The sequence below is a fragment of the Grus americana genome, chromosome 2, assembly GCF_028858705.1.
Source record: "Grus americana isolate bGruAme1 chromosome 2, bGruAme1.mat, whole genome shotgun sequence".
NCBI lineage: Eukaryota > Metazoa > Chordata > Aves > Gruiformes > Gruidae > Grus > Grus americana.
In genome coordinates, this window is record NC_072853.1 from 11,419,036 (window position 1) to 11,491,124 (window position 72,089).

A 72,089-nucleotide genomic window follows, 5' to 3' on the forward strand; every position below is an offset into this window, starting at 1 on the left:
CTCTTCAGATCATGTCCCATTCACAGCTTTGGGCCGGTGCGAATCCTGCCACCTTCACCAAACGGCCCCTCCAAGGGCCTCTCGCAGCCTTGGGATGCCAGCCAGCTTCAGAGGCTTTACATTTTCGTGGCATGAGACAAATTTCACTACAAGTTCCTCAATATTAATCCACATAATGCTGCTCAGCAGATGGGAGCCCAGGAAAACAGCCTGTCAACACCTTCAGCTGTGCAGAGCCCCTCAAAGCAATGCAAAGGATTTGGGAGCCGAGCAGATACTCTTGCTTTGCTGGCTTTAGCAATGATACGTCTTGTGATAGTTCGCTGCTTCTCTGCAACCCGGAGCAGCACGGTAAGTCAGCAGATAGTTAAGTATTTACTGTGCGTAGTAAGTCAGCACCTGCAGATGCAGGCGCTCATGGAAAAAGCAAAGATCACAGATAAAGAAAGATCTTTATTCTGAAAGTAAGGACTACGATGCTTTACTCAATATAAAGCACCGAGCAACATCTTGAAGCCATAAATCGAGGACCATTCAACACATACTAGTAGGATTATTTCAGACCTTGAACAATACATAAATATTCAGTTATTAATAGAAATAAATAGAAATATGGCCTTGCGTATCCCCAGTTAGACACCCTGCAAAGACGGCACAAAGTTTGGGCACGAATGACACACACCGAGGTGCTGTCAGCAAGCGTCCCAAGAGAGGGGCAGACCTAAGGAGCGAAAGCACACACTGCAAAACAGGGGGAAGGTTTAGCATAACCTAAGGACTCAGCTACACAATTAATTTGCTTCACTCGAGCTGGCCCTCACCGTTGCCCGGCGAGCAAAAGCCAACGTACTCCAAACCGCAGTCCTGGGGTCAACAGCAGCAGGGCGAGAGCAGGTCCATCAGCCCTGAGCACGCTCTCCTCCAAACCCCCCCAGGCAGGACAGGGAACAAAAGATCGAAGCAAAATTTCAGCACCAGCAGCTTCAGCACTTTTTCTGAGCAGAGGAAGAAGCGAATCCAAACATTCAGCTGTAAATATTTTAAAAGTGGCAAATGGACATTGGGCAGCCAAGATAAGAAACTTTAAAGGCACTTACTTGCATTTGCTGCCCCCAAGCCCTGCAAATCCAGCCTGCTGAAGTGGTAAGGTAGGTTGCCCACAAACTGAAAGCTGAAACTAGTTTCAGCTCCAATTCTAGAGAATTGGGAGTAATTTTAGAAGCAGGAAACCATCAAGCAAGAGACAGCATCTGTAGATTAAATCCTCTTCCTTTGCCAGGCTTCGATACATTCGACTCACAAAACCATAAAGAAAGTAACACTCCCTAAAAAAAGCGTCACTGTCAAATTTATTTTATAGCTTTGAGGTTGGGTTTTTTTCCCCCTTAAACCAATAAATACTTGCAATTCCTTTATTTGCTGCCAGCTGGGGAGAGATTTGAAAACTTCTGCAAACCTGCAATTTCAGTGCTTGTCTGTGATGGGCACTAAAAAATTCCTCTCGGGTGAGAGTGAGGGGTTGGTCATGACAAGAACATCCCTGCAATGTGCCAGGGCTGCTTTTCACTCCCATCCAACCATCGTTAATACTGACTTAGCCTGTCCATGATTTTTACAATCAGTTATGTGCTTTTGAAATACACGCCCAAATACATTACCCTTACAAGCAGCCAAACTGAAGCTTTTTATGTTGTTTTTTTTTTTTTAATTAATAACATGCATCTGACCTACCTCCTAGAGGACACTGTGACCCAGCACTCTGCACCCTGACTGAAAGCCTTTGCTATTTCACCAGCAAGCATTTTAAATGCTGATGGAGTTCATCTTTTAACTAGCACCCAGGGATGCACCTGGCAGCCCCCCAGCCCCCTGTCCGAGGGGAACGCCCTCAAATCACACTCCCTTTGACGTGCCCATGCAGGATGAGACCAGCTCTGAACAAAACCTGAGATGATTTTTCTTCCCCGTAAAAGACAGCTGTAAATTTGCAACCGAAACATCGTTCTTTGCCAAACTCTAATTCCTGGGCCACCCCCCAGTACCGCCAGGTTCTCGGGTGCCTACAAGACCTTGTGCAAGCTCCTGGGACAGCTGGGATTCCCTTTGCAAGGGGCAACGCAGAATGAAAGGTTTGGGGTGCATCTACCACAGCTTTTCTCCTCGCTTGGTGCCAGCACAGACCCATGCAACGCAGAAGGCAAGGACCGCTGGGGCTGCTCGAGGTTGCCCAGGTTTTGTTTGGTCTCCAAGTAGGCAACTCCAGAAGCACCGAGGGGACTGCACCGCCAGAGCAAAGCAACTGATACCTCATTTTCTGGGGTGACCTTGAGCACTGCTTGTACTCCAGAACTGTAGCCAACGCCTCTTCTCACACTCAAGATCCATGAAGAAATCTGTGTACAAGCAGTGATTACACTTCTTCTGGCTCTCTAAACAAGAGGAAACCCAGGGAACTCCCCCACATCAAATTATAGAGATGCTCTTCCTAAAAGGTTGAGCAACGAGGGCTGGGAGGAGACCAATAAACACATTTTTCACATACGCTCCAAGTCTTCTAGAGGTATTCAGGGCTCTAATTAGGTTTTCCTTTGCCTGCAAGGAGGAAAGCCCAAGCTCCTAGTTATATACAAAAGATAAAGCTCATTCCGATGCATGCACTGCTGACAAAGGACCTTTTCACATCTTACAGGAACAAGTGGAGATCTGGTTTGCAACATCTTTATCAAACAGCTGGCCACAAAAACAAAAAAACCCAAAAAAGAACAAAATGCAAACCACCACCCCCCCCAAAAAAATTAAAAAAAAAAAAAAAAAAGGACTTCAGATATCCACGGTGTTTGCTTTAATTGTAGAGAAAAAGCTTACACTGACAGTGATCCTTCTTTCTTATGTGCCTTAGAAGTCATTAGGAGCTAGTTAATAAAACACGGGGAATTTCAGTGTTGGGAAAGCTGTGTTCCATACTCCTAAGAGAGAAACACCGGCTAAACAACCTTCCTGATCAACCCACACACAGGGGTTTACCCACCCGTGAAAGTTAATTCAGGTTAAGGAAGGAAAACTCTTATCTCTGAATGAAGGGCTGAGACTCAAGCCAAAGATACAGCCAAATCCTGGATTTTTAGTCATTTCCTAATTTGGTGCACAGCATCAGGAGACCCTGAGCAAAGCCCTCGCGGGGGCTGCTCTGCGGTGGTACCCACCGGTCTGCCCACCCAGGGCCAGATCCTGCGCAGTGCGGCCAGGACTCCGGTTCCACCAGCGCACCCAGCAGGGCCGGGAGGACAGTGGGATGGGATCCCAGGATGCCGAAGCTATGGGAAACCCCAGCCAGGGGCATCGCTGCGGGTGCAAACCAGCATTCTGCAGCAGAGCTAAACAAGAGTGGAGTTTAGCTAGGGGAGCCCAGGTGAATCTGAGCAGTGTTTATTTGAGCTTAGTAAATTGTTTCTCTGTGCTGAAGGACAACAAGCTAGGGGAGAAGAGAAAACCTACATGCCACTATACATAACGTTAATCACCTTTCACATGTGGACCCAACAAAAAGTAAAATTATTTGGTGACTTCAGCAGAGGCGCAGATGGGAGTCAGTTGCAGGACACAGATTTTCTAATTGCCTTTCTGGTCTCTCTTGGCCATCAGAGAAAGCCTTCAGACATACAGAAGTGGCACTGAATCATGCAGAAGAAATACAATCATTTTTCAGTGTATTTTCTACATCATTTAAGCCGGACTACAACATACCAAGCAGGAGCAGAGTTCAGCAGGGGGAAGTCAAACGCTGAACATCCCAGTCCCAGGGGACACCTCTTGCAGCACAGCACCAAGCCCATGCAAGCAGCGCCGGGGGTCTCTATCCTCCCTGAGGAGTGGGATCTTCCAGATGCTCCTGGCTGAGCCTCCAGGCAGTTCTTCTCCTGGAGGAGGTCCCATCTCGGCATGCAACCATGTTTCACAGGGGCTGACCACCAACCATCCTCACCAGCCTGGCATGATGCTGCTTTTCACCCACCAAATCCCCCCAGTTAATTCTAGCAGAGGCACAGCAAGTTAAAGCAAAGAACCTTTTTATCCTCAATCTTCTTCTACAATCTCCATTTCACCTATAGGTCACAGTCAAATTCAAGAGCAAGGCGACCGATTTTGTTTCCCCCTGCACACGCTCTATCCTCCCATTTCCTTCCTTTAATCTGACGCAAAATCGCGCTTACGAAGCAAGAAGATAACACTTTTAATGCCTCACAAATGCTGATGGGAATGCAGAATAAACGTATACCAAAGCATTTTCAGCTTTTTCCCTTTAGCACCTCCTCTCTGTATAGAAAAAATAACTAAGTTAAGCCAGACTCAAAGAGCTAACTTTTTCTCTACTTTAGAAGGAGTGATCTGTTCACCCACACACATGAGCAGATTCAATCCAAACTCGTGCAACTGCCCAAAAGGATGATTTCTGCAGCAAACTGATACCCACAGAGACCAACACAATGATCCAATTCTGGTATTAAACAAAAGGAAAAAAAAAAAAGAAGGCAAAATAAAAAAGTTTGTCACCTTCACAAAAACATCTAACTCATTGTAAATTATTATAAAAATGCAAATCTGGTCATTATCACTACAGCTATTGAGTTATCCATGTCTGTACTGAACAGGAATAGTTTTAATTTTAAAATTTAAAGCCATCTCCTTTTTTAAAGGATAAATCATCCTCAAAATGACATTCTTCAGCAGAAATACTGGTAAATTAAGAAGAGGAAAAATGGATTAAACACTCATGTCACCTCCTTTGTGGGGTGGGTTGACCCTGGCTGGGGGCCAGGTGCCCACCAGAGCCGCTCTGTCACTGTCCATCCTTCACTAGACAGGGGAGAAAAGGCATAACGAAATGCTTGCAGGTCGAGATAAGGACAGGGAGAGATCACTCACTAATTGTTGTCACGAGCAAAACAGACTGAACTGAGAGAGGGAATTCATCTAATTTATTACTAGGCAAAACAGAGCAGAGGAATGAGAAATAAAATCAAATCTTAAAACACCTCCCCCCACCCCTCCCATCTTCCCGGGCTCAACTTCACTCCCGGCTTCAACCTCCTCCCCCCTCAGCGGCACAGGGGGACGGGGAATGGGGGTTGTGGTCAGTTCATCACATGTTGTTTCTGCCGCTTCTTCATCCTTAGGGGGAGGACTCCTCTCATCGTTCCCCTGCTCCAGCATGGAGTCCCTCTCACGGGAGACAGTCCTTCACGAACTTCTCCAGCGTGGTCTCTCCCATGGGGTGCAGACCTTCAGGAGCAAAATGCTCCAGTGTGGGATCCCCCATGGGGTCACAAGTCCTGCCAGCAAACCTGCCCTGGCGTGGGCTCCTCTCTCTCCACGGGTCCACAGGTCCTGCCAGGAACTTGCTCCAGCACGGGCTTCCCACAGGCCACAGCGTCCTTCAGGTGCCTCCACCTGCTCCGGCGTGGGGTCCTCCATGGGCTGCAGGTGGAATCTCTACACCCCCTCATCCTTCCTCCATGGGCTACAGGGGACAGCCTGCCTCACCATGGTCTTCACCATGGGCTGCAGGGGAATCTCTGCTCTGGCGCCTGGAGCACCTCCTGCCCCTCTTTCTTCACTGACCTTGGTGTCTGCAGAGTTTCTTACATCTTCTCACTCCTCTCTCTGGCTGCAAAAGCTCTAACTGTTTTTTTCCTTCTTAAATATGTTATCACAGAGGTGCTGATTGGCTTGGCCTTGGCCAGTGGCGGGTCCCTCTTGGAGCTGGCTGGCATTGGCTCTGTCAGACACAGGGGAAGCTTCTAGCAGCTTCTCACAGAAGCCACCCCTGTAGCCCCTCCCCGCTACCAAAACCTTGCCACACGAACCCAACACACTTTGAAACCATACGACGAAGCCCAATAAGCAGATCCACATACAGGTGGTGCCAGCTGTGGGTTACAAACACAACAGGCAGCTGCCTGAGGGTCTGGGGTGATCCAGGAGAAGGAATAAGGAGCAGTGGATATGAGCACCTCCATGCCCCTCCTCAGATGCAAAGCTCAGGTTGGACATCGAAACCTTCAGGAGAAGCTGACCCCACTTCTCCACACAAATATGTCCAATAGGGTCTGTGTCCTAACTAGGAAAAGCCACCTTCAGAGCATGGTGCCAAGGACTTTGGAAGGTCTTGCCTTTAGCAGAGACTAGTAATGAAACAAAACAAAATTATTTAATTCCTAAACATCAGAAAGCAAATTGGACAGTGAATGAGAAAACCATCTACATACCTGCTGGACATGAGTGCTGCTGCCCAGCGAAAGCTCTGGGAGAAGAAGATAATATCCTTCTGCCGGGTAAAGCAACGGCTCCATCTTGGGAAAACGCAAGGGGAGGTATTCCAGTAAGTGACCGGTTTGCTATAATCCTCAGGCCGGAGAGGCTTCCTTAACAACTGACATGGGGCAACCCAGGAGAAAACAGGGTAAAGAGATGGCAGGAATTTCCAGATGCTTTTGTCTGCAGCTGATGTTCTCCAGCGGGTTTTGGAGGTCCGTACATCCCATGATCCTAAAAATCCTTGGGAGCTACCGAAAGAACTACGCTGTCAGGTTCCTCCAAACGTTACTCCAGACCGGTGGGAAGCACGGGGCTGTGACCTTCAAAGAGAGGAAAGGGACATGCTATTACACGACAGCTCTTACCACATTGGACAAGGCTTATTCCCATGCAAACTCATATCTTCTGATTTATTTTTGCATAGTAGGAAGTATTTGGGGGTTTTCTTCCCTTTTTTTTTCCAATTTGAGTGGTATATTTAAATGAATGTCCCACTGACCACAGGCACACCACGGGGCCACCATCTCCAGATGCCTCACAAGTGCCAGGTGATGTGAGAGGAGGAGGACAACAAGCCAGCAACTGACAAAAAGTTCTCACCCAACCAACAGATCCTTCCAAAACACTTTTTTTTTCCCCCAGAGGAAAGGAGACAGTTTTCTTCCCTTCTTTTTTTCCACCCCTTCTAAACCTAGTGAGGTGTCTTCTCCACCAGGGAAGAGAAGGATGGAAAGGGTTGTAAAGCGGCAGATGAGCAGGACCCACCTGCGTTCCTGGTTTCAGAGGAACACATCCATCCATGGCTTGCACCATCACACCACCAGGAGCCTGCACCCAGGTCTGGCCCAATCCATCAGCCCAATCCATCCATCCTACCCCCCACATCTCAGAAACACGCAGGTCTGGAGTACAACAACCCTCTTTGACCTCCTACCAGGCAGAAGTGGCAGGCCTCCTTCCCACCTCCATGTTCAAAGAAAATAAACACGTCCTAGCAAAGTGGCTCAAAATACCCAGGGAATTAGTCATAAAGATTCTAGCATTTGATGTATATAAGGCCATCAGAATCTGGGGGGTTTTTTGTTGGGTTAGTGTTTTGGTTTTCTAATCTGATCTTACTAATTGTGCTGGGAATACATTGCTGGGACTTTTGTTTATTATTTTAAGATATGAAAACTGTCGCATAAACACAGGCAATTGCCAGGCCCAGAAATAATGCCTACCAAGCACCCAAAGGAAACTCAAATAACTCTTTGCCCGACTTGCTTTCTAGTTCATCAGTAATAAAAACAGCAGAGAGCAGCTGACTGCTAAAAGGGAGGGGTTTTTTTGCTTTGTTTTAGCTCAGGCAGCACAGGAAGGTGGTATTATTGTGTAATGTAACCAAGCAAAGGAGTAATGAAAGTGCAAGCAAACAGATGAAATAGTAGAGGGTTAAACAAAAGGTGTGATAATCATTTGTTTTGCTAATTGTGTCAACAAAGTCCTCTCTCTCCTCAAACAGTGGAAACGTCGTCGGATATTAAAAGAAAAGTGAATAATTAAATGTCTGAAACTCTATTTTTCCCCAGATGCTCTCTTTAAAGGGTTGATTAAGAGAATCATGTGTTTATTTTAAATAAAATTCCACTGACTTTGATCACCTCAACCTGCTTTGAATCAAAACTTCTTCCTCTCTAGGGAAAACAACAAAAATTACCTTCTCTGCAGTAAAGATGCAGCCTTACCGCAACCCAAGCTAAGCTGGGTCGTGATGCCACCAACGGGACTGGACGACACCGTAACCCATGGAAATCCGGTGTCTTTGCAATGTGTTTAGGTTGTTGACTACAAAACCCAGCACACGAGTCAACACAAAGCAACCGGCAGTCTGCAGACAGGCTTGCAGATGGAGTTGCAGTTGAAGTCTACTAATTCACAGAAAAAGAAATCTCAATTGCCTTGCCCTTGCTTCTATTTTTTTTTTTTTTGTCCAGTGATGGGGAGAGTTAGGAAATGAAATATTCCCTAGTATCCCCTCCCCGTTCAATGAATCGAAGGTCTGACCCAAACCCCTGAGCTGATAAAAACATTTTGGAAAAGGACTTGAATCCCCCAAAATAACTCCCACCCCACCAATTACAGCGAACTTCAGCCACTTTGATGACTATATGACACTCAAAATGCCTGTAAAACCTATTTGTCTACTGCAAGAACACCTGCCTAAAATCCTTGAGCTAACGGTTTTCTCCATAAACCAACTACTTGTAAAATAGGAGCACGCAGAGATAAATCTCTGTTGCCAGAGAAATGAGACTTGCCCCATAGACCCAGTCCCTCGCTGTGCTGTGCCCGGAGCAGCAGCAGGGCTTTTTGTCGCAGCTCAACCACAGATGTGCCAATATGTACTTTGCCCACTTCTCCTGGGAGACGAGCCCAACGGTCCTCACTGTCCAATGAGCAAAACTGCCACTGTCTTGTTTTCTTCCTTTTATTCCCCCTGGCCGCCCACCACATACACCACCACCCACATCACTCCCATCAGCTGCCTTCAAGCCCAGCTGGGTAGAAGCAGAACCTGAGGGCTGTGGAAGAGCTCAGCGACCAGCGTTCCACATGTGCTGTGTTTTTACATAAACATTATGGGCTTTTCTAGTCTGGTTATAAGGGTTGGGACAACTGATAAACCAATGACAGATGATTAATGTTCATTTTAAACATCCTTCTTCATGGTATGGAGGATCGTCAGCACCTTCCATCCCCGGATATAAGGAGAAGATATTGTCTCAGTGCTCCCAGTTTGGGATGAAGTTCAAACTCCTGTGCCCAGGAGATGCCAGGAGAGATGTTCTTTGGACTCTGCCCTTAAAATGTGCCACGTCGTTAAGGCTAAGCACTCTGCCTGCTATGAATATCCTACCTCCATCTCCAGCTCACAGCACTTCAGGCTCTCAGCAGACTTTTGCTTCCCCCCTCAAATCAGAGGGTCTTCCTTGCAGACTGCCTAGGACTCAGTATTGCCTAACGCCAACAGTTTAGCTCTTGCCCTAAATAAATTACTGAAGGTCATGCAGTAGGTTGGCAGCAAAGCCTTGCAGAACATCCAGATTTTGCAAGTCATGGGCCAGCTCTTGAAAAACATATACATCCTCCCCATCCCTTGAAAAACACATCCGTCCTCGTCATCCCTTGAAAAACATATCAATCCTCCCCATCCCTTGATGAGGAATAACTCCGTTACTCGTACACAACAAGGGTTCAATCACCTCCGACACACCGAACGCGCGTCCAGCTCTGAGCAAATAAGGCACCAGCCTCAACGCGGAGAGCAGCGCTCTGAGCCCACGGCTCCTCTCCAAGGGCAGCAAGAACAAGTCAACACGAGCTGAAGGAAACCAGCAGTAAGCAAAGCGTGCCCTGCTATGGAGAGCCCCCAGATGATTAATAGCCACATGAAAAAAGCTAGAGAGACTTGTTGCTAATTAGTTAGGAAATACTAGGGGAAAGAGAGAGGAATAAGGAGTTCCACCTGTTAAATTTTGACCATTAAAGAGTCCCAAGTGCAGTGGCTCCTTTTAAAAAACAAAAGGTGTTTTCTGTGCCTGTGTTTTTTGTTTTAAGGAAAGGGCTGTTTTTCCACTTCAGCATGTTCATTACAACCCAGCCATGTGAGTTAAGTGCAGTAAGGGACCTGTTAAACCTCATGGTCTGCTGTAGTAAATTCCAGCAGTGACTTTATTATGGGCAAGAACGCAACCGGCAGCGTTCACCTCCGCTGCTCCATCCTCCAGGCCCCCTGGGCAGCATGCGCTCCGCTCACTGACACCGATGTCCCCTCCTAAACTCAGGGTGAACATCTCAAAACGCTTTCATCACTTCCCCATGCAGAACACCATTTCCAGGTGCAGAGACTGCTTATCAAAGTCAATGCTACCCAGCAGAGGAAGAAAAAAAAAAACAAACACAACCCAACTTTCTATTTTTCTATATATTCTCCAGCTTGTTTTAGGCGAACAGTTGCAGGTGTATTTGCTGAAAGGCAGCAGTTCACTATACTGGGTAGGTAACCCAGCCACCATGGGCAAATGGTTTTCCCCCTGGTTTACTGAACCAAAGCAGGCTCAGCACCAGCGCTGGTGGAAGGAAGAAGGCAGGATCAAGCCCAGACTGTCCCCTGCAATAACATCCTGCTGGTGAATCAGCTCAAGCCATCTCTGAAACCTCTCCCTGGATGTTACATCCCTGATCTTAGTTAAGTAATTTTAAAAGAGCTATAGAATGAACCTAGCATAGTAATGACAATTGCAAAATCAGGGGTTTCCAGGTCAACAGGACTTGTGTTTTGCATCAGTGAGGAAGCATGAACTTGTTTACTTTATGGAGTCACAGGACACCAGTAACAGTTTCTTCTACCATGTGCCTATGGTATTTACGTCCTTAGAGAAATCAACAAAACCCTAAAACCAAAATACTTCAAATATTATTCCTCTCCCCTCCCCCCACCTCCAAAAAAAAAAAAAAAAAAGGCAAAAGCTGCTGCTCCTATTTCTCCTCTCTCAGCAACATCAAGTTTCTGGAGTAACCTGACTGCTTTTGAGGGCTGCACAAGGTTGGCCAAGAGCCACATCCTAGGCAGTCTCCAGAGCTCCTAGGGCTTTTGCTCCTACAACAGAAAAAGCAGCTATGGCTGGGACATGATTAATGAGGGAAGGGCACTTCACAGATGCTCCACCAACCTGGGACCAGGTGAAGACACCCAATTAACAGTGCAAATCAGGAGGAGACCATCACAGTCTGGTCATTAACCCCCAAGAGTCAGTAAACTTGCCTCTGCCCATCAGTTTGAGATAGATACACTCTGTAATACAACCCACTGTTTGTATTGCAGAGTATTTTATGAAAATGAGGTGAGGTGAAGGCAAGAACCATTTATCATGTTCCACTGTACCATTTTTCATCTTAAAAGTCAATTCTTTTCTGTGAACTCCAACCAAAAGATGTTTGAAGGAGAAAGACAACCACAAATGGATCACCAGGTAGATCAGGAACTCCAACCTACGCTCTGCTCAAAGACAACACGTTTGATAACACAAAGTGCACAGAAAAACGCTTCCAAGAACTACTGATTCTTGTAATACTTCCACAAGAAAGTACACTTTTTAAAATGGAAGCCTAGATATTCTATTGAAGGTATCATCACAAAAATTCTTCTCCCTTGCATCCATCGAGAACTCTTCACCCACACTCAGTATGGATCTGCCAAACCAACCTGAACCAATACCCAAGAGACAGAGGAGCTGTATTTTTAGAGCCCAAGTTCTCACACAAAATGCAGGTCTTCACAAAATGATTCAAAATGAGGATCACGAGCACGGACGTTATTTAAAACACCGGACGTTATTTAAAACACCGCTGAGATGCCTTACAATGAACCTTGTTCTTTTAACCCTGGAGGGTTTTGACCACAAAAAGCAAAACATTAAGCAAATGACCCACAATCTGACATTCTAAGCACCTAATGTCACCTTGGACCACTTTTCAAAGATTGATTTAATAAACTTCCACTCAGTTTGTACCAGCTGACATAGTTACACTGAGAGAGAAAATTTTAGAATGCTCCCTAATGGGGAGTGGGGGCAGACGCTCCTCTAACGAAACAAAGACTGTTGCACAGAAAAGACCAAAGGAACAAATTGTAATGTAAATATTAACTAGCCTTTTTCTAGTATTCAAGATAGGAATGTTCCCCATCCTAATAACTGACAGCACCAAGAAAAAATGGGTTATATCATGCCATCGAAATCACCCCTACTATGGAAAACATCCTCCTCTCTGCAAAAGATGCCTTACAATGAATCAAAGCATGTCATTCTGAAGAGACACTGAGTTGTCTCACCTGAAAAAACTGAAAAATCACACAAAAACCCCAAGTCTATCAAGAATGACCATTTCAGCCCTGAACCACTTCCAGCTCAGACAGACAACCTTACGCTCTTGCCTGAGATGCAATCAGGCTCCTTAGGTTGGAGCCCACTGACCACTTAGTGATGCTCCAAGAGCATGGGTCGCTCAGTAATGAGCTGACTCATTAAAAGCCTGTCCTTTTTCTTTCTCCTTTAATTTCAGAACACCTGTGCAAGACCCCAGCACAAACTGCTCCTCCTTTGCAATTACAACTTTATCTGGGTGCGGGTGAGACCAGGGGAGCTGTAACCTCGCTCTCTCCCTCCAGCTCCCCATTCCCACCACCAGCACACTGCTGGCATGGGATGCGCATGAGGGGCAAGTCAGACTTGCAGATCCAGCGCAGAGGGATGTAAAGCCAGGGACAGCAGCCTCCAGGTCTCTCAGGACTGTGGATTCTGGCTTCAAAGCTGTTTTACAGAAATGCTGACCCCCCAGGCTTGCTTGCAGAGATAAGCCCTGCACCTTCAAGTACAGGAGGAAATGGAGTTTCATTTTACTTGTCTGCTTTTTTTAAATAGCCGCTCATTTAAATCAATAATCGCTACCCATCAACTTTAACTACTAAAAGAATCAAAATGAAAGGCAGGTCCCCCCACCTGGCTGGCAGAAGGGCCTTTCCTGATGGTTTTGTTAAGTGAAGCACATCAATCATCCCAGGGAGGACCAACATCACAATCCCAACATGGTACCCGGCCACGCTGCAAGAGCAATCAGAGGTCCTTCAGCTCTCTCTTCAGTACGTGAAGTATTTCGCTTTTATTGGAGGCTCTCCTGCCCCTCTGCACCGGCCAGGAAGGAGGTACAGATGGGTCACCACCCTGCCAGAAGCAGAGCCACACCAGTCCAAGCTACATCTAATTTTCTCTGCTCTACACGGGCCTTGAGAGACAGAGGAGGGCACATAGCCGGTTGCGGGTTGTGCGGTGCTATGGGATGGGGGCAATGGAAAAGGCCATGTGAGGATGCCTCACACAACTAATCCCACCACATTTTGTCCTAGCAGAAGTGAGAGTCAGCGCGTGCTTTTTGCAACACCCCTCTGAAAACCCACAGGCAGAGCCGGGAGAAGGAGTGCAATACTTCCTGGGACTTTAGTCCTTATTCTCCAGGACTCCAACTTGTACAGCCTCATGCTTCATCTCTACCTTTTCTTCCACTCTTCCAACACATTTTGGTCTTACATGCACACAGGGGAAACCGTATCTTAGGACAACCACACTTGAGGGCTTGATCTGTATCTCAGCCCAGCTCCAGCTAGTTATCGACACGGCTGGACCTCTCGCAGGCTTTCACCAGTCACAAGTGTGATGAAGTGTCCATAGGCTCATCCCACCAGGAGCGTAAGAGACCTGACAGAATCATCACAGAGAAGATGCTTCACCGTTCAACAAGCAAAACACACAGCAATGGCAAAAGCACTTCCCCGACAGCAACCCCAAGGCTATGCTTGGGCTTTTGTTGGCCCACCCTTCCTTTTGGGACATTTTTCCAGGCTTAATCGGGCAAAAGCACTATTCTCCTCACTGCAAGCCAAACCTCCACTAACCATCTGCAAGCAAACTCCTTCTGGCAAGACCCTGGGCGGAAGGAGGTACCAGAGGCCACAAGCTCTCTGTTGCTAACTTTGCTGCTGGGGGGACATCAGCTCTGTCTTACAGGAGGGTGGGCGGGTGGTAAGTCTCTTTACATAGTCTCTCTACATTGCTATAAACCAGAGTTAAAATCATGGAGTTTGTGAGGGGTTTTTTTGTAATCCCTCAACAACTGAACCAAGGAGATGCCCACAGCAGACACGACCTGGTAACCAACATACAGGGATACCACAGCAATGCTCCTCCTCTCCATTAAAAGTAATCAGAGGAGTTCATGTTTGTAAAGATTGTATAAAGTGTTACTGGCACTTCTTCTATTTCATAGAATCACAGAATCATAGAATGGTTTGGGTTGGAAGGGACCTCAAAGATCACCTAGTTCCAACCCCCCTGCCATGGGCAGGGACACCCTCCACTAGACCAGGTTGCCCAAAGCCTCATCCAACCTGGTCTTAAACACTTCCAGGGAGGGGGCCTCCACAGCTTCTCTGGGAAACCTGGTCCAGTACCCCACCACTCTAACAGTAAAGAATTTCTTTCTACCATCTAATCTAAATCGACCCTCCTTCAGCTTAAACCCATTACACCTTGTCCTGTCACTACACTCCTCATAAACAGTCCCTCACCATCTTTCCTGTAGGCCCCTTCAGGTACTGGAAGGCTGCTAGAAGGTCTCCCCAGAGCCTTCTCTTCTCCAGGCTGAACAATCCCAACTCTCTCAGCCTGTCCTCATAGGAGAAGTGCTCCAGACCTCTGATCAGCTTCGTGGCCTCCTCTGGACTCGCTCCAACAGCTCCATGTCTCTCCTGTACTGGGGCCCCCAGAGCTGGATGCAGTACTCCAGGTGGGGTCTTACAAGAGCAGAGTAGAGGGGCAGGATCACCTCCCTCAACCTGCTGGTCACACCTCTTTTGATGCAGCCCAGGACACGGTTGGCTTTCTGGGCTGCAAGCGCACACTGCCGGCTCATGTTGAGCTTCTCATCAATCAATACCCCCAAGTCCTTCTCCTCAGGGCTGCTTTCAATCCATTCTTTGCCCAGCCTATAGTCATGCTTGGGATTGCGCCGACCCACGTGCAGGACCTTGCACTTGGCCTTGTTGAACTTCATGCGGTTTGCACGGGCCCACCTCTCCAGCCTGTCCAGGTCCCTCTGGATGGCATCCCTTCCCTCCAGTGTGTCGACCACACCACACAGCTTGGTGGTGCTGGCAAACTTGCTGAGGGTGCACTCGATCCCACTGTCCATTTCTGACATCAAATGTAATTACAAAAAAATGTTCACTTACAACAGTTCAAGCTACTTAACCATTTAAATATTTACCTCCACAACCGCAGCAGCAATCTCCTCAGGACAAGGCTGCCTGGGTCTGCACATCCAATGGCCAGAGCAAAATGTCACATTGCTTCTTATGAACACAGAAGAAAAGTGGCTGGAGACCTATGAGAGTCCATCACGACTTCTGAAAAGCCGTTGGTGACTCCACAATTGCTACAAGCATGCAGGAGGCAACCACTAGCCATGACAAAGACACGAATGGGAGATCAGAGAAGATAAAGAGTTCAGATACACAGAAAAGCCATTTTTGCATGAACACTGCTAGGGGAGAGCCCTCCTGACCAGTTGATGTCTCATCTTCCAGAAGAAACAAAAAGACACTTGTTATATCTGTTGGGGATGCAACCACTGTGGAGTTTTGCTTATGCCCAATGGAGCATGCAATGGCTACAAGGGCACACAAACCGTGCGGTGATTATGGTCCTGTCCGTTGGAGAGAAGCCCTGGATAAGCCTGGGTGGGAGCCCAATTAGTACACTTTTTTTAAAACCTCTTTAATTCTTTTAATTCCTTACAAGAGAACAGACAATTGGTATTTAGCCATCCGCTGGCGTTCACCCAGGTCTCCATCCCACTGTTCACACCCAAGCGGGCACCATTTCACCTCCCATGCCACCGGCGGGCTCCAACAAGAGCCTCTGTCTTTCCTTCGGTCCCATATGCAGGCACGTAGCAGCAAGGAAACCATTAGCTCTCCCACCAGCCCATGTCTAGCCCCAAAGACCTGCAAGAGCTCTCACAGGTACAAGATGCAGCTTCTGCTCCATCTCCAGAGCTGCTCAGCTGCATCCCAATGAGCAGCCTGGTGCCAGGCTCCCGGCCTGGGCACCACTGTGGGATTCCTGGGAAATTGGGAAGCTTTGCTGCAAACTCACTTCTTGCCTTGGCCAAAATGAGCCGTGGCTTCCCATGCCTGGCTTGGTCACCATGAACCATGCCAGCTTCATAGAGTACCACTTAGTCTGAAGCTTGCAGTCACTTTTTGCTACCTTTAATTTATGACTTTTAGTCTATAACATTAGTTACCGGCTTACAATAAAAGGAAAAAAAAATCACTAAGCCAGCTACAAAAATAATCCTCCTGCTCGTTACATTTTCGGTTCTTTATCTTAGACCTGTTCTTTAAGCCTTCAAGATCTCGACTGTCACCATGAAAGCTAAAAACATGCTTTATAATCAAACAAATTCTGAAATTCTCACAAGACTACACCACTTGAGGAGCAAAGGAGTTGTGCTAAAATTATAAAAGCAGCTAACAGCAAGATTAATTAGATCCTATTAAAAGAAGAAAAAAAAAACAGAAGACACCAACCCCTTACTTTTCAAAGGTACGATCAACCAACTCGAGGGATTCCCTTCACAGTTGACGTTTCCTTTCATCAAACCACCGCGGCCTCCTGAAATCGCTCTACTACACTGGATTTGCAATTCTCCCTGTTAAACCATTTATACTACCACTGCTTAAACTCCAAGAAGGTAGAGAAGTGCCAGCCACCGGAGCCGGGCTGGTGGGGTTGGTCCTCTGGAAGCACCACTGGGACAAAGACTCAGCAGAAGACCTCAGCGTTGGTGAAGTTTGATCGCTGTGGCATCGAACCAATGCAGCTCTGGCCCCACAAACACCGAATGGATTTGCTGGTCCAATGAGGCCAAAAGCTGACATCTGAGCCCACTGCTCTTCTCTGTGCTATTCTGGACCAGCTCAACTCATTAACCCCAAGGGAAACCCCCCACTGCTCTTTGCTGGGAGTGGTTTTTTGCAGGTAAAGCAAACCAGCCCAAAGCCAGTCGAGAAGCGGCATGGGGGTAAGGGCCAAGAAGGAAAAAGCCATTTTTTAATGAGTGTAAATCACCCCTTGCATGGCTGACACATTTCAAGCTTAATATCTGGCTCCTTTTAAAGCTGAATTCTCGGTGGCTGCCTCCTCCTCCAAGAACCGGACGGGAGCCCAGTGGTAATGACTTTCCCTGTGCACTGTCACACTTGGCTTGAGGTCCGAGCATCCCCGCAGAGCCCAGGAGAAGCCCCACGTGCTCGGGGCTGGCACACGGCTCCGCAAAGGCAACTGAGGTGAAGATTTCAAAACATCTCTGGGAATAGCAGCACAGAGACATTTTGGCAGATTCGGCTCTGTCTTCCTGTTACTTTTTTTAAAGCTCCCACTTATTAAGGGCACATGTTCAATATTCCGTAAATAATAACAGAAAGTGTTTGCCATTAAACCGAAGCCCATGGAATAATTTGACTCATTTCAGCTGGCAAATCCAAATAAATGATGACTGCCCGCTGTTACAGGCAGCTTTAATGTACAGCTCAGTGAAGTCAACGGGCACGAGCTCAGGACCTTCTTGAGGTGAAAGAAAATGTTATTATTAGGAAAGATTTCATAACAGCGTAGGATTAGGCTTCATCCAAACATAGATGTTGCATTGGTTTAACTAAATCCAGCGCGGAAAAGTTTTATTTATTGCACCATAGAGTTACATTATGAAATTACAGCCCAGGACTCATTTTTCTGCTGATATCCAAGAGCGAGCCCCTTTCCCGCTGATGCAAAGATTCCCATCAAGGACTGGACTCCATCTCTACCCGCCCTGTCCCACGGTCACTGTCTTGTAGCTGCAGAGCTCTCCCTACCGTGCACCACGATTTTAATCCTTATCACCAAAATCAACTACCAAGTCCCCGTTCCCATCACTCTGCTTTCACCTACATCACCTCCATTCTTTGTCAAGATTACTGCAGCCACATCAAGAGGAAAAAAAAACAGAAACACAAAAACCAAGATCTCTGAAAACACGTCTGGCTCCTGTACAACCCTCTCTATGTTTGCCAAATAAACATACAGCCCGGTAGTGGCAGGGAACTGCAGGGAACCGGCTGTTTGCTCCTCGCTCCCGGAGCTGCCGCCCACCAACCCTGCACCACGCACCGACAGGGCAGCGCTCAGGCTCCAGCCCATCCGCGCCGATGGATGACCTCCCCGGGTTGCCATCTCCATCATTTTGATGCTTGAATGTGCACGCAGAACCAACTAACCTTCCTGCAACCCTAAAAGGAGCTGGGTTTTTTTTAATTTTATTCCAAGACTGGTGATGTACTGCACCTCTTCTCACCCATTTATTGCCACTATTTTTTTATTTTAATCACCTCCAGGCTCTTAAATGTTTAAACCCCAGGTTTTCTGAAGAGCTTGCATGCTGCTTCTGAAATGAATGCCGCATGTTGGTGTTCAGACTAGAGTGACGAGAAAAATAACTAAAATCAGGATTATTTTGTTACTACATTAGCATTTAAAGGCATCAAAGGAATTCCTAGCAACATACCACTTGCTGTACGTGAATGCAGTTGAATACTATATTTACATACAGGGCCTGCTCCATGAGCCTCAGCAGAACCTACAGTCCAAGAGGTCCCTTTTCTTTTGCGGGGACGACGCTGCTGTGCGCGGCACAGGGTTCCCCCTGCCCACGTGTCATGGTCAGGCATTACTGCCCTCTTTGCCGCAGCCCCGTCACTGGAAGTGCTGCCTCTGCTGCCCTGCCAAGGCAGCAATGCGGGTGAGCGCTCTTTGATTTGTTCCAGGGGAAAAAAACCAAAAGGTAGGGTTGGATGAGGCTCTTTAAACATGCATTTGAGCCCACTGGATGGGGAGGGAAAACACCTGGGGTATGTACAACTGCTCCTGCAGCACTGACCTGCATCCACCGCTTCCACGGCTCTCCTGCCCCAGGCTCAGCTAAAACCTGCACAGGGGATTCTACGGGGGACACACCAGCGTCTCTACCAAACCCACAGGTAAAGTCAGGGACGTCTCTTACCACCATGCAAATACACTAACAGCAAAAGCAGATCCACCTGTCACCGCTGGTCTGAAGCACCCGAGTTGTGCCCGACACAAAGCTGCTGCCTGTGCTCTCAGCTTGGCTCCCCTCCTTCCCGGGAGCTGCTTAAGACCACAACCAGCCTTTCTTAAGCTGATCTACCCCTGCCAGGAGCAAACAGTCCCACTTCAGCCTCTCCATTCATCTCAATGGAGTCAGGATTTCTTTCTCATGGTCATAATCTGCTCCAGGGACAGGGGAGGGGAACAGAAGATCTGTTTTCATGTAGATACCCATCCTTTATCAGCAAGAATGGAGAGAGACTATTGCAGGTGATACCATCCTTCCTTAAGTGAAGCAATGGTAGCCCCAAACCATAAGTCAGTGATCCAGCCTGCAAGGATTCAGGGGCTATCTGGCTAAAAGATCTGAAATAACTTCCTTCTGATGACTGCTCATCAAGACACCCTTTTTGTCAACCTCCTTCCTAGGCTGAACTCATTTCTCATGGGGATGATGCTGGAGCAGAAGTCAGTGGACTCTCCAGAACCGCCTTCCCCATTTATTTAAGATAGCAAACGCAAAGCTGATACACACGGTACACAATCAGACTGCGGGATGTATTTGGTGAAGGAAGCTGCCATGGTTAAAGAAAAAGAAAAGAAGGAAGGAGAGGACACTTAAACACATAAAGAATATTATAGTAAGTGGCAAAGTAACAACTGAACTTCATGATTCAGGGCTAACAAAAAAACAAAAAAAAATTTTAAAAAATTATTATAGGAGATTAATCAGTTTTTTCTCAAGAAGATGACACCTCCTGCCCTCCTCTGACCCATCCGATGCTGCTTATTTGGGAGTCGGGCTATCGGATTAGACACGCTTGTGGCTGACGCAACCCAGCAAACCGAACGCTGCAGCGTACCCGGCCGCCGGTGTGTGCTCCTGCAGCCAGCTCCGCGCACACGGTCCCAATGCTGCCCCACGATCCCGTGATCCAACGCGATCCCGGAGCCGCGGGGAGCTGGCAGCAGCTGCGGCGTGATGCAGAAAGGCTATAAAAAGCCGAGGACGCGGCCGGGAAAGCGGCGGCCGAGTTGCTCCGGCAGCATGCCGGCATCACCTTTCACCTACATCTGCCAAGCCGCTTTCCCAATAAAAGATTATCTTGGAAAAACAAGCACCGTCACGGCTGCTTGCTCCAACAGGTCCCGGGATCAGAGTTATGTCCTCGTAGGACACAGCAAGCTACGGGCACGGAGGGGGGAACCGCCCAAAGCCGTTCCTCAGGTCAGGGGATCGGAACACGCCGTCTTGGGATAAGGGAGCTTGTTCCCATGGGGCAAGCAAAAGCCCCAGCAGCTTCAAGCAGAAGATGTGATGCCCCCTTCCCAAAAAGGGGCCACCAGAGAACGGCACAGCAAGAACATCACCGGCATGTTGAAAAGCCCCAATGACTTTTTCATCTCCATCCCCTGGCTCTATGGCCCGGCAGCAAAACCCAACAGACTGAGGACCTCAGAGCTGGCGAGAGAGGTCTGGGAAGTCCAACTTAGGAGACCCGTAATGGCAAAACATATCGGAAATGCATCAACCCCAGAGAAAGGTGCCAGAAACTACCATCAAAAGGATGTTTAGATCCTAATCTGATGTTGGTTCCACCAAAATCCTCCCAGTGCTTCCCATGCTGGAACAGGCTGTTCATGCCTGGTCACAACTCGGCTTCGCTCTCCTCCGCGTCCTCCCCAGCACCCAGCTAGCTCCAGCTGATGAGCTGACTTTCCAGCAGGATGGACTGCTGAGCTACCAGCAGTGCTGAAGCCAGTCAGTGAGACATCAGAAAACCCAAAAAGTTATGTTAGCTGCTTATTTGCTATGGTTTTGGTCTTCCTATCTGGGTTCATATTGATGGCAATTTTTAATTATTTATTTTGGTATCTATGTTTTTTAAGTCCTCCTATACCTCTTGCAAGTCATCCACATGCTGTCACTATATACGCATCACCATACCAAAAAAAAAAAAAAAAAGATACCGCAGTCTTGATTATACAAAAAACCCATGAAAACCAGGATTTTCTTCCTGATGGGTAAACTGATATGTCAAAGGAAAAGAGCCTCACACAATACAGCAACAGGGCTGCGAACGTAAGACTGGCAGAAGAGTCAGGACTCCTTAGGAACATACTTTCAGGAAGAGAGTGGAAAGATCCTGGTAGATATTACCATTTTTTCCTACCTCAAAAGCAGCACAGATTACAAAGCTGATAAAAATGACCTGGAAACCTATACTGGAGTGCCTTGGCCTTGATTTTGATCTTGAAATAACCTGGCCCAAGCTCAAGAATAATTTTGAATGTTTATTTTTAGAATGCATTACCTTCAAACCTCCAAACCTTCCCTTTAAATAGTTCGACCCGTTAGACACCTTTTCCATTTTTTTCCATGAGGTTGAAAACACGGTCTGTGAAGTCACATTTATCAAGAGTGACTTGTCCATCATCACTATCTCGCAAGTACTTTCCCAAGGAAAGCGGTGTTCGTTTCACAGCAGATGCAGGCTTTCCCACCACCTACCACCAGGAAATGCATCATGTCGATATCCAGACATGCCAAAGCCAGCCTGCTCTTTCCACGGCTACACCAAAGCTCTGGCCTTGAGTTGACAAAGCCCAGTTTAGCTGGGAACTGTTATTCTCACCAACACGAGCCAAATGCATGTAAGAACTCACTCTCTCGGGGCTGTATTTTCTCACAGCTGCCAACCTTGGTCCACCTGGCTACTCAAGCTGGATGCAAACAGCTTGTCCACAGCAACTTTGAGCATATTTTAACTTTATTTGAGGAGGTCTGTGCGCTCTCAGCCAGGTTTGGGAACATGCACAGCTGCCGCACGGTTCCCCATGCAGTTCATGTACCAGCACCAGTCAGGACTCAAAAATGGGGGAAATTGCTGATTTTCCTTAAACGGAAACAGTCATGGTGGCAGAGATCTGCATGAATGCACCCAAGACGATATGAGGACATCCTATTTTCCTGTCTTCTCATGAGCGTTCACGACGGTGTAAAGCCATTGAAGACCACACATGGGACTGGGTGTGTCAGGGGGGTCCATTGTCCAACCCTAATGCAGCGTAACAGAGTGGTATAAATAGCCCCACTTGTGGGGCACCGGGGGATGAGACCTTGTGATCCTCAACTGCCTTAACATCCCCACTTCCTGCACCTCCGGGTGCTCCCCCAGAAAGGGACCTCTGTGAAACTGTCTTCTAAATGCAAGCCCTCAAGCATCCCCATGGACCCCCACAACCCAGAAGCCTGCAGTGGTTTATTGTATATAATTTTAAGTGGTTCAATTACACTAATGAAGTCCTATTCATCAGGATGCCCTGAGGCACATTAGGCCACAATACCTAAGGATCACAACTCTGCATATCTAAAGGGACCAGAAATAACTCTGAAAATTGTGAACCCTCCAGAGACCATGTGATGAGCCTTCCAGTGAAAAGGATGGTTTTTAAACATAGTGGTACAGTAATCACCAGACAGGATCAAAACCAACCACCACTCTTGCTTTGCATCCAGCCTCCAACCTCAGACATTTTGGGGAGTAGATCCACACAGCCAGCAGGTGTGAGAGGACGCTCCCACCGGTACGCACCACCGGCACGCACAAACAACTTGCTGCATTCTCCAGATTAATTAAATCAACAGTTTAAACTAATTCCTCAGCTGCAACTGGTAGCAGGTGAGGAGCTGACATGGTTCCCCTTCTGCCACCCATGGCAAGCACAGCAGCCTCCAGGAAGCAGAGCAGACAGCTGAGAGACATGATGACATCTATCACGGCGGTTGCATTGCTGGCAGACCACCTGCCACAACCCCTAGAGGTCCACTTAACCACAGGGTCACTGCTTAAACCAACCATGTACTTCCATGTAGATATAAAGATTTTTATTTTTTTTTCTCAGATAGCTTTCTTCTTGTGTTTTTGCCCCATCAGACCTATTCTTAATCTCACCAGGGTATAACTTCATGTCTGGCAGTACAGGAGGGTGCTGACTCCCCAGCCCAGGTGAGTTGAAGCAGGACAGCTCGGGCATTTGCTACCCACCACTGTCCACTTCACCCCTCCTCTTACAGGAGATCACAGAGCACCAACAGCAACCCGCTTCAGGTGACTTTAATGTGCCAGGTTACAAGGCATGACAACACCTGAGCTGCTTCACGTGGTGGCCTCCATTCCCACCTGTCCCCAGACAAACTCCAGGAGAAGTGGTGTGGGTCTGCAAGTGCTTCAGCCATACCAGCTGAACCTCCCGCCAGTCAAAACCTTGCATAATATGTCACTGTGGTTACGTAGCATCCTGACCTCAACTCTCCAATTTGGTAACTGGCTCTACAGAGATGAGTTCCCATGATCATCTTGTACCAATAGCCCTTCATAAAAGCAGAGCCACCCAGCGTGCTGGGAAGCAGTGAGCGCGAGCAGGTCCTGCACTCTAGTACATGGGGGTACGTCTGGTTTCAGGGACTCACTGAGGCAAAGCACCAGGTCTTGAGAATGGTCCTTCCCACTGCCAAGACTGAGAAATAATAAAAGCTGGATGAGGAACATAAGAAGGACATGGACCTGTTAGAGGGAGTCCAAAGGAAGGCCACGAAGATGATCAAAGGGCTGGAGCACCTCTCCTATGAGGACAGGCTGAGAGAGTTGGGGTTGTTCAGCTTGGAGAAGAGAAGGCTCCGGGGAGACCTCAGAGCAGCCTTCCAGTACCTGAAGGGGCCTACAGGAAAGCTGGAGAGGGACTGTTTATCAGGGAGTGTAGTGATAGGACAAGGGGTAATGGCTTTAAACTATAAGAAGGTAGGTTTAGATTAGATAGAAGGAAGAAATTCTTCGCTGTGAGGGTGGTGAGGCACTGGAACAGGTTGCCCAGAGAACCTGTGGATGCCCCCTCCCTGGAAGTGTTCAAGGCCAGGCTGGATGAGGCTTTGGGCAACCTGGTCTAGTGGAGGGTGTCCCTGCCCATGGCAGGGGGGTTGGAACTAGATGATCTTGAAGGTCCCTTCCAACTCAAACCATTCTATGATTCTATGAAATGAGGGGGAAAATAAAACAAATACCCACAACATCAACCATGGTTTGTTTGTTGTTTCAAACAGCTGCAGCAGAAATTCTGCTTTTATTTTTGCTGGCTTTTCTCTTCCCGCCCCCCTTCCCTTCCGCACAAATGAAACAAAGCATGGAAAGCAAGGGCCCTGCCAGCGTCTGTTCTGCACTGACTGTTCATTCCTAAGGGCCAGCCAGGGAGATGGACCTCCAAGCGCAACACTGCAAGTACAACTGGATAGATAAACCTCTCCCAGAAATAAAGCCCTTACAGTAGAGTACATGTCTGCTTCAAACTGAACTGCTGCAAAAAGCATCTTTATCCATCTACAGCAGGGGCTTGTCCTGCCTTCACTGCATGAGTAGCTGGAGTTGCAATAAACCCACAGCACACAGGAGGACCTCTTGAAAGCCAGGTGAACCATGGCACTGTCTAAAAGCTTTGGTGTTTCACTTCAGCTCCTGTGACCCCCACTTAAAAATATGCAAATGCTTTAAACAAAGAACTAAAGCACCTGAAGTCTGCAGAAAATTGGAAGCAGAAGTTTCATCTTAGCAGCAGAAAGTCTGTTATGAACAAAACTATCACAGAATTACAACTGTATCTTCTTAGTCATCACTGCCACAATTATAACCAAAAATAAATACGCCATCGTATTACATGTACTTTTTATACCCCATATTACCAAACAATCCTGATAAAGAAGACCGAATCATGAAAAATAAATCGTTTTCATTGTTGCTCCTTCTAAACACTGCAGTTTTCCGCAGCGGTGCCAAGCTTGGGGCTTGGTGCCAGAGTTGGGTGAAGGTCAGTTTTAGTTAAGGCTGGTCCCACCAGAAATTTCACTTCTCTCTGCAGGTGAGCACAGGTGAGCTGGAGACGTCAGCGCAGCAGGGCTTCAAGAGCAATGCAACTCTGGAGAATGCCAGAGTGAGAAGTATTTCTGGTAGATCTAAAGATGTAAGGCTACAACAGCAACAGCAGAATAGCCTGCCTCCGAGATGCTATGTCCCACCTGGGAGCTGACATTCCAGAAGGTTGTGTTTGAACGGAGCCCAACAGAGCACCAAGCTGCCAGGAGCAGGAGGGGAACAACAAGCCCCTCTGAGATGAGAGGACAGAGCAAGCTGCCTGTGTTGGACCTGCACGGTTTGGGGGGGGGATGAGACCACTGTCTGCATCACAGAAAGAGTGATTTAAGCTAAAGGAGAGCACTGGCACAGGAACAAATGAGTTATCACCTGGCTATGAACCACTTCAGGCTGGAGCAAGAAGGTCCCTAGCCATGCCCAGCTCTGGATGCCTTCCGGCAGTCGCAGGGCAGGCAGCCCAATCAGTCTTAAGATGCAGCTTGATAAATTTAGAAATGAGATTATATCCCTTGGCTGCTCGTGAGGGTAAGGAAGATCATGATCCCAGCAGTGTTATGCACTCTTGTGTTCCGCCTCTCATTAGCAGCATTTGTTAACTGGCTGCTGCTTATCCTCTACCACCTAGATGCCACAACTCTTAAAACCATCCCCTCTGACGGAAACTCATTCTGGACATGTAATGGGACGCTCTGGAAACCCAGAAGTTTAAAAGTCAACTGTAGAGAAAAGAAGTATTATTTACCCCATTTTACAGGCGTAGCAACAAGGACAGGAGGAATCTGCTTCCACACCACCAGGAACCACTTCTCAGCATTGAGCTGTGTGTCACTGACATGAATTACACATCAAGCCCAAACTACCAGCAAGGACAAAACCACACCATAACAGAATGCCATATATCGTAGGGATTACCCCACTCTTCCAAGGACAAGAGCTCCCGAAGTTTTCAACTGAGTTTGCTCTGCCCTATTTTTGGTACCCTTCGCCAGCACTTAAATAAGGCTCCACCACCCTTGTCTACCACTGAACGCTCTTCATGTGCATGCTACAATAAATCCCATATAGTCTTCCCTATCTGACTAGGTTTTAAGAGATGGGTTGTCCCTACCATCTCCCAGTGTGTCTCCATCCCACTGCCCAGCAGCCTCCCTGCTACGGCAGACACTCTGATTTCTTATCCCCCAAATACTTCCATCGCTTTTTTGGGATGTCTTTGGAGATTACTACTCAGTGTTCTTCTAAGCCATTTGTTTTCAAAGGCACTCAGATACTTTGCCTGTACCTTTGATAGGTTTCCAGCATTCAGATCCATATGTTTAGATAAAAATTACTTTCAAGTCCAAGATTCACAGTTTAGCCTTTCAGCTGCAGATTTTCAATGACCAAATCTCAGTTAAGCCAGTAAATGCAGCTGCTGCTGCCTTGCCAACATGTGACACCATTTCCTTCTGGACATCCCCAGTGGCTCCTATACAACTACCAGGATACGCAAATGGATTCATTTCTTGTATTCCACTGCCTTCTAACGTAAGGCTTGACTCGGGAGCTGCAAGGGTTTTCAGGAGACCGGTGGGTTTGTACCAGCCAGGACACCTCCACCTCCCTGTGAAGCTGGGAGGTCTCTACTTGCACGTCTGCTGAGCGGTCCCATGGACTCCACGGCGTGCAGTGAACTTCGGACCCCAGGTCTGCCTTCAAACTCTCAGCCAAGTGAACGGGAAAGCCCGGCTGGATACAGACACCAGCTGCAGCACAGGCTGTACCCAGGCTGAAATACATCTCATTGGCACTGAGGACACAGGGGAAAACCTGAGCACAGGTTCTCCAGCCTCCATAAAGCTTGGGGGCAACCAGCTGGGAACAAATCCGAAGCCACCCCAGCACCGCAAACCACAGGGTACATCCCCTAAAATGCTCCAGCTGCAGATGCTCAGCAATTACCAGGAGTTTTCCTTTCCATCCAGATTAAGACAGCACCCAAGTTTACTCTGGAATACAAGTCTGAGCTTAGGCGGGTCTTGCTGTGCACAGCTGGGTTGTCCCAGGTGCTGACAGCTGGGTCCAATCTCTTGGAGAAGCTCCACCTCCAGCAAAACCTCATCTACCATGAAGCCTCCCCACCCTTCAAGACAAGAAACTACAGCCACCGATAGCCCCGAGGTGCCAAGGATTACTTAACGTTTGGACAACCATTTGGAAGCAAGGAGCCCTGTGAAAGCACAGGGAATTATGCAAATACAAAGCAAAGAGGAAGCATCGCCGGCACCTCGTACGTTTGCCCTCATTCTATCAAAGCCTCGCAGCGGTAACACATTCCCCCGCAGTAAAGCTGCTGCGATCAGGTCACCTGCTTTAATGCACTCTTCTACGTGCCAGGAGCACATGAATTTAATCAGTATCTCCACTTTATTTAGATTTAGTATAAGGGGAGGGGATGTTTGCAAAGGGAATCCACTTCTCATTTCAGACTCTTGACCAGGCTCAGCTGGATGGACATCTATTTAAAACATGACCACCCTGCCTCCCTGCTCATATGCCAGGGGTTACCATCATCGTAGCATCACAGGTGACAGCACTTCAGCAGGCAAGGCTGACCTAAGCAGGCTGACCGAGGGAAGGCTGGGGGAGCAATCCTATGTTAAGGTGCTGGGCTTGACAGGGAAAAAGGTCTGTCTGCATTCCAGGTCAGCAAAGCAGAGTAAGAGCACTTACTCCAACATCTGCATCGCTATACGTAATGTGGCTAAAAAAATAAGGAATTAAATATCAAATCAATAAAGATTTTGCATACAAGCAAATGCTTTAGTATTTAAAAAATACAAAGTTCACTTTCCTATCCAAAGACTTCCTTTCCCCCTTAAATCTCACACATACGGGGGAAGAAAAAAATAATCCATATCCAGAGACTTGCAAATTCCCCATCCTCACACCCAAAGGCATATTAGCTCCCCTCCACAGACAACGAACCAAGGCATCTCACATTTGCCTTGGCTCGATCCATACTTAAGATTTGCCAGCAGCTGGTAAAATGATGAAAAGAAAATTAAAAGAAAATCCAAAAAACACCCACAGCCCTAACCAGTGTACTTATGCTGACAAAATGCAATTGATTTAGAAATAGCTCTACGGAGGCAGTGGGGAAGGAAAAACCAGAAAAAAAGCTCTTTTTTTGCTGAAGAAGCTTATTTTTTTTCTAGGAGCCGGCTTCAGCTGCCCCAGCAGAAGAGCTGTATGCAGCAGCAGGGGAGTGGATAACATCACCTGCCATAGGTGACATCTGCATCGCCCAAACGTGCTTTGCCCCCACAAAACACCACCTCCTCTTTTCCTACAGGGAGGCAGCAAACGTGATTAGACAACTGAAAAATAACCTTACACAAGGGGGAAAAAAACCCAAACAAAATATAAACTCCATAGTGTGGATCATTGCTCCATCTATGCAGGAAACCCAAGGGGCAGTGAAACTCAGAGCCAGCACCAGGAACTCTGAGCTGCCGCACTCCTGGACCGGGATGCTACCTGTTTTCTCTGTAATAATGAAAAATTAATTAAGGACATTGTAAGGCAAAAAGAACAGTCTCATACCCCAACAAAACACTTTGCTCACTGAAATTTAAATCACCCGCCTTGCTTTTCTCTGTGTGGGCAAGTATAGGTGTGCATCCGTGCATTAAGTTTTCAATTTTGTATGCATCAAGCAAAGGAAATACTCAAAAATATTTTAAAACAAATACAGAGACTAAAACAGCAGCTCATATTGGTAATATAACATAATTAATGTCACTAATTAATCTAATCCATTAGAATAACAAGACAGCCAATATTTGTTTCCCAAGGCAGAAGCTGCCCTTTGCCGGGGGGAGGGCAGCTCTGCCACCCACAATTTAACCCCCCGGTGACCACCACGGTCTCTCGGCCACATCTTTGGGGATGTCCATTGCCTCTGCAAACAGCGCCGGTGCCGGGGACTCCGTTCAATACTCCGCCCCTGGTCCTACTGCAGTGCAAGCAAAGGGGTAGGGACAGGTGTATTTTATTAAATGAGTATTGATTTTATATATGTCTTTTAGGGAGGGAGATCTAATCAAAACTAATTTAACAGAGCAGGAATCACCGCGCAATCTGAAACTGAAAGCACAATGAGAGCTGACTGATAGAACAAAATGCCAAAAATCAGATGCCCTGTAAAAATAGAGAGATGGAGCTCCTCGAGGTCTTGGGCTCTGGTAGCTGTAGGAACATGTCCAGGGAGACGGCAGCTCGTTCACTTCAGTGCATTTATATCACCAAGCTGTGGGTGCTGGGTGGCCGTCACCATATTAAACCCCCTTCATAAAACACTTCTGAGATTCTCGAAGAGCAGGTGTCAGTTGCAAAATGGGGGTATTTTAATGCCCCCCCATCACTGCCCAGCGGTAGCAGAGCTGCGGAGGCACAAACAGCTGCCGGCACATGGTTCGCCCCGGCATACCCTCTCTGCCGGGAAAGCACCGGCACCCACCCTGCTGCCACTGGCATTCGGGGAGTTTTGAGGAGGGGGAGCGGTGCCCGGCCAGCGGCTGGTTTGCAGAGCTGGGGCTCGGCTGGGAGGCGGTGGGGATACCACGCTCGGGTAAGCCATGAAAACGACGAGTGGGGAGACAGGGCTGCATTCTTCATGGATGAAACAGCAGAGAAAGGGCTCTTGCTGCTTCTCTGCACATTAGTCAGCACACGGGAACAAAACAACAAAAAAACCCAAAGCAAATCCACTCTGTAGTATTAGGGATTATGACTCAGAGATACTTTTTTCCTCCCCGCTATGATTCATCCGGTGCAGCCTCACGGCTCAGATTCAGAGCAGCCCCACCATTCTGGGCTCTCTCTGCCTGAAGTCCCACTAAATAATTGCCCTTTGTGGTCAGCGGTGAAGAATCCAGGGTTTTTTCCCTCTTTCCCTGCCAAAGCGGGGGCCGGGGGGAAATGAGCGCTGCACGCCCGGACCACGCGCCTGCACGGATGCTCAGCGCCGGCAAAGCCGTCACAGCCCCGTGGGAGCCGCGTGACTGGCCGCGAGCACAGGCACGGCACAAAAACGGAGATAAATGGGATGTTATCTACGGCGCAAGGGACGGCTGACTGCAAAGCGCTTCCCAGGAGGCGCAGGGGAAAACACTGGGAGGGGGTTGCAACTTCAGAGCGGTGGCAGTCGTTTGCCGGCACAAGAAGCATCCCGTGCAGCAGCAGTGCCTGTCTGGAAAGGACCCGGTTTAGCTCCCGGGATGGGCTAGAGTTTGCTGGGAAGGAATCCAGGAGCAGGATGGTGGACCTACATGGGGTTTCTAGCTAGGGAGACCATCCTCTGCCTCCTCTGCACCTTCTGCATCACTGGTGACGAAGGACACCCTGCCGCAGGGAATGATACCTCCAGAAGCATTCCACACAGCCTGCCACTCCACTGGTGATTTTTAGAGGAAAAGGAGCTGTAGTTGCAGGACAGGCTGCTGTAGAACAAGGGGAAAAACATTTTTTTTTGTAGACAACATAGCCTGGGCAGCCCCATCCTGCAGCCAGGACCCCCAGCAGAAAGTGATCCAGGCTGGGCTGAACCAAACAAAAAGTCTCGTGGTCCCTCTGCATTAGGATAATAATAGCAGCAGATAAATTCCACATTTCAAACAAGGGTAAGTTATTAAACAGAGCCTCTGTAGAGCGATTAGGTGGAATAAAAAAAAAAAACCAAAAAAACTATTAAGTTCTTGCTTGAACTGATTGGCAGCAAAAGCCAGGGAGCAGGGCCTCCTTTCCCCCGATACCACCAAGGTGCCCTGCACAACCAAGTGCTCAAAGCTTGCCCAAAGGGTAACGGCAGCAAAACATGGAGTACAGAAATACCTGAGAACTTCCTCCAGGTCCACTCCCAAAATCCGTATGTTCCCAAGTTGCCCTGCATCTGTGAGGTCCCTGCTCATGCTACCTGGCTCTTCCCAGAAAGAGCACATAAGGGCACTCAAGCAAACTTGAGATGTCAGGTGAGAAGCACCTCACCTTCTCCAGCACGAGAGGCTGGGCAAGCAGGGCATCAATAAAACAGGGTGAAGAAGTAGCAAAGAAATTGTTTTCCTTTATAGAGCTGCACGGGGAGAAGTTACAAAAGCATTAACCCTTTCAAGGCTCCTACAGGAGGGATTTTTGAGTCTGAAAGCCAGAAACAAACATTAGTAAAGGCAGGAAGAAGAAGGAAGGAGGGAATCTCTTACCTAGATTAATTTTTTTGACTTAAGGCTATTTCTGTTTTGCATGCTCTAGAGGAAGCCACTGATTCAAAGCACAGTTTTCACCCTTTTAACATCCCCCTTTGGAGCTGAAGTCCATACCTCCTGACCTAGCGTGGAGGCACCTCACGTTCCTCCTGCCCCCCCCCACCTCCCAGGGCCAGAGTCCGCACGAGGCAGATATACAGTTTCAGCCAAAATAACGAATATCAACAATTAAGATTCCATCTAAATACCCTCTTCTTTAAAAAAATAGCTTTTAGATTAATGATTTAAGACAACTAACTTCAAAGACTGTATTTAGTATATAGAGGTCAACCCAAGCACCACCAATGGATGCTGATGTCCTGTACTGCAGCAGGTAACCTAACAGGCACACTTTCATGTTTAAAATTGCATCCTGGAAACTGCTCTTCTGCTGCGTGGAAAAAAAATGTGCTTTAATGACTTAAGGATCCAGTAAAACTAACTGGTGCAAGGGGACTCTCATCTTCTGCAGAGGGAAGCCTACCCTGTCATAACCAAATTATCAGTTAACATTGTCTTATTTTGGAATAAAACCCTGCTGCAATATTTCATCATATCACAGCACGCCTAACGCCAAGGTTGCTCATGCTTCCAGTTATTCTTGACAATAAAATAAGGAACATTAATCTGAGTAACATTTGCTAAAAAGAGGTCTCAAACGTACTTGGGACTTTCTAAACCTTATTTCCTTACAGAGATTACCACGTCCCTTATATAAGCGCTGGTGACACTGCAAGTTCGTTACCTGTCTAGAAGAAAAGACACGTCACCCTTTTAAAGCCATGGGTCACCTACACCAAGGGGGAAGGCAGCAGGAGGTACTGACAGAAGGACAAACTCTGACTCTGAAAGGACAAGCAGCAGCTGGGAGAAGACAGGCAGCAAACAGTGCAAGGAGGAGAGAAGGTATTTATGAGCATGAATCACGCATTTCCCTAGACAGACATCTTTCCATTAATGATGAATATCATAATTCCCCTAAATAATGCAAGGAAAACTTGTTCAATCATTTAAAGGCATCATCAATAATAAATATAGCAGCTCCAGATGCCAACCAACCTCACCGTTCCTCCCTGCTCGGGGACTGTTTTAGGAAAAAGGCTAAGATCACTGTCACTTTTTAGTTTTGGAAAGATGGTTCAGCATCATAGTCAGAAGAACAAAGGACGTACCTGAGACCAAGGAATGGAAATCCAAGCGTGCACACACCCTGCGCAGTGTAAAAGCTCTTTACACCACGGCTGCCATTCCTGCACGATAAAGCAGCAATGAAAGCACAGTTCTTGTTTACTCAGGCTAAGGGTGTGCAAGCAGGGGTACACACCGAGACAGCTAGGGCCAGCTAAGAGGACAGCCCTTCCCACCAGCCAAGGGAAGGCCCCTCACCAGGGACTCACAAGGACAAGGCAGGGGCTGCACCGGAGGCAGCGCATCCATCACCTGCAGCACAGCAGGCACAAGGAGGACGCCATGTAGGAGGGGTACCTACGCCAGCACGAAGACCAGCATCTGGATGGGGAGGAAAAGGAGGAAATGATGCATTCTGTCTTTCAATACTGGATTTCTCAGGAATAAAGAGCAAAAGATTTAAGAGCCTTGAGCTTCCTTGCTGCAATGCAAACCCACCATGCATACAGAAGCATCCTCTACAGCACTGGAAAATCAGGATTCCCAGCTCATCTCAACCTGGGCACCAACTCCTCTGAGCCACCCACCATCTCATCAGCACACGAGTTGCACCGTCCCTGAGGCATGGACTATCTCGACAAGGTGCTCTGTCATGATGAAATCATAGAATCATTTAGATTGGAAAGGGCCTTTAAGATCATCAAGTCCAACCATTAACCTAACACTGCCAAGCCACCACTAAACCATGTCCCTAAGCACCACATCTACATGTCTTTAAATACCTCCAGGGATGGTGACTCAACCACTTCCCTGGGCAGCCTGTTCCAATGACTGACAATCCTTTTCATGAAGAAATTTTTCCTAATAACCAACCTAAATCTCCCCTGGCACAACTTGAGGCCATTTCCTCTTGTCCTACCATTTGTAACTTGGGAGAAGAGACCAACCCCCACCTGGCTACAACCTCCTTTCAGGTAGCTGTGAAGAGTGATAAGGTCTCCCCTCAGCCTCCTTTTCTCCAGGCTAAACAACCCCAGTTCCCTCAGCACTCCTCTTAAGACTTGTGCTCTAGACCCTCACAAGCTTCGTTGCCCTTCTCTGGACATACTCCAGCACCTCAGTGTCTTTCTTGTAGTGAGGGGCCCAAAACTGAACACAGGACTCGAGGTGCGGCCTCACCAGTGCCGAGTATAGGGGGACGATCACTTCCCTAGTCCTGCTGGCCACACTATTCCTGATAGAAGCCAGGATGCTGTTGGCCACCTGGGCACACTGCTGGCTGATATTCAGCCGCTGTCGACCAACACCCCCAGGTCCTTTTCCACCAGGCAGCTTTCCAGCCACTCTTCCCCAAGTCTGTAGCATTCCATGGGGTTGTTGTGATCCAAGTGGAGGACCCGGCACTTGGCCTTGTTGAACCTCATACAGTTGGCCTCAACCCATCCATCCAGCCTGTCCAGATCCCTCTGTAGAGCCTTCCTGCCCTCAAGCGGATCAACACTCCCACCCAACTTGCGTCATCTGCAAAGTTACTGAGGGTGCACTCTATCCTCTCGTCCAGATCATTGATAAAGATATTAAGGAGAACTGGACCCAGTACTGAGCCCTGGGGAACACCTCTTGTGATCGGTTGCCACCTAGATTTAACTCCATTCACCACAACTCTTTGGGTCTAGCCACCCAGCCAGTTCTTTACCCAGTGAAGAGTATGCCTGTCCAAGCCATGAGCAGCCAGTTTCTCCGGGAGAATGCTGTGAGAAACAGCTTTACTGAAGTCCAGGTAGAATGTGGTGTCAAAGGCTTTACTAAAGTCCAGGTAGAAAACATCCACAGCCTTTCCCTCATCCACTAAGCGGGTCACCTTGTCATAGAGAGACATCAGGTTAGTCAAGCAGGACCTGCCTTTTGTGAACCCATGCTGACTGGGCCTGATCACCTGGTTGTCCTGTACACGGTGCGTGACGGCACTCAAGATGATCTGCTCCACGACCTTCCCTAGCACCAAGGTCAGACTCACAGACCCAGAGGATCCTCCTTCCTTGTAGATGGGCATCACATTGGCTAATGTCCAGTCAACAGGGACCTCCCCAGTTAGCCAGGACTGCTGATAAATGATGGAAAGTGGCTTGGTGAGCACTTCTGCCAGCTCCCTCAATGCCCTGGGGTGGATCCCTTCTGGCCCCATAGACTTGTGTGTGTCTAAGTGGTGTAGCAGATCTCTAACCATTTCCGCTTGGACTATGGGGGCTTCACTCTGCTCCCCATCCCTGTCTTCCAGCTCAGGGGGCTGGGGACCCAGAGGACAACTGGTCTTACTGCTCAAGACTGAGGCAAAGGCGGCATTAAGTACCTCAGCCCTTTCCTCAGCCTTTGTCACTACGTTTCCCCTCGCATCCAACAAGTGATGGAGATTCTCCTCAGCTCTCCTTTTGTTGCTAATGTATTTATAAAAACAGTTTTATTGTCTTTTACAGTGGTAGCCAGATTAAGTTCTAGCTGGGCTTCGGCCCTTCTAATTTTCTCCCTGCATAACCTCACAACATCCTTGTAGTCCCCTTGAGTTGCCTGCTCATTCTTCCAAAGGTCATAAACTCTCTTTTTTTTCATGAGTTCCAGCCAAAGCTCCCTGTTCAGCCCCGCCCGTCTTCTTCCCCGCTGGCCTGTCTTTGGGCACGTGGGCATGGCCAGCTCCTGCGCCTTTAAGATTTCCTTCTTGAAGGATGTCCAGCCTTCCTGGAGTCCTTCGCCCTTCAGGACTGCTTCCCAAGGGACTCTGCCAACCAGGCTCCTAAACAGGCCAAAGTCTGCCCTCTGGAAGTCCAAGGTAGCAGTTCTGCTGACTCCCCCTCTTCTCCAAGAATTGAAAACTCTGTCATTTCATGATTGCTAAGCCCAAGATGGCCTCAACCATCACACCACCCACAAGTCCTTCTCTGTTCATGAACAACAGGTCCAGTGGGGCACCTTCCCTAGTTGGCTCCCTCACCAGCTGTGTCAGGAAGTTATCTTCCACACACTCCAGGAATCTCCTGGACTGTTTCCTCTCTGCTGTATTATTTCCAGGAGACATCTGGTAAGTTGAAGTCCCCCATGAGAACAAGGGCTAGCGATCATGAGACTTCTCCCAGCTGCTTATAGAATATTTTGTGTGCTTCTCCATCCTGGCTGGGTGGTCTATAACAGGCTCCCACCATGATATCTACCTTGTTGGCCTTCCCCCTGATTCTTAACCATAAACACTCAACCCTAGCGTCACCATCATGAAGCTCTAGACAGTCAAAACACTGCCTAACATACAGAGCTACCCCACCATCTCTTCTTCCTTGCCTATCCCTTCTGAAGAGTTCACAGCCATCCATTGCAGCACTCCAGTTGTGGGAGTCATCCCACCACATTTCCATGATGGCAACTATATCATAGTTTTCCTGCTGCACAATGGCTTGCAGCTCCTCCTGTCTGTTGCCCATGCTGCATGCATTCGTGTAGATGTACTTCAGTTGGGCTCTTGATCCCACCACCTATCAGAATCCCACGGGCCACTGCTGCCATGGCAATCCCAGCCACTGAAAACAAAGGTGATGGATAAACTGTGTGGGAGCAGTGGGAAGAGCTATGGGCCGTCTGGGCTTGTCCTACTTACAGTATGGGAGAAGGGAAAGGAAAAAGGAGGTCAACACCCAAAAATCATGGGGACATCATGTTTCCAAAATGCTGCCACATTTTCCAGAAAAGCCTTTTCCTTGCAAATACAGGAGGGGTGCACAAAGCAGGGGAATAAATGTGCACGAAACTGGCATAGTTTTGGCTTCCAAAGTCATTTTCTGGGATCCCTAAAATAAAAGGAGGGTGACCACCAGCAGGGAGGATGGAAACCCAACTGCACAGAGCAATCGCCAGCACGCAGTGTCTCACAGCGAGGAAACCCAGACTGCTGCCTCTGCCAAATTTCTGTTAGGGGTTGGGGTGGGACAAAAGGTTTGTGCCACCAAACCATGATTTGTATTGTTTCAATTTTTCTCTTTTCCCTTGGAGTCACTCTTCTGATTCAGAATCTGTACTATTTTAAGCAATTCTGCTAAAAAAAAAAAAAACAGGATTTAATGCTTGTTTGGGCTGCCCATAAAAATCTTTTCCACTGGAACAAAGATTTAAAACTGTGAGTCAAAATGAGTTTACAATGGGGGGTTGATTATCAAGAGGACCAGAATATCCTCTTATTAGAAAAATGTTCACTGGGCTTTCCTGAACTTTACACAGCGGTATTAACGGCTCATATAGTTGCATACAGGCAACAGCGGTTGTCTTCAACGTGGGGAAAAAAAATACATGCATTTTATAATACAGAAAGAGCCGGTATGTGTGTGTGAATGTGTGGTATGTGTATCCATACGTGCACATACATGCACGAACACATACATCCTTGTGATTATCGTCAGCAAAAGAGATATAGGAAAGAAAAACACAAAAACGCAAAAAACAAAGCTTGGAAAGGATCAAAGAACATACTCCACCCACTTGCCCCAAGTAAAACAAGCCTAATTAAGGCTTTTTTATTATTATTATTATTATTATTATTATTATTATTATTATTATTTGTCTATTACGGTAGCAAGCATCATGGGGGAAAATCAGGGCCCTATTTGTATGAGTCCTATGCAAATACTTAAGGCAGTCTGGAAGAGATCTACAGTCTACTAGACTTCAGTTAAATTGATGTAAACACTTAAGAGTACCCTATATTCATTTTAGCTTAAACCTATTTGTTTTAAAGACTTGTTTCAATTGGTACAATATTTCTATGCAGATAAATTATTTTTAAAAAGAGGAAGGTAGGTAGGCTAGCAGCAGCCCAGGTGGGCAACCCAGGTCTGGGGATGCCCATCCTGGCACCATCCTTAGGAATAATTTCCCAAGCTCTGCTTGTTTTTTTGGGCTGGGTCAGTTCCAACAGCCCTTCATCCTGCCCGTGCACATCCCCGGGGTGAGTTCTGCCCCAACGCCTTGCACCGGTGATGGCCGAGGGCATCCGTGTGCATGGTGCCACCTCCCAACCCGCCCCGCGCACAGCCGCCTGCCCGCTGCCGGGGAGAAACCCTGCCCTTGCTGACGAAGCACAGAGAGGAAAGCACGCGTAAAATGCCCTGCTCACTGTTATGCAGCAGGGTAGATTAGATTTTAAGGCAACGAGTCATCAGCTATGAGCCTACAAACTTGGCTTTGTACATGTCAGAGCAGCATCATATAATAAAGATGTCTCTCTAAATCCTGCTGACCCGGATCTGAACCAGCACCCATGAAGGAGAAAATTTGGAAGGTTTCCTAGCCCATTTTTTAGGTCCTAGAGCCAACAGCTAGTCAAAGTTTGGTCTCCTGGCAAGCAGAGAGAACATATCCAACAACTGCATCCAAACTATAAAAAAAAAAATTACCCTAGGGAACAGAGCACAGTGTAAAACTCTTATTTACAAGTTTTCTGGCTGCTCTTTATCAGGAGAATTTACTGGAAAAACTCAAAAGCAATCACCATTTCACAAGCATGTTTTGCTCAGCGCAGTTCCTGCACCCAACTTTAGACGGAGAACGTCAATAGGGTGACATGAGCCGACTGCCTCCCCAGGCAGCTGCAGCGTGCGCTCCTCTCGCCATGTCAAAAACCCACCTCTCAATTTATACACTGTGCAATAATTATTTTGCTAATCACAGGCTGCTCTGTGCTTCTCAACCCGAATTATTATTATTAGAGCTGGCTCAGCTGCAAACGCGTTGGCTTTTCAAACACAAGGCGCTGGGCTGAAGAAGCAGGGTGGGGGTGGGAGGTTAATCCTTTACTGGTTGCAGCGTAAGGCAGTGAATGGCATTCTGGCATGTAATTTCTTTCAACGGGAAAAATAACATCTTTCAGGAGGTTTTCCATCTTGAGTTAGCACAGAATCACCACAAAAAGCAAAAAAAACCCACTGGGTAAGGCAACATAACACATACTATGGCTTTCTTTCAATACACCAGCTATATTTATCTCTCAACTGCAGCGTAGAAACATATTTCACTTAGAAAAACTTTTTTAGCTGCTTAAAAGAGACACTCAAGTAGCAAAGGCCACACACTTAGATACATGGGGGGGGGAAGAAAAAAAGATGTATTTGTTTAGATGCTGTAAGCTAGCTGAAATCTGCCACCTACAACTCATCACCAAGCCCTCCAGCAGGCAGGCATGACTTGGGCTCAAGCCAACCTGAGCTTGAAATGTTTTGGTAGGAAACTGCTCATATGATCTGGCTCCTTCTTAGCCATCTATTTCACTTTCACCCACTTTGTTTTTTTCTGAAACATCTGCCTTTGACCAAGGCCAGAGACAGGAGGCTGGCTGAGAAAAACACGAGCGTCTGCCCCAGTATAGCAAGTTTACCATACTTGAGCCCAAAAATGTATGACCAGCAGCACCACAAGCCTCACCGTCCAACCTAGGATAACCTGCGTGGCGACAGCTCTGCATTAAATAGACACGGCTTTTAAAAAACAATTTTTCCCAGCCGTTTGCTAGGCTACCTCAGCCATAACCTCCTCATCATCCTTTCCAAGGCAAGGTCCTCTGCATCCCCAAGCCAACCAGTGTCACTCAGTGTCCCATCCTGAAGGCTGCAGCTACTACAGAAGTTCAGGTGCTACCACCGTGTGCCGTGGACTGACAGCACCAAACTTGTGCGTAGATAAACAGCTCCTTCCCAGGCCAAACTAAACTAGGGCAAAAAAATCCTATTTGGGTGTGTGAAGGAAATAGGATCGGGATCGAGTGTCTTAAAAACAGCAAAGCACCCTAACAATTGGCACTAAATGATCCGTGAGTGCAAGGGTCATCAGCAAGATCAGGTTATGGACATGGCCTGAAATAGCCCCTCATCCAAGGGGGGCTGAGGGACGGGGGTGGATGGCACAGGACACTTGCACCACTTGTGAAAGCAATCTGCATTGCAGAGGGGAAAAAAACAGAAGAAAAAAAAAAATGAAGAGTCATCCTGAATGAAACACGAGACTGAGTGTTCACATTTCACATAAAAGCCTCACGTATTATCATCAGCGACACGAAGGGGACGGTCTGGAGTTTGATCTCTGTTTATTCACCTTGATGACATCCCTTAATATGTTCTGCTCGGGTTACATCTTTCCAAGAAAAAAACCGAATTTTTCCATTTATCCGAAGGAAAGCCCCCTCTGCAGATCCACTTGCCTAAACCGTGCTCGGCAGAGCTCACCCGACCTGACCTCCATGGAGCGCAGGCTGGGCACGTTCAGGAATTACCACCCATCGAAGAAACCAACGCCACAAACCGGAGCTGGGAAGCATCGGCTTTCCTGCACGGGAAATGCAGTGCTGACTACTGGGATTTTTTGGGAGGGGGAAGAAAAAAAGAAAACAGCTGAGCAAGCAAAGCCACCTAACCAACTCGTTTGCTGCAAGGCTGATGCGGCCAAGAATAAAATGTCTGCTGTCAAGTGATATTGAGCATGTTCTTCAGATCACCAACATCAAAGCGTTTCCCAATTTCAGATCCCTCTGTTTCTATAATCGGAAGCAATTGAAACACTCAGCTTTATCGTTCACGGGTCAACCCCTAACAGACGCTGCACTTCGCAGCGCTCACTGCTTGCACAGAAGTGGAAAGCGCTGTGCAGGACGTGCCCCCAACTCCATTTAAAATTCCCCCAGCTCCCAGCACTGTCCACCTGCCCTCCCCTGGCAGCATTTTCTTACGGGGACAGGGATTGCTGAAGCCAAGCCATCACCGATGCATGCACAAACCTGCCTGCTCAATTGCTCACGTACCCGAAAGCCCTCTGCCATCAGGGCACAGCAGCCCTCACAGGACCACCACAACCTGGGGCCACATCCCTCCGAAGAGCAGAAGCAGGGTTGAAACCAGGTGGAAAAGCCCTGGGCTTGCAGCAAGCCAGAGGGCTACTAAAATTAGCCGTAGAAAGGTAAGAGAGGTAACAGCAGGAATGCAGAGCCGAGGCCTGGAGTGCAGATTGCAACCGCCAAGGAAGGAGCACCACCGAGCCCGGGGTGCGGGGGAGAAGCACTGTGAACATTAACCCCAATTTTATTCTTAACCATCAGATCTGAGAAACATCTACTTGACCATGCCAGCTGCAATCCAGAACACACAAGGGAAGCCAAAACTGTCAGGTTTGAGACTCCCTTAGAAGGGAAACAAGAGCAGGTCCGACTCCCTTATTCCTTTTTTTCAAGAAATAAGGGGCACAGCTGCGGCCGCCCCTTGGGGCACGAGCTCCCGGGGTGTGCAGAGATGCTAACAGGGTGCTTGGCCAATGCGCCCCGGCCTGAGAAAGGAGGAGCCACGCAGAAGAGAAATTATAAACCAACTTGGAGCAGAAACACGTGGACGAGAAGGTAAAGCCAGAACAGGAAAGAAAGGGGAAAGAAGGTTAGAAAAAAAAGGGAAATATGCCTATGAAAAACGCCACAGGCATAAAACTCCCAGCATGAAGTGGAACAGAAAAAGAGAAGCTGAGGGAAACTAGGAGGAGGAAGCAAAGTTAGAGCTAAACAGACAATGATGCTTTCACAGATATGTATGCATATATATAAAATACATACAAAAGTTACTTGAATATAAACAGACATGCACAAGCAGAAAAACTGTGCCATGCTTTATCTACATTACCCTGAATAAAATCAAACACTTCACCACTGGCCACTGGCTCTGACAGGTCAGCACAGACAGTTTTCGCCTGCACGGGGACCCTTTCTGCACAATTCTTGTACTGAGCTGGCTCCCACATTTACTGCTATTCAGTTAAAACAACACAGAAGCCATGTAAGAAAATTCACACTACAGCAGCACATTTATGGCCATCACGTCTCCATCGTGTGCACAGATAGCCACAGATCCCCAGGAGGAGTATCACTGCTACTAGTTATTGGCGTTACATACAGCACCACCAAGAGCTTGAGATACCGAATGTGTCTGTGCTGGGTGTTATATAAAAATAGAATAGAAAAGCCAGTCTCTGTCTCAGAGATCAAATGACCTAGGGTAAAACCAAGATATAGATAGAAAGCACAAGCAAATAAGGCAGGCTGACCAGAGCAGAGCAAAGGACATGCCAAAGGAGATACCATCATCTCACCATACATGGCAATCCTGGATGGGCACATCTAACAATCTTGCTTTAGACAGGAAGCTGGGAAGGGGTCAACCACAACAGAGCACAAGCAAAGACCCACCCATTCCCTGTTCTCCAAAATCCCACTTCAACCACCAATGGAGACAGTATAAAGATCCCCCATTACTGAAACAACCAGTAGTAAGCAGTAACCCACATCAGAACCACCACATCCATCAAACCACACAGAGAACAATCCCTAACTAAGGTGGCCACAATGTCCACTGTGATCTTGACTTCACGATTCCTCTTCTGACTGCTGGTTTGTTTAAATATCACATTTTGGGACACACAAAACAGACGGGGACCAAGACTCGTACATAAACTAACGCGGAATCTATAAGGCCATCCACAAGGTGATAAAGGAGGCAATGTAATTAAAAATAATAATAATTTAACATTTAACACATCTGCTAGATAAAATAGCTTGCCTTGACCTGTTAATATGACAGGGTGTTACAAACCAGTCTTGTGTCTGCAGAAAATTCCTGGTAATTAACCCTAGTTTGAAAGGGGTGAAGAGAGGAAAGGGAGGGCAGAGTTAAGGATGTCTGGGCACGTACCTCAATTTTGCTATTTCCTAGCTTTTTTAATATTCTGAAAATGCTCAAATCACTGCAGGTAACTGGAATTACAATCAAATGTATTTTCTTCAATGCTCAGTTTAAACACCGCAGTCATCACCAGATTATTTTTCAGGTACTGTAGTAAGTGATGAACTAACATCTGATACGTGTTTTTTCTCCTCTTCCTCCAACCCAGCAGTGAAGGGTCTTGTTTTGCTTGTGTGTTCCTTAACTGTCTTTTAACATTACATAAAATGTTGCTATGTATTTAGAAAAAGGACCTTCAGTTGAACATACCTTGCACTTGGAGCAGAATATGATGAGGTTTGTGATGGTCCTTATCTCCTGGGGTTGCCCAGTCCATGTGAAACTGGACCCTCAGAGAGCAGAGCTTCGTTTCCTTGCAGAAAGCTCCTATGGTCTTTGGCACAAAGCTTTAAACAGTCTTTCTGCTACCTGAGGCAATACAGGGAGCACCCTAAAAAGAGAACAAAAGACCTCAAAACTTTATCTGTATTTCCAACAGAAGCCAGCGTAGAAAGACATCACAAGCTGCCCACGCAGCAGTGAAGACAGGCTGCAGCTTTCTGGATTGGTTGGAGCTTCCTTCACTTGCAGGCTCCCTATAAAAGTATGTCATTGCTGTTGTCAAGCCAAGATGCAATCAATGTCAAGGCCAAGACTAGGACTCTTCCCGGGAAGATGGGGCTGCACTTCCTAATCAGCCAGAGATGACAGAAACACCAGAAGAGCTAGAGAAGAGCTTATCACCGGAAGAAATTCAAGAGCGCTACTAACCCACTAACTCAAGTGTCCAGCTGCAGACAAGTACCATCAGCCAACAGAACCAGCATAGCAGCATCAGACTCTTCAACCCCTTCCTCGTGCTCTTCTGCATTGCTGGAGCTCAGAGAGCTGTTCCTCACCAATGAGCCAACAATGTTCAAGAACTCAGCTCTCTGCCAGCAGCTGGGTACAAAAAGGTTAAACAGAGCTATGGATCATCTTCATGTCATGGTCACCTAAGCCTAGGTTGCTCAGCCAGGTCATGTACTGCAAGTCAGTGTGGGGCTCCAAGTGTGAAGACTGGTGGGAGGACGCAATCTCATCGCTTCTCCTATGGTACCAGCCACCTCAAAGGGCTCAGACATGACTTCAAGCTCCTTCTTCTGGAGCCACCGTCACCTGCCACCGTGGATGGAGGTCAGGAGCCTCTCTGGGCAGACCCGCTCTGCTGGCCAAGCCTCCAGTGAAACTGCAGCTGCATGAGCTCAGCCTTAACGCTTGCCAGCTTCTAATGGGCATCGAAATCCCTTAGTAACTTCAAACGAAATATTAATGTTATAAGCAGTATTTCATGGGTCTACAGGCTTTGTCACACCGCAGGGAGGCCTTAAACAGATTTAGCCCAGACTTCAAGACTTTCAAGAGAGCATGGCTCCCAGGATCCCACACACCTGCCCCATCCCTGATGGTATCTCATACCTTCATGAGCTTTAGCTGTCATTCTGCTGCCACAGTGGAGATAACAGCATTTTTACCTGCTCAGCATCCAGATCTTCTAAGCAGAAGAAGATACAGGTGTTTGTCACTATGAATATTATTAGAAGTAGGTGAAATGCATTAGCAAGACCAACTGTAAGCTCTCTCAGTCACGGTAGATCAGCACAAATGACTGGAGGTTGTTTAATCCCTCCCATAAATTCCTCTCCCATACTGCCTTGCTCCCTGAGGCAGTGTTAGCAGTTAATTAACAGAGGGATGTACAGAATTGAAATCCTAGTTATTGTACTTTGTCTCAGAAAAATACCCAAGAAAAATACTCCTTAACAGTTACTAAAAACATCCCACAAAATAAGGTCTATTGCTAGAAGTCTCTTTGGTCATCAAGATTTATAAGGAAGACAGGGACACCAGGTACCAGCAGTGGTATACAGCCCATACCACCATCAATACAATGTTATGCCTTATGCTAACGGACTTCTTGAGCTCTGCGCAGGTTACAACCTGTCTCAAAGATAGTTATACCCAAATTACCACCTAGAAACCTGTAAATTGTACTTGACACACCTTTAAAATTATAAAATTAGTGCAAACTTCCCTTCCCCTTTTCCTCCTCCATATGAAGAACGGCCATCGATGGTGCCATGGAAGATGAAAAGCCAGTACTTGTGTTCACCCATCACACTAAGATTGGAGCACACTAAGATAGGAGCTAAGGAAGGTCTTCTCCAGCACTTGCACTTGCAACATACAGCTACTTGGTGAGAACTTTTCAAAAGTTTTTCTCCTGTCTAGTTGTGTTGGTTGCAGCCACCAGATCTCCCCCTCAAAGACAATAGCCTAAAGAAGTCACCATTGCCGTTTCTGACCATGTCAAGCAGAAGTACAGAACTTCAACCATTTCTGTGAAACTTCGAGGGTCCATCTGACATCAGGGTTCTACTGTCTTATGCTACGAACAACTGTACAAAAGGCAGCATCTGCCCTGACAGGTTTGCAAATTAAAGAGGCAAACAGAAGAGTGGAAGGGGAAGGAGAAGAAATGGCTTGCCAAGGGCAGAGCCCCCAAATCCTACCCATGGTCAAGCACTGGGAACCCCATCATCTGTCCAAGCCACTTATAACAAGCAGGACTGGTGGGTCTTAATACAAACTGCCCAAGATAAGGAGAACATTTCAAGACGAACTTCTCACTGCTTCAGAGTCTTGGACTGCAAAGAGCAGCATCTTCCTTCCCCTCTGAGCCTGCTCATCTTAATCACATTTATTTACTCATCTTGTGCGTTCATGAAAGCTGGGCCTCCTTTCATCTCGTTCCACAACCAGAGACTTGAAGCTCAGCTTTTCAATTTTTCCTCAGTTACCACAGAAATAGAGAACTGCTGGTGGGAAGAACACTCTGGGGTCTCCAGTCCAACCTCCCAGCTCATAAACAAGGACGATTATTTTCCTCTGTAACATCAAACATGCCTACTTCTTTGTTAATATTTTTATTAAGAAATATGCAAAGCTTCGCCCACCCCATCCCCAAAAGCAAACTGATAAGAACCAGAGCCAGATGTGAGATACCTGTAAAGCAAATGATCCAGCAATTCACATAGCAAACATGCTCATCTAAAACCCCCGACCAGCATCTCAATTGCCTGTACCACAGAACAAAGCTCTTGGCCTTTGCTCCCCCCATGATCATTTCTGGGAAAGTATATTTCAGACTTTCCTACCCTTATGAAGGAGGAAAAAAAAATAAACAACCATTATTTAAATAGGGCTGGAAACATTACTAAATATTTCCAAAAGGATGTATGGTAGCTTTTTGCTCTGCGTGCTAAATTACAGGTCACTGCACTGATAGGTGTGACTACCTATTTACAACATCAGCTGGAGCATAAAGAGGTTTTGGTACATCACGTCTAGAGACTGCTACAGCATGACTATATTAATGTATAATAAACTTTATGCCTGCAACATAGCTAATATAATAATAATGATAGTAATAATGATGAGGATTATGATAATAATAACAATGTTACCAAACTTCAGTACTAGCAAAGAGAGACCCATGCTAGACCTTTTTCCACGCAGAGGAGATGTAACATAAAGGGTTCGAGCAGAGTCCGGGCTTTGGCCATCGCTCCATGTCCCACACACTCAGGCATGAGCCCACAGCTGCTGTTTCCGCCATGTAAACCAGCACACGCAACATCACGTGTACGTCAGCGATGCACCACCGCCGGGGACAGCGATACCTGATCCAACACCAAGCTGCAACGACATGGCCCCTGGCCAAAAGCTGGCCGGGAAAAGCCACCTGTGGTAAACCTACACAGGCAGTAACACTCCAGCCTCTTGCACCACTTGTTCCTTGCACAGCCCCTTCCACTTGTTCATTCAGGGCTCACTCCCTACCCGGGCAGGGAACTGCGCAAGGCAATGCAATGCATTTTATGTGGGCTGGGATTTTGCTCAGCTGACATTTTCAAGAAGAGATGGTTGCAATATGATCAAATCTAGGCCTCAAAGACAAAGTGTTAATCACGAGTCGCAGGTTGTTGCTTTTTTTAAAAAGAATACTCCTAAGTTAGATTTTTCTTCTCCTTTTAAGTTCCTGGCAACAGCTCCCCAAGCCCAGCAGAGATTTATACAGGACCTCACAGGACACTGTCCCTGCAGCATCAGTGGAAAGATCAGAAGTTTCAGTTCTCCTGAATGGAAGGAAAAAAGCAAGGCAAGCCATTTCTTAAATCCAGCTGTTGGGACTTCAGGAAAGGCACAAAACATCCTCAGAACAAAGGCAAGCAGTACCTAAATGGGCAGCAGAGGGGCTGGCCCGTACCTGCTTCTGGATGACTTTGAACTTGTATGGTTCTCAAACCCGTGGAGCATATCAGCACTTTGAAATGCTGACCGGAGGAAATCCATCCAACCAAGCATGGTTACCAGGGGCAGAGGCATCGACACTACGCATGAAATGCTCATTGGACATTTTTCCAGCCCAACAACACTTGGATCCCCACGGGTACCAATGAAACAACCTAGAACACAGAGACATTTCCATTTCTTCTTCTCAGACTGAGGTCTCATCCATACTACATCCCTGCCAGTCCAAACACAGCGGTCCTGCTACCTCACAAAAATCCCCTGATGCAGAAGAGCTTACAGCAGTACTAACATGATGGCTTCTATCAGTGCAAGAAATCAGGATGGTTCATCCACACCAAAGGCATCACTGGCATGACATACCCCTTAAGGAGCTCAGCTCCACCAGTAAAGCTAAAGAGCAGATCGAGCATCCAACCAGCAGGTATCCAGGGAAGCTGAGCAGCACAGAAAGGGTGTTCAAAAAAAGCCAGGGAGAAGTGGACTGGACCGTACTGGACGGATGGAGGGAAGACTGTGGTGGGTGGTTAGGAGGACTGGACCAGAGTTTTCCGCCTTAAAATCCCTGCACTGGCCAGCTTCAGAGCCTGGGGGTTCCCAGCACAACCCACATTGTGCTGAAGGCCTCCACAAGCTGCTTCATAAACTACATGACAGGATGTGGTCTTGACTCGCCCACCCACCTCTGCTCTCCATCTGCCCCTAAGGAAGCAGCCTACAGCTCTGGGCACTGCTCTTGCTGTAGGGACCTCCTCTCCCCCAAACAGGGGAAAGCCTTTTGGGACTTCCTTTAGGCTCTTCTGCCATTCGTTCCTACCTTCAGGAGAGAAGCCGTGATCCACGCCTGGGGAAGCCCTCAGATTGTAGGTGAGGACCCCAGTGATGCCATCCTCTCCCCCTGGGAAGCTGTCGATGTCCTGCAGCTCTTGACCATGCACTGGGTATTCCTGACCAAGGCATGCAAAAGAGGTGACAAAACTCTATCTTCCAAAACATCTCATGGCAATGACACTCTCCCATGCAAACGCACAGTCCTTCCAGAGCTCTGGGCTGCTGTTTCCTGCCAGGGTGCTCTGCACACCCCACCTCAGCTCAGCCCACTCTCCAGCAGCGCAGGTCAGCTCCCAACACCCACACAACCCAACCTCATAGTGGGGGGACATGGTCAAACCTCCTCTTTCCCATCAAGGGACTTTCTAACAAGCTGATTTGCAGGAACCTACCCAATAATCTCTACATAAAACTTCTTCTATTGCTTTTTCCAACTCAGGATTTAAGGCATGAACGACCAAGAGAGACAATCCACCCATTCTCTTCGCAGTTTGTTCCAGTGGCTAATCACCCTTGCCATAATTTCTAATTTGAATTGTCTAGCAGGCACTGGTTCTAGCTCTGCATGTCACTGCTGCATTCGAGAGCCCTTTGCCGCCTGATGTACTATGCCAGCAGCAATTCACACATGGATCACTTTTCCTTCGAGGTGATGGGGGATGCAACTGCAGTATCTGCTGACAAATGTAAGATACCAATAGCAGTGAAGATATGACAACACAGGCATCAGAGCAGGTGGGACAAGCCTGTCTGGAAACGCAGGGTGACACTCAGCCAGCCCCTGATTTGCAGGACACAACTCCACATCGATATTCACATCCACACCTTGAATTCACATAAAGAATGATACCACCCAGGGATGCGTTAAAAGACATTTCCATCATATAGATCTGGACGCCTGTAAACCATCGAGACTGCTCCGTGCGCCCGGCCGGTCCCAGTGTTTGTGTCACCCTGCAGACAGGCTGCTGTCTTCAGCTGAGCAGAGCTGATGCATCAGGTAACCATCTCGCTGCTTCTCATCCGTCACCCTCGGAGCAACGGGGAAAAAAGCACCACCGGCAAGCCCCGTCCTAAACAACCTCTGGCACTTGCCAGAGAGAGAACTGAGCACAGACTCAGGAATGCTGCATTATCGCAACACTGATAACTCCACAAAACGCTGTCCTCCACTGCACTGTACCAACAAGGCAAGCAAACGGCAGGCGCTGCATCTCCACGTATAAATAAACCATGTGTAGCTGCAAACATACAGCGGCATTCACTTGCCATGGCACTAAGCACCTTGCTACTACATAAGACAGGGTGGCTCAGGAACAGATGCAGCTATGACAAGGGAAAACGCATCCCATACACAGTGCTAAAGGGTCCAAGAGATGAATTATTTCTTTATTTCCCTCTCACTCTTCATAAATTTAGCCAGGAACTATGCAGGCGTTCAGTACTAAAAGTAGCAGCCAGTGAGGAGACAGAAAATAACACATCGTGCTTCAAAATAAGATCTGTATCACCTTACTGCAAACAGCCAAAAGCTTCCTGACCAGGTATGCATTTTCCTCTCTGCTAGTTCAGTTTGCAGCTCTGCACCCTTCTCGGCTCACAGAGCAGGACCCCAGACCACGCGGCTGTCCCCCTGGCCAGCAGCGAAAGGTCGGGGCGGCGTGCCCACCACCGCAGCCTCTCCAGCAGGAATGCACCGAGATCAGCACAGAGGCTCCACCGATGGACCCACCTGAATTGCTTAACGGATGGATATACAGCTGCAGTGCACTGCTGCAAGCTGCACTGCACTGCAGCATGGGTACCTGACACCACCCGTCACTAAATCCAGGTATCGGGAGCAAAAGATGAACCCTCAGTATTCTTGCAAGCAGCAGAAACACCTCCCAGGTCACAAAAGCCAGCATTTCCCCTTCCCATGGCCTGCCGGTGCTATTGTCTGCATAGACCAATGGGGAAAAAATATATTTTTTTATGAAGATGTCATACTTGTAAGCTCTACCTTGCAATTCCTAGCAGAACTGCGCCAGCATAATTACAGAAAAAACCTGAAGGAAGAGGCCTGTAGAAAAATAGTGACACTGTAACAACCCACTGAACATCTTCAGCTGAAAGGTGACAAACGAACACAAGATGCACCGATTTCTTAAAAGTATACAGATACAATTTTTTTTTTCCCCTAGCCTTGCTCCACAGCATCAGCACTATAGGTCGCTTCCCCTGCCAGTAATTCCTCGTATAAAAGTCAGTGAAATATATACAGCCAGGAAGCATAAGCCCTCTTTGTAAAGCATTCTGATTAAAAACAGGAAGATACGGTTTGAATCTTACAAAGAATGAAGCATAAGCTCCAAATTTAGCAGATAAAGTCCTTAATTAAACCAAAATGTATGCTTTGGCTGGGCAGGAGCACGGAGAGAAGACCATGACTGCAGAGCTGCACAAACACGCTGCACCGTGGGGAGACACAACTCACCATCGCCTCTGAAAGCTGTCAGCTCCCACCAAAGTTATATTCCAAGCATGCACATTCACCCAGGGAGCCGATAGTCCATTTTAAAAACTAAAATCCGAGCACACAATTCATTTCTGCAACAGATGGGCCTTTCAACGGCCGCAGGCCCGAACCCTTCCTTATTTTTGCTATTGCAGAATTGCTCTGACGTTGTGTGGACATCAGCGTGCAGATGCAAAAGATGCAAAAGCCTTCAGGCCCTGCCGAGGCAGAGAGCTGGCGCTGCTCTCGCTGTCCCCGTGCAGTCAGACCCGCACAGCCCCTCTCCCACGGATGCTAGACGTATAGGTGCACAGTATATTTTACTCCTAACTGCACCTGTACAACTTATTACCTTAATATAACTGAAAATACACGAAGGCACGGTCTGATCGGTCAGGATTGTAACAGTGCTAAGCTAGCTGTATGCCACACTCATGACTTAATGTTACGAGAGATGAAAGAGAGAGAGGAAAAAAAATAAAGTTAGAGGTGCATTTCTAAAATGATGCAAAGTATGTATAAGATCACTTGAAACTCTCTGGGGTGTGAACAGGAATTTATCAGAGATATGCAGCACCCGACACAAAAGAGCATCTGACTGGTCCACATGCTTGGAAAAATATACATATTTATTAAATAATTTGAAAAATCACAATAGAAAGGAAACTGGATGTTTCCAAGACACGATTAAATATCAGACTGTATCCTTATTTCTTACAGTAATGTCAACACTTCAGAGCTAGATTTTTTTTAATGTCCTCATATTTTACAGCAACATATATAAGTGCTCTTACGATAATCCAAACCAGTTGGCATAAAACTGACATTAGTGAGATTGTATTTCTGCTCCACGAAGAAATAAAACACTCTCATATCATACAGCCATAATGTGTACATAATATATTGTGCTCTTTGTATTTAGCAATAGCTAATATATTCTAGTATACCCTCAGAAAAGCTCTTTTGTTCCAAATAAATGACTTAAGGCATATTTTTGAACATATTAGTAAAAAGGAACTAGCGTGGGGTTCACAACTCAACGTGTCTGACCAGATACTTGGACAGGCAAACATGTCTAAACTTGTCAACATGAACGGGATCAAAAAGATCTCACTGAAGGCCTCCAGCATCCTTCAGATACAATTATCGGTTCTGCTGGGATTTCTCCGCACGGCATTTTAAGATGCAGCAACCAACAGTTTAACAGATCGAGACCGAAGTCCTAAAGTACCCTGTCAACGAAAACATTTCAGCATTATTTATATATAAAAATAAAAGGCGGCCTATTAAAGTTGTACTTGAAAAATCCACTTTTTTTGGTTTGTTTTTTTCAAGGGAAAGACGGCCTAAAAAAAAAAAAAACAACCTTTGTAAAAATTGGTCTTTGGAGCCTACAGAGAATCTTCGCTTTTTATTCCTCGGGCCCTCGTGCTACCCAGCTTAAATCAGATTGCCCACATTAACGACGGTCCGAGCAAAACACTTCAGCTCTGCAGATTAAAAGCTTAATTCACCCCGCAAACACATGCAGGCAGGAGCAGGCAGGAGCAGGCAGCAGCAGGCCGGCTCCGCACGCACCTCCCGGCCAGCGCACAGCGCGCATTTTCCGCGCACTTGCAAACAAACACACCCCCACCCCCTCGGCTCCGAGCCGCGACCACCCCACGCCCCTGCCCCGAGTGTCCCCCCGGGCCAAGGGAGGAGTGGGTGGGCATCCATTTGCTCCTCGCCCCCCCTCCTTCGGCCGCCCCGGGTCCGGAGGAGCCGCCGGGGGAGGGCTGCGCGGGGGATGGGCGCACCGAGCCGTGTCATTTCGGAGCAAAGCTAGACCCCAAACACCGCCGGCCCTTATCGCGGAGATTTATTTACGTCGGAACGCATCGCCTCCCCATCCGCACGGATTCGGGTTTGCAATTGCTATTTTTAGCCCACCGTCGACCCAGGGCTTAAAATAAATAAATAAATCAATGAAATTAAATGCAATTCTCCTTCCCCCCCCCCCCGAATCTGCACGAGCCCCCCCCGCGCCGAAGCTGCAAACTCCGCCGCGACCTGCAAGCCCCACCGCGGCGACGCAAATAATAAAGCAAGGGGGTGGGGGGAAAGAAGAAAAATAAATAAATAAATAAATAAATAAATAAATACCACACACACAAACATGCAAACAACCCCCCCCTCACCCCACCGCCGTTGACTGCAGCCCCGGTACTCACCGCGCCCCCCCTCCCCGGGAAGGGGTCCGGCGGTCCGGCCGCGGGGCAGAGGCCGGGGCCGAGGCAGGGCCGAGCAGCGCGGAGCGGAGCGGCCCGGGCCCCGCTGCCCATGTGCTCGCCGGAGCACGCGCTCGCCTCAATGGAACGTTGTGCTGGCGAGCCGCTCTGTGACGTCACCGCCCCCCGCCGCCGCCGCCGCCGCCGCCGCCGGCCGCAGCCCGGGGCAGCGCGCAGCTCCCGCCCCCGCGCTCCTGCCCCGCAGAGCCCCCCCACCACCACCACCAGCCCCGGCCCCGCACTGCGCCTCGGCGTACCCCGGAATTTAATAAATAAATAAATAAATAAATGAAAATCTAATATAATGAAACCGCGCGTGCAGCGGCGGTGCTCCGCAGGTGCGGGGGGGGGGGGAGCAGCCGGCGCTGAGGCGCGCAGGGTGCGCGGGGAGGCTGCGGGGGTCCCGTTCCGTGCGGGATGGCTCGCTCGGGCCGGCACACGCCGCGGAAGAACGGGATCAGGTCCCACGCTGGCGAGTGGGAAGCGTGGGAGCCTTTGCTGCTCGTCTGCTGCTGCTTTTACCCTGGCAAGACGCCTTCGGGCCCGTTTCTCCCCAACTCCACGAGTTTGCTTGCTCACAGAAATCATAGATTTTTAAAAAATATCCCATTCTTCGCCAGCGCAAGTGCTGAAATATCATGGATGTCTCCAAATAATCCCAGGAGAGAAGGAGGCAAGCATCCCACGCACAAGTAGAGAAAGTAGCTTTGCGATCCTCTGAGTACTGGAAGAAACAATGTCAAAAATAGAGAACAGGCTGCAGGCTGGTGAAAGAGTAAAACAAAAGCAAATCTCCAGTATACGGACAAAACAAGTTTTATTTTCCTTTTTTATTATATATTTTTTTAAACAAACTAAGAAAAAAATGAAATATCTTCCTCGATTCCAGGCTGGAACTGAAACCAAGCAGAAGCTTCCATGCCACGTGGGTTTTTTTTCCCTGCTCTAATTTTTCCCAGTCCAGGAAGGAACCTAAAATCCTGCTGCGCCGGCACCTTTGCAACGTCGCGGGAGCTGCGGCACGTCTCCTGCGGTGTGCACAACCTGTTACCACCAGCATGGGTTGTGGTGCCCGCTCTGGGAGCTGCCTCTGCCACGTGAGGCGAATCAGCCTCTGCGAGGAGTAAGGCTATATCCAGCACCATCGGATTTGCAAAGCAGTATTGAAAATGTGGCTAGCACATGCTGTTTCATCTAATGCTCCCAACTGCCCTACAACGCTTTGAATATTGCAATAAAAAGCTGATCTGCAAGAAACAACCAACCCAGTCATTACAGGAGAAGCGAACGTTAGTGCAAAAGGTACAAAATTACAGTGTAAACTGTGGCTTTATCCAAACTGCAATTTTGCGGTCCCACAGTTTAAGCAAGATACAATGGTGGGTTGGAACAAGAGGCTTTGCGTGCTCACCGTCAGAGATGAGAGCCCTCCTGATCGGGTAGACTGAAGGTCTTTGTGCCTACCCTTCAGCAAAGTGCTGCAGCAGAAACCCGCTGGAGGACATCGCTTTGGGCCATACCCCTACAGCTGGCTGGAGAACAAGTCCTATATAAATGACCTCCTGAGGTCAGTGAACTTGGGAGAAAATCTACGGTTACTCGTGAGACCAACGGATCATTTTATCAGCTGAAAAGAGCCCGAGTGCTGGAGCACCCTGGCACACCTTTTCCTCCAAGCCTGTTTCTGCTCCAGAGTTTGGGAGAAGCGGTGGCGTAAGGCCATTGCTCTGGCTTCGCATGGGTATTGCCCTTAAAATGGGCCCTGATGGCTCCTCCACAGCTCCCAGCTGCTGGAGCAGGAGAGAAATATGTATCAAATAGCCCTGAAAATTGACTTTTCAGTCCTCTCTCCCTAGGACTCCCTTCCTCAGCAAAACACACACAGAATCTGCTGTTAAACATCAACTTAAATTAATTCTTTTTCTCCCAATGCCACAGATTTGCCCGTGTGTCACCACAGCGCCAGCAGCACGGCCGCGAACACAGCTCTGTGCACTGTGATGGGAGATGGGTATCTCCACGTGCAATTCCCGGCATGACAAAGCCAGGAAAACATCATGAAAAAAAAGAGAGTGAAAACGTTTGCCTGCCTGTTCACACACAGAGAAGTCGGACCACAGTCACACACATTTACCCAGATGCGGCTCCAGGAAGGACCTCTGCAACCGACAGCAGAAGGACCTGCTGCTCCCATCCACCGCGAGGCAGCCCCGGCGTTTGGAAGCCACGCACCAGACCCCATAAAAATGCACAGACCATCCTTTATATACCGTATCCTTTTCCAGAGACACCGGGGAGGCTGGCGGGGAGGTGACTGATGACCACCAAGTGTTTCCCCCAGTGACAGCACAGCTGGATCCTCAGCAGTCATGGGGGGACCTGCCGTTTCTCATTGCAGCAGGGAACGCAAAGACCCTCTTTCCGCAGGCACGCAGAATCTGGTTTATGTTCATATCGCTCAGCCCTGCAGCCTTTCTAGTGGTTGCACTCTAAAAATCACCTAGTATTATGACCTGGGTATAGTCAGTCCATATCCATACAGCACTCAAGTATAATCATCTTTACAACAGCTTAGCACACTTACATGAGGCAATTTTATAGCTCTAAGTTCACCCCTGCAAGTTAAACACGGCAAAGTCAAGGCCAAATGATGCAACGCACTCTTTCGAGGTCAAAATAAGATCTGAGGCAAAGATCAGGGGTCGGGCTGCAACAAGGCTGTGCCAGCTGAAGGCTTCTGCCCTCCAGCACTCTGTTAGTGCTTCTCTGTCTACAGCTCCACCAGCCTTGCCGGCTGCAGGGACCACGTGCGTGCTTCTTAATCCGTGTCAGGCAATGCTGCCCAAGTTTGGAGAAGCGCCAGTGGAGCCAAGGAGAGCTGTGACATGCTCCCTGCGGTTAGCACGGCGCAGAGGTGACAGCCTCCAGCTGGTGACCACAGGCAGCTGGAAAGTGAAGTGTCCTCAACCAGGGCGGTTAGGTGCAGCGGAGGCTGGGGCAAACCACCACACATCCCCCCCCCAAACATGGATCACGGAGAAGCACAGCATAAAACCAGCTGAGAATGTGTGATCATAACAGTAATTATACCTTCCCTCATCCAGAGATTAATCTTTTTTCAGGTTAATTCTGGCACTGTCCAAAAACCTAAGTCATCTTAGTCACTTAGATGAAAGGGCTGGGTCATTGCATCTGCTCCTCTCCTAACAGAAGTCATCATTTCACATCAGCCTGCCCATAACGGCATCAAGTTAGGCATCAGTGTCTTGTCCTCACTTCACCTTCTTGGATACTGTCTTGGAACTTTTCTTCTCTGAAGGTTAGAAACCACCTAATTTCCATCCTGAATGTATTCAAAGCCTGTGTACACCCATTTGTTCTGCAGCAGGTGTTACGATTTGACACCGGTGGCTCTTCTCCTCACCCTCACACATACCTCCCTGCTGTATTTACCAATAGCAAGTTCATTCTGTGACAAAATAATGGTATGAAACAATGGTGCTTATCATAATTTATTTCTACTCCCCATTCTTTTAAGTACTTCTATTAATCTAAAGAAAATGCATTCCTGTCCCCACACAGTGATCCATCTCTGGGCGGTGGTGACTCACCTGGGATTTTGATGGGGACAAAACTCTTCAGAGCCAGGAGTGAGCGGCAATAATAGAGCAGAAGTGAAAACTGGAAACTTTCTGAAGCAGCTGGAAAGACTTCCACTGCCTTCCGTGTGCTCTTGGTGTTGAATGTAAGACAAAACATAAAGAAGAGGAAGTTCTTAGAGGACGATGGTGGCTACTCAGGTGTATAAGAAATATCCTCGTCCAGAGTTGTGGGGCAGATTACACCATCATCATTGCCCATTCCATTCCCCAGAATTTATGGGGGGGGTTTCCCAATATAATTATGTCACTAGATTTCCACCTGTCCATAAACGTAGGCTGGCGCCTCTCTATGCTATATTGAGCATAGAGAAAGATAATGGGTAAAGGAAATGGAGATGATTCATTTTGTGAGATGGCTACCTTGGTGAAGCTGGGCTCAATTTTGCCAGGACCCCAGAACTGCATGACGCATCTTTCTCTGCAAGACTAGGGAAGATGTTTGACAAATAATTGGGAGCATGTTCCAAGGAGCAGATTTCTTAAGGCTCTAATTCAGCTTAGTGGTGACCTCAGAGCAGAGAAAGAGGATATGCAGGGTTGAATGAAGCACAGAAATAACAGACTTGTCACTGGTGGCCCAACTATGGGAGCATATGACTCAGATGCTCCACGTATTTCCCAAGTTTGTGGATCGGGAAAAAAGAAAAAAAGTGACATTTTGAAGTGATGCCTTTCTGAGTGTGCAGCAAGACTGAACTAGCAGGGCAGAGAGGTGCAAAAACTCCATTGAGATTATGGAGAGCATTTAAGATGACTCGCTTGAATGTGATTTAAGAAACAAGAAAGCAGTGAAATGAAGTGAAACCAATTGTCTACATTACTAAACTTGTGTTGGACTGATGGGATGGAAAGGAGATCCAGAGATGAGCATGCTTGAGTTTGAGGGAAAGTTAACAAAACTGTGAGCCAGAAGTTTAGCATCAGTAGTGAAAAAAAAAAAATGTTGTGAGAGAAAGAAGAGAGAATTCAAGAGAGACAGAGGCAGCACCATTCAAGTCCCAGCCAGATCTCCCAATGAAGCCTCTGAGAAAGGGACTGACTGAGTCCTTGGGGAGGAGTCAAATATGTTTTGTGTAAAGGGCGAAAGATCACGACAGAAATTGCAAGCCTGGGAGAGGAAGTGGAAAGTGGTGCTGTCAGCAGGGATAGAAAACCCAGGACATGAAGACATCATCACGTGAGAGGTAAGAGTCGTAGGAGACAGCGCAAGCCCATAGAAGCCAATGCTGCGGCATTAGGGAGATGTCCCACACCAAGCGTTGTGCACTGAGAGGATGTCCACCAGGAGATACTCGGCTTGAGAAGTGACTGGAGATACCCAGCTATGGGGATGTGGACATCTGGGGTACATTGATTTAGGTTCCTATGAAGAGAGGAGGAGACCAGGAGAGTCCTGTGCACCTGGCAGTGCCCACGTGAGGACTGGATGACTCAACACCAGCAGAAGACATGCAAAGCAAGTAAAATGCTACCAGCCTCCAGAGAAGACCCTCACATCTGCTTCCCCCTTTCTGAAGCACTCGGCTCCTGGGAAAACAGCAGGGGCCCTGCCCTCCTCACACAAGGATCCTGTTGTTAAATCGCGGAGAGGAAACTGTTTAACTTGTCGGTTATTCTTTGGCACCTGTGATTGTGTTAGACATTATAAACAGGTTGGGCCAGCCAAGCTGGCATACACCACCGCGGTATCCCCAGGGTCCTTCCCTTCTGTTTACTTTCTTTTTTAGCCTTTAAGCTAATCTCTCCATCTATAACAAATAAACAACATTCATGTGAGCTATTTTCAAGGGAGAGTGACACTGGCAGCCCCCGAAATGTCACGACGGGCATGTTGACACAGCCAAGCCACGACTTGTGCTGGGGGGCGATGCACGATGCTCCTCCAGCAGCAGGACAGGAGCAGGGGACAGTGCGTGAAACCCACGCTGGATCTGGTGTTCAGCCCTCTCCTCTCATGCCCTGTTGCTGTCTCTGCACTCACGTTTAGAGTTCAGCCTTCCCAAAGTGCTTGTTTATGGATGCGCTCTGCAGTCCCCGCGTGGGCGCAGCCGTGGGGCAGGCGTTGGGGCTGGGTCCTCTGGGGGCTCAGGCAGGCTGGCTTGTGGCTGCAGGGCTGGGATCTTCCTCGGAGGCAGTTGGGAGACTTGTGCTCTTTTTAGCACAGCCGGTGACGGTGGCACCACTGCCCACAGTTGATATAATGACCCAGCACCTCCCTATGAAGTGGGAGACCTGGTTCAACACGCTCCTTTGCATCTCTTTGCCGCCCAGAGGGTGGCTGCATCCTGGGTGCAGTGAGCCGTCTCAGCCTTTGTCTTGTGCTGGCCCCTTTCTTCCCACCTCCCATGTCAGAGGTAAAGGTGTGCACTGGAGCAGGACACTGTCCTGGGATTTGGAAGCCCATTTCATAGTCACAATGGTGCTACCCCTACACTGCAAGGCACAGGATTCCCTCTGGGATGGGAATGTGAATATATCTAAACTGGTTAACAGCCACTAAATAAACTCCACAAGCACTGGAGAAAAGACCTAAGGAGGGAGGAAGAAGGATCTGGTGTGGACATCTGTCATAAGCTGCTCACCAGCTCACCAGTTTAGTCCCAGAGAGTGTCCCATTTAAGCCCTGACCTTGTGATGGACACCTGTGTATCTGGTATCCTCTCTGTACCAAGAAGAGATTTAAGCAATTGCATATTCCAGGCAAAAAATGAAATCAGAGCAGCCACAGTACTCACAAAGGTAGCTAAGCACCAGGCTGTGCCCCTTCCACATCACGAAAGACGATAATTAGTTTTGCGTTGTGCCATGGAAGCAGAAGAAATGGAAACAGTTCTGAAGCAGTAGTGATCAATGAAGTCTTATCATGCCCCTAAGATGCATATATATGCTGTATACGAGTTCACAGATATGTAAACTGAGGTGCAGATATGTAAAATATCTTGCCCGTGGCTGTACAGGGAGAGCACATTGACTTCTGCTGATGTAACTGGGAGGCACTGGAGTCCTGACTCCCAGTCTTCCGTTCTCAGCGTTGGGTGACAGACGGGGTTGGCTAAGTGAGTGGGATAACCATGGCTGACATCTCTGCAGTATCATGATTCACAACCCTTAATCGCTGTTAAACAAATCAAAAATGAAATTACACGTAAAGAAATGGGAACTACAGAGCCTAAAAAATGCAAACATGTTCTTCCCCATCAAATCTAATTAGATTTGCCAAAATCAGTGTGCATTGATCTGTGATTCAAACAGTATGCTGATAACAAATTTTCATGATAGACATGGTTATGAAGCTACTTGACTAGACTATGAATTAGCCCCTTCAGCAGAAGCTCTCAGCACGCTTTTCCACAGGCAGTTTTTAATCCCCAAATCAACAGGCGATGCCATTGTTGAAGGTTTGCGAGGCTCTCTGCTGAACGTCCAGCAGAGAAGCGAGGCAGGCGGCGTATTCATGTTGACTATCAATCTTTGCTAAAATCAACACACCATTTTTAGGCACCCATCTAAGCAAACTGTAGTATGTGCTGGGAAAAGACCTTTCCACTACTAGGCAGCGCAGCTTATTTTGTTGTCATGCTGCATAGCTTCACCCCGGCAATGATGGGTAGAAAAAGCATGCGTTGTATAAAAAGCATCATATAAATAGACTATTGCTCCAGAAATCCAGCACTGCACAGATGCTGTGTGCTGTTATTTGCCTTCCTGCCAGTGTCCAGTCTCTGCCCTCAGGATTTAGGGATGTGTTTGTTTTTTTCTCAGCTCATGACGGTGAAGCCACGCTGATCTGTTTGGATGGTTTGTCTCAGAGCCAACGAACCCGATAGGTACAAGTGAATTGAGGTGAGAAAATGAGGGCAGATGAGGTAAGTTTTAAAGCGGTCAAAGCAAATCCTGACATGCCAGGAGAGATCGAAGGACAGGATTTTCCATTTGTGCTCAGTTTCAGCTGAGCTTTGCATCCACTGACATCTGAGAGCTTCTGAAAACGTGCCTCCCCTGAGAGCCAGAGTGCATCAGAGTTTAAAGTTACCCAGACAAAAAATGGCAGAGGGCAGGCAGTGCACTTGTATCTGTCTGTACCCCAGATTTATCCCTTCTCTGCTATCTTTTCATCCACAGATCGTTACTGCTTCAGGAGAGGAAAACTGCAGCAGGTTTTTTGCCTGATCTTTAAAAGCAATGAGCATCCCCCCTGCAAAGCAGTCACAACCGGGATGTTGACCACTGAGCACTGGCACAGGCTGCTCAGGGAGGTTGTGGAGTCTCCATTCCTGGAGATATTCAGAAGCCACAGTCATGGTCAAAAGGTCATGGTCCTGGGCAGCCTTCTCTAGGTGGCTCTGCTTGAGCAGGGGAGTTGGACTAGATGACCTCCAGAGGTCCCTTCCAACCTCAACCCGTCCGTGAGTCCGTGATGGAGAGGAATGGGCGAGAGGATATTTAGCATGGCAGCTATTTCACCATGGTCCACTGTCAGCAGGAGGTAGCTCATTATGGAGATAAACTGCCAAGCGTTTACTGTGGAGACCAAAGGGCTGGATTGTGTGTGGCACAGTGGAAATCAGTGTGGAACTCCACAGCCTAACTTGCCTCAGCATTTCCGTGAGCTTGTTATCCCAAGATTTACACTTTTTTAAATCCAATGAGTTACAGCAGTACAGTACGGGCATAGTCACGCTAAGATTGGTTTGGGGTTTTTTCCACCTAGGAAGAGATTATACCAGAATAAGCAGTTGTATTCCAGTGATGTGGGATGGATTGGGGGTCAGCGGTGGGTCCTGGTGCAAAGTCCTGCCAGTCTGCACCATGGCATCTGGGCTCCTCTCTCCCTGACCCAACTGCAATGCCTGTCCTCTTTGCTGGGTCCCTACTTCACACCAGCTAAGCCACAGTCACACTGAGGCCAAGGAGACGAGAGGACAGCTTGGTACTCAGGTGGTGCCATTGAGGTCAACTGCACGTATGGCATCAGCATGGTATTTTTGTGTGGGTAGGCAAAAAAAAAAAAAAAAAGACATTAGCTGAGCTCATTTCAAAACCCAAAGGGAACGGAATGACAGCACATTATGGATTATATACTTTTCAACCTAAACTACCTGCTCCAAGCTGTGGGTTACAGCGTTTTCCCACCCACACCAGAACTGTCCACCCGAGGCAGTTACCAGAAGAAACCCCCCCAAGCAGAGACAATGCAGGTCCTGAAATTAGTTAAAACTGGAATGGGCTGTAAAACTTTATGAAATCCTGTTTGCCCTTCAGTTTTAAATTTGATTTGGCTGAACCGGTTTTAAAACTCGCTGGAGAGCCAGGACGGGCCAGCAGGATCACCTCGAGAGGCAGACGGTGGAAATTCAGCTCCTCATGCCTCCCTTGATCAGAGCAGTGCCCCCTCTACCAGGGAGGGTGGAGTGCTTTGCCTGATAAAAGACTGAGCTCAGCAGACATTAAAGGAAGGTCGTTAGGAAAGATCAAAAGGTAGGAATGGGAGATAGAGGTGGAACATTTGCAAAGCTACCAAAGCCTTCCAGTGAGAATGAAGAGATAGATGCTGTGATGCTAAATGAATGGGGCAATCTAGATAATGATATCAGAATTAAATTAATTAAAAGAAGATTAAAGACAGATTGCAAAATTAAGGTTGTAATCCTGGCCCTGCTAGAGTCAGTAAGTGTTTCGTGGTTTGTGTGGTGCTTCATGAAGAGGCCGAGATTTTCCTCCCAATGCATACCAAGACAAAGGAAGGTATGAACTGAAAGCTGATTTACACAGACCCAATTAAATTAGGGAATAAATAAATTGTGGTGGCCTTATAGTCACAAAATCAAAACCATGCGTGGCTGGAGCATCCAGCAGGATAAATATGATGCGGATCAACATCATGACTGATCTGCAGACCATGGGGTGTTCACGATGGCTTCAGACCAGCTGTGGTAGGACTGACTATACCAGATTTGCTGTAAGGTCTGGCAGGACAAAGCTTTCTATTCAAAGCGTTTTAAACAGATTTGGACCAGCAAAGTGACTTCACACTGGATCAGCACTTCACATCATGTGGACATGTGTCTTCGGTGGGATTTATGGTTCCTCCAAGCAAACTCCCTGAGGACCAGCAACAGGCACATTTACGGAGGAATCTCACGGAAACATCAGCTCAGCATAGAATCTTCTGCATGATGTTAATGGTAGTGCATGACATTAATGAGAATTTGACCACTGATTTCAAGAAGAAGGAGTGTGAAAAGGAGTTAGAGGGATGAGGGAATCCCCACGGCCAGGCAATGTGGTGCAGCCGCACAGACCTCTGTGGCAGTCACCTCGCTGCCCAGACATTTTGCTCTGGCTGCTAAGCAGGTCATAAATATCTGGTGATCATTTTGTCCCCCGGAGCCCCATTAATGCTTTCACAGTTTGCGTTCACTGGGTTGGGTGTCATGCTCAGGTCTCCGTTTTAGGGCAGCATGCTGAAATGAATGGGGAAAGATTAATTTTTAAACAAGCACCAAAGATCAAAACTTCATTTCTGAATAAAAGTACAGATGTCGATGGATACTTTTGCCCTTGTAAAACATGGGGAAATGCTGTATTGCTCCATAAGGGCGGGAGAGTCTTTTTTCCTCTCTCTCACAAACGCAAAAGGAGGAAAGCGTTGTTCAGTAAGAATCCAATTTTACAGGGAGGGAATAATAAGTTACATAGTTGAATCACTTTGATGTCAATTTTATTTTGCAATCACTTCATAAGATATTCATGTAGCCTTTTACATTCCCTGAAAGTGTAGAAGTCTAGGCACAATACAATATTATCTTACTCTTTACCATAATGATGAACGATAATGAGAACACATAATAAGATTTTACTTGTGCCCAAAGAAAAATCTGCTTTACCCCAGATGAGAGGAATTTTACAGATCAAATTAATATTATAAAACAGTACAATTTATCAAAATAAAATGGCTTTGCTTCTCTGAATCCATTGCAAATCACATGGTGAACTATTAGAAAGACCGATGGAGTTTTTTGTAAAATTTCAGTCTATGAAAAATACTTGGTTAACAAAAAAAAAAAAAAATTCTCCTTTTTCCACTCCTGTCCATCATATTTATACAATATAAAAAGTCTAATATTTGAAAGCTAGGTTGCAGCTGTTATATAGCAATGCTGTTTACTGTTGAAAACCCAGCCCAGTCCAAGGCAGAAGTATCTTTGTTCAGGTTCCTTGGAAACTAATGGATCATATTTGATTTCTCTCTGAAATTTGTATGTGCATGGAGCATGGATTATAGCATAATACTTGCAATATATGTTGTTACAGACTTTTAATTTAGATTCTGGTTACTTCTCTATTCCTGCTTTTAACATGTAACCTAGAAGTAAATTAGTAAAGTGTGGAATAGTGAAAGAACCCTGATAGAAACTGGGGCTGGAAAGGTCATCTTTGCTTTTTGATCCAGCATCCTCACTATATTTTCTACATTTTTATTTGTTTTTAGATACTTCAGCACTGACCTTCCAAAAGCACTCTTGTTGGAAAGCCTTGTTCTGGTAGCAGTTATTACTGAGCAGGTTTTCTTTCTTGGGACACATATGACATGAATAAAAACCAAATTATTTAAGGAGTGATTGTAGTGCAGTCAAATAAAACCGCCAAGAACTCTAGGAAACAGCATTGCCCATATCAAACTGAATAAAACCTAAATAAACTACATAAATCAGACTGAATAAATTTGGAAGCTGTGAGCAACATGGGGTCTGTCCAGTGCTGGGGTAGGAGCCCACCCGGTATTGCAGATGTAGCTTTTTCTGCAGGGGAGGCAGAGCGGGGATATTTTCCTCCCGTGGGGAAGCGTGCGACCCTTTAGTTCACATTTGCTGCGACTGTACAGTTGCAGAGTCGTTCCCTCTTCCCCCAGTTCATCCGCAGCGCAGCACGGTCTTGGCCACAAGCCAAAGGGGGCTTTGTCAGACACTCAGCCGGGCGCTGGATCACAGGAACTACCTGCGCCGAGAGGCTTTGTTTGGTTCTGCTGTCGTCACGGAGCAGATTAATGGGAGAAAAAAGAGTGGAAAGAAGCTCTCGCTCCGGCAGCTGCATCCCTATGAGCAGCCTCTCGCACACGCGTGGCGCCTGGAGGAAAAATGTGCTGGGAAACGGGAGCGCTGCTGTGCAACTGCAACCTGCAGGGATCCGGAGCGATGTCCAAAGGGACGTGGCTGCGGGAGCAGGGCTTTGCTTTTGATCACGCACGCTCGCACTTTAGCCTGCAGAATTTTGGGGAGTTTGCCTACTCATAGTAGTTGTATATAAAGCACGATTCCTGTAATTTTTTTTTTCCTCCTCCTATTTCTGTCCTCTTTCATCATGGATAAATTAGCATGAAGGAAGCTGATGGGGCTAATTAGTTCCAAGCGGTGTTAATTTCTCTGCTTGGAACTCTTTGTTACCCAGTCAGATTGCTCCATTTTTGCAGCTTGTATTTTAAAACCTCCTCATTCATAGCACCTAATCCTTTACTTCTTCTTTTTTAAAAAATTTTTGATCCTTTAGGGAAAACATAATTCCACGTAATCATGACATAGAAGCTTGCGATGGAAATTACACATGGTTGCAAGAAAGATTTTGCTTTGAATGGAAATGTATTGAACAAAATAGTAGCCGTGGCAAGACCCATAGAGAGGCATACATGAAGGGCAAATTTAGCGACAAAATACAATCACCATGATACCTAATGTCAGGAACTAACCTACCTAGCCGCTTTCTCCCAGACTTGTGCAGAACAAGGAGTAGCTCCGCAATTCGTACAGTAAGCTGGAAACTGCAAACAATGCTTGTGGGAATAAGATACGTTGCCGTCAAAGTCAGCCAGAGTCGTGCAGCTCCACTCTCAGCCGACGACTTCTCCCTCGTGTCCCATGGCTTCAGGCGCAACCACGCAGATGTGCCTCATAGCTCGGGCTCCTATGCATTGATGGCAACTTGAAGCAAGGTTTGCTCAGTAACTACAAATATTAAATAGTTTTGGCAAGTGGCAAATGAAACTTTTTCATATGCACTAATATTTAGCACCAAAGGTCATTCATACTTTTTTATTATCAGAAAAATGAACTTATTTCCTAGGAAGGTGGAGTCTGGGCACAATTAGGGACAAGGTCCTTGGCATCTGTAGGGATGTGAAAAAATACCCTGTCATATAGTCAAGAACTGATTAGAGGTGGTATTGTCACTGCCTGGCCAGTGTCTCACCCAACCCTGACACACGGTAACTGCCACCCTTCCATGATGTGCACTACTCACACCGCTGAGCCCATTGCCGTCAGCAAGATGCTCCAAAGGCTTTCAACCCTCCCTTCGCTCGAGATGTCTGTAGAAGGTGAATGGCAGAATTAGGAACACCCCCTACTTTGACTTCCTAATTGTTACTCTGAATCCTGGATATCGTTCTCGCCGTTGCCTGTCCCCACTGACTCCGCAGCTATGCCTGAGATGAGTAAATGGCAGGAAGGTAGGTAAAACCTGCTGAACATCAAACGTTTTGTACTGGAAATGTAATCCAGTTCTGTGGCTCATCTATCTCATTTCTTGATTTTAATTTTTTTTCTTTTTTCTAGTCAGGTTTAGGCTTTCTCTGCACGGAAACCTCAAGGGGAAACCAGGGGTTAGTTTTTTGTCAGTAGAGCTTTTTTTCAGAAGCTCCCATAGATGTCCTCTTGAAATGAGGAAAGAGCAAAACTGTGAACTGGGAAGTAAATCCTGAGTCTCTTCCTAAACTGTCTGGTTGTGTTGGGATCCCCTATTATTCAGGCTTTTTTTTTTTTCCCTGATAATTCATTGACAGATGACTCTCACACAGGTCAATCAAAAAAAAAAATAGTTTAAAAAAATCCAGCGTATTAGAAGATGGTTCATCTCTGTAGATGAAACAACCACCTCTACCTTCCGTTTTGAATAAATTCAGATGTGAACTGAAGTGTCCTGGCTCATTTCCAGTTTACAGTAATTCTATTCCACTTACCTGAAATTCTCCTTTTAATACAACTCTGATGTTGTCATCAGATGTTTGTCATCTCTCAACTGCCTGCAATGGTTGCAAAGTGCTACGGAGGCACGAATGGTTATGGCAGTGGCAAATAAAGTGATTTCTTTATAGGCGGTGATAAAATTTTCAAGAGCATCCTCCACTGGCACAAGTCTGTTTCCCTGGAAGAAACATGGAATTTCCACAGGCTCCGACGGGAGCTGAATTAAGCAGACAGGCGTGCTTTTGTACATCCCCATGCTCCCCCAGCATATTCTGTATTGATACATTGAAGTCATTTAGAGTCTTAGTTGGCTGGAAAGACAGAACTTAAACACAAGAAAAAAATGAAGCTGGAACCCTAAAAATCAGTATTATCAAATGAGAACAATGAGGGTATATGATAAGGGCAATTTTATTTTCACCATAACGGTTTGTTTCGAGTTTCCTTTGATGCCATATTTTGTGTAATGCTTTTCTGGAACAGAAGTGGCTTGAAATCTCTTGTGAAAGTGAAGGAGCAGAGAGATGAAGTTAAAAATGCTCCTTGTATTTCAAGTAGTGTTTTGGTACAGCTGTTTGGCAAGCACTGTGAATACTTACTGCATTTTATTTCAAGGCTCAGAGGCTTCTTTTATAAGCTTATCTCCTTTATTGCTCCAAAACAGCAGCAAACCCCAACACTTCCCTATCCATATACGAAGTGTGACTAACTGAATCCAGCTCGGAAACTCCTGTGGGATGTTTGTGTCTTCCGAACATCCTTACCCCTCACACGGAGTCAGAAAGTTGAAGCCACCTTCCTCTCTATTGTGGCGGCAGTTTAATGACGAGGAGAGGGTTTTTTTACCCCTGCACATATAGGCTGTGTTAAATTTATCTATTTTTTTTACTATATTATTTAGGTACTTCATAATCCTTTAAGTAAGAAACTTCATAAATACAAAGCATCATCCCATAAAGTCATACTCTAAAAGAGTGGCAATTTGGAATCATGTTCATGATCTGGTGTGCTCTTTCAGTAGGAAAGTGGCAAGCGGAACTGATGCTCGATTAAAAGATAAGAAATTAATTATCTGCAAACACCGTATTCATCAAAAGACAGAGGACCTCCTGCAGATAAAAGAAAAAAAACAAAACTATTCTCCAAATGATTTAAGAAGCTGGCAAGTAAGGAAAGGTTTATTAGTCACTGTGGTCTAACCTCATTTAACGGTAAGAAGTGAGGGGTTTTTGCTAATACATGAAAGTGGGACCCAAAGGTGACAGAGTTTTTTCATAGTTTGTGGATGGATCTACACCTCTTGGTTTGTTTCGGAGGATGTGGATGCAGTTAGAAATTTTTGAACAATGGCTCGCTTCTCTTCCAAAGCAATATCTCAAATATGGTGCATGCCAAAAGGCAAGTGAAATTTTAAAATAAGTTATCATGTCTCAAGGTAGAACTTATTCAGACCTGGAAGATGTCCCAATTTACGGTTAGATATAATTAACAGTTTCATTTCACATCATTCTTTTTCCTCATAAGTGAATATCTGAATCACAGGCTGAAAAAAAGCAACTGCAGACCACTTCTATAAACCCAGTTACAAGCGGGTGGTGCAGACAAATTGCAGAAAAAAGCCTTGCTTTCTCCTGGTTTTTTTAACAGAATGTTTTCCTTCTAAAGGAATCTTCAGCCCAGCAGCTAAAGCACCTCATCAAATGGGATTTAGACACTTTCTTTTGAAAGCCCCGTGTGCAAAATTGTTCGAATGGTCACCATAGGCTTTGCAGGATAGAGACCTTTGGCATCTACCCTGTCCATAAAACGTTACCTCTGCACCCCCACTCCATATAGACCCACACTCAACCCTTCCTCCCGCTCCGAACTCAAAAGCAATAGAAAACCTGAACCCTCAGTCCCAGTTCAGTTGCTGGCACTGGTGTTATCTGTCAGCACTGCTCCTCGAATGGTTAGAAGCCAAGGAAATATGTATTTAACGGGAATTATGAAAATAAAGTACAAGATTCAACTTTGTGAAAAGCACCTTCTTCCTCCACATCAAAGGCCTCGTTGATTTCTTGGTCAAGTTTTGACTGAAATGGAGCTAAGTGGGTGAAAGGAGGGGAGAAAAAGATCAAATCTAATCTTAGGACCTGTGTCAAGCATGTTATGGCCCATCCAAAGCTGATCATGAGACAATTCCTGAATGTAAATATGATTTAATATGTCTGGCAAATGCTAGGAATCTGTCTGAGTGTATTCTCCAAGTGAGAAATAGCTCTTCTTGCTCCCTTTTGTGTGTCCTTGAACTTTATTCCTTGATATCACAAGTAACTATTCACACCAACAAAGCGTTAAGGTGTTTGACCAGGAAGATTGGCTCTGCTGATTTCAGCACTTAACAAGCGAAACCGCTCTGTTGTTTTAACCACTTCAACACTCCCTATCTCAGTGTATTTTCTTATCCCATTCAACTTCTGTTCAAAAATCAAACAGGAAGCAATTAAGGTGAGCCTACTACAAAGCAGCCCTCAAAATGCAGAGCTGGGTCTCTAGTGCAGAAAGAAGGTCATGCCCTAAAAAAATATAATCACATGTATTTGGAAGGAACGCAGAGCCCATGCACTGGGGCAACTGCTGTAAAAATGCAACGCCTCAACTTTACTTTGAGCGGGCAGATGACCATGGCCAACACAGACATTGCTACCAGCACCTTCATGGAGGCACTGGTGGCAACACTGGTTGAACAACAAAGCACATTAGACCAATGATTTTATCTACCTGAATTAATACAAGGGTGGGAGGAAAAAAATCCAACTCCTTACTAAGCTGCCAAGCTATCATCATTTCCTCTCACCTAACTCCCCTTTGACTTTTGTCAGGTCACTGCCATGAGGACAGGAAAAAGGATGGCATGGAAACAACGTCTAATGACAACAGTGGGAGAGAAAGCAAAGTCTTTACACAGGATTTAGCTAATTATATTTTGGGCAAATATTTATTTATCTAAAAACAAAATAAAAATCATTTTTAAAAGAAAAAAGTATTTAAATAAAAAAAACAAAATTGTGAAATGTTATGGCACAGAAGTTCAAGACAAGTATAAATCCAGTTGCCACAACTGTTACGTATTAATGTTGTACATTTTTCTATAAAGACTTTATTAAAGGTATTTACATGGCAATAAGATGTGTAAATATATACAGCAATCTGGGGACAACTTTTGTTTGGGTTCTCATATGAAAAAAATGCCTTAAATACAAAATTTTAAAAGAAAAAAAAGTTGAAGAGTTCATCCCCAAGCATGAAGAATGTCCCATCATCCCTTATGCCCAAAGTATCAGTTATGAGGCAGTTTTGAGGTTCTGGCCAAACCCTTGGAAGATTCAGCCAAGGTTGTGTAGTCTCAAGTTAAATCGCACAGCATGCAGTTGCAATAGTTCCATACTCAATGGACTGGTGTAGTTCATGAGTGATATTAGAAACATTAATATTTTATCATCGTTTCAGTCTAGTTCGGGTTATTCTAAGCAACGCCCAAAAGTTCCTATGCACAAGAGTTCCTTAGCTGCTCGAGTTTGTGTTTCAACTGTTCTCTCCTCCGCCTCAACTGCTCTTTCTCTGCAATCAGTCTGTGCTCGTCCGACTGGATGGAAAGAACGTACTCTGTTGCTTTTTTCAGGATGACAACCTTGGGCGCCTTTTCGTTGTTGGCCACCTCGGGTATCTGGTCACGCAAGGCAAAGAAACTCAGCTTCAGCTCGTTTCTCCTCTGGCGCTCCAAGACATTGTGTGTTCGCCTCTTGTCGTTCTCTTCTGAATCTGACGTGCGGGGACTCGAGCATTTTCGGTTATTGCTGATCTGTTTGAGAACTCTGCCACTGTCCAACTTTAGCCTTTTTGCAGCTGGGTATTCAACCTTGGTGGATGGAGGAGCGGCGTAATTGTGCTGATGGATGTTGACGTGACACCGTTTGAGAACCAGCGGGCTGTGGTGGGGCTTACTGTGCTCTTCTGATGTGTCTGTGCTGGACTCTGTGCTGGATTCGGATTCGTTTGCTTCAGCTAAAGTAACAACATCAATTTCCTCATCTTCCTCTTGTTCTTCTTCTGCAAGAAGAAAAAAAACAATTATTCATAAGCTGATCTGTGCAAATACTCTCAAGACTGCTGTATTTGTAAGGGAAGGTTACTGTGAGCTGCACAGCAAGGAACCCATTGAAAAAGCCTTCTTAAACCTATTCGATGTTGCTGGACTCCACTTTCCCCCAAGAACCTTTCCTTCAAGGAAGCAAAGCTTCAAGTGCAATAGGACACATGGACCGCGCTCCAAGCCCTGGCTCCCTGATTTTAAGTGTTGCAAAGATCTTGCGTAATGCATGAAAGATAGCAGTAAAGTTTAACCTCGGTTGTCAGCAGTACAGCGCAGTAAAGCTCCCAGACTCAAGCTGCCCTTAATTAAGGATTTAGAAGGCTTTGGCCACGCCTCAAAAGAAAGCTTACTTAACACACATGTGTATTCAGAGACATTTTCTGAATCTCTCTTGATCTGCTAATTTGTGGAAAATCCAAGGGGGGAAGAAGAAAAAAAAAAAAAAAAAAAAGGAAGGCTGAGGCGCTTTGAGTAGAAACTCACTTTCAGACCAAATTTATGAGAGAGCGGAACACGCTGTCAAATACCTAAGGAAGCATTTCTAAAACTTTCCCAGCCCCATTCACTCCTCTGCAGTCACTTTCACTAGCACCTCCCTGACTGCACATTCCCCCCGCGGCTCTCGGGCAGGAGTTAACTCCTTCCCGGCCCACGGGTGGCACCGGGAGCCAGCTTCACCGGGACACCGCGTTGGAGACCGACTCTGACCCCGTTATGAAAGTTTCTCCCTCCCTCCCCCCCCCTTTTTTTTTTCCCCTTTCCTCCCTCCACCCCTGGAGGGAAAACTGGGGTGGTTTTCCAGGAAATAAATTCGCTGGGAGTCTCTCCGTGCCTCGCTAACGTGGCATTTTAAAAAGCCCACGCGGGGAGGAGGGAGAAGAGGGGGTGAGGAGGGAGGCGGGCGGGGGGCTGCCGTCCCGCTTCCCCCAGCGGAGCCCCCGGGGGCACTTGGCGCGCCGCGCGGATTTCCACGCCCTCCCCCGAACACGCGTGGGCCCCACTCACCGGAGTCGCTGCTGGTCGTGGGTGGCGTGTCGTCGCCCAGCAGGGACGCGGGGCTGGCGCCGGGCGGTCCGGCCCGCGGGGCCCGCTCGCTGAGCGGGTAGGGGAAGACCACCGAGGGGTCGATGCAGTCGGCGGCGGCGGCGCCCAGGTCGTGCAGGTAGAGGCCTGCCGAGGCGGCGGGGGAGGCGGCGAGGCCGGGCGGCGGCGGCCCCGCGGACGGCGGGCCGGGGCGGGCGGCGGCGGGGCCCCCCTCCCGGCGGGCCGCCTGGTAGGACGCCAGCTTCTCGGAGACCACCTTCTCCAGCTTGGCGGCGGCGGAGAAGCCGCTCCACATGCAGTCCTGAATGATGATGGACTTGGGGAAGGATTCGTCGTCCGGGTCGCAGATGAAGCTCTGGTTGACCATGTCCCCCCCGAGGAGCTCGGTCACTATCTCCAGCTGGTCGGCGGTGGAAGGGAAGCAGGAGGCGGCGGCCAGGCTGGAGCGGCGGCTGGGGGAGAGGGGCGGCGTGGGCAGCAATTCAAACTTCTTCCAGATGTCCTCGGACGGGGCGGGGGGCTGCAGCTCGCTGCCCCGCTGCTGCGCCGCCAGGTAGAAGTTCTCCTCCTCCTCCTCGAAGTAGAAGTAGGGCTGCACCGAGTCGTAGTCGTAGTCGTAGTTCTTGCTGGGGAAGCCGGCGCTGAGCGGCATCGCGGCGGCTGGTGCCTGCAGGCGGGAGGGGGAAAGGGGGGCGCCCGGGTGAGCCGCGCTCCGCCGCGGGGTTCGGCTCCCCCGGCCTCGGCGGGGGCCACTGCCCCCCCCCCCCCAGCGCGCAGCGCTCCCTCCCGGATCCCCACGCCGTGCCGTAATTAAATAATAATAAATAATAATAATAATGCACGACCTCCCTTCACCACCTTCTAAGCTTGGCAGGGCAACCGGGTGGCGCGACCTGATCTACCGAGGAGTCGGCTGGTGGCTCCCGGACCACCTTCCCCGCGGCCGGTGGCTGCCCCGGCGGGGATCCCGCAGCTCGGCCGCCCTGCGTCGCCCGGCGCGGCTCGGCCTCCCGCCCGCCGCCCCTCCGCAGCCGCCGCGCTCATACGGAAGAACCGCTCCGGCCGGCACGGAGCCCCTTCCCTCCCG

General features: G+C 47.4%; 1 protein-coding gene and 1 long non-coding RNA gene across 3 annotated transcripts in view; both read right to left on the reverse strand.

The window, feature by feature from the left end:
• Positions 1-4,957: 4,957 nt before the first annotated feature.
• On the reverse strand, positions 4,958-52,226 carry LOC129203416 (uncharacterized). The gene is made up of 3 exons (XR_008576020.1): positions 52,086-52,226; positions 6,267-6,635; positions 4,958-6,182 (listed from the first exon to the last, which is right to left on the reverse strand). It is a non-coding gene; the product is annotated as an uncharacterized LOC129203416 (long non-coding RNA).
• A 16,568-nt stretch (positions 52,227-68,794) lies between these two features.
• The window catches only part of MYC (MYC proto-oncogene, bHLH transcription factor), a 4,071-nt gene continuing 776 nt past the window's right edge, over positions 68,795-72,089 (reverse strand). Inside the window, exons 2-3 of one of the 2 annotated variants that reach the window (XM_054818310.1) lie at positions 70,964-71,669; positions 68,795-69,915 (exon numbers count right to left, since the gene is read on the reverse strand). In XM_054818310.1, coding sequence (XP_054674285.1) covers positions 69,353-69,915; positions 70,964-71,654 — 1,254 coding nt within the window. In that variant the 5' untranslated portion in view covers positions 71,655-71,669 and the 3' untranslated portion in view covers positions 68,795-69,352. Of the gene's footprint in view, positions 69,916-70,963 lie in introns of both variants that reach the window. The other variant, XM_054818311.1, reaches the window with a different exon arrangement.